This window comes from Phascolarctos cinereus, unplaced genomic scaffold (genome assembly GCF_003287225.1).
Source record: "Phascolarctos cinereus isolate Bilbo 61053 unplaced genomic scaffold, phaCin_HiC Scaffold_5;HRSCAF=322, whole genome shotgun sequence".
NCBI lineage: Eukaryota > Metazoa > Chordata > Mammalia > Diprotodontia > Phascolarctidae > Phascolarctos > Phascolarctos cinereus.
Window position 1 is genome coordinate 232,558,730 of NW_027555958.1, and position 72,089 is coordinate 232,630,818.

The 72,089-nt window shown below is 43.7% G+C and overlaps 1 protein-coding gene across 2 annotated transcripts; it reads right to left on the minus strand.

The window, feature by feature from the left end:
- Nucleotides 1-19,504: 19,504 nt before the first annotated feature.
- Nucleotides 19,505-48,510, minus strand: MDFI (MyoD family inhibitor). 2 transcript variants are annotated; one of them, XM_020999646.2, is made up of 5 exons: nt 48,116-48,510; nt 45,666-45,776; nt 27,755-27,946; nt 23,731-23,979; nt 19,505-20,706 (listed from the first exon to the last, which is right to left on the minus strand). In XM_020999646.2, the coding sequence occupies exons 2-5, from the start codon at nt 45,763-45,765 to the stop codon at nt 20,450-20,452; spliced, it is 798 nt and encodes a 265-aa protein (XP_020855305.1). In that variant the 5' UTR covers nt 45,766-45,776; nt 48,116-48,510; the 3' UTR covers nt 19,505-20,449. The 2 variants fall into 2 exon arrangements, with proteins under 2 accessions (XP_020855305.1, XP_078011497.1); XM_078155371.1 differs by lacking the exon at nt 48,116-48,510 and having other exon boundaries at nt 45,666-45,881.
- Nucleotides 48,511-72,089: the final 23,579 nt, after the last annotated feature.

Below are 72,089 nucleotides of genomic sequence, written 5' to 3' on the forward strand. Positions count from 1 at the left end.
GATGCTTACTAGCTGTGTGACCCTAGGCAAGTTATTTAACTGCTGTCTGCCTCAGTTTCCTCATTTGTAAAATGGGGATGATTATAGCCCCTCCCTCTTAGGGTTTTGTAAGACTAAAATGAATTATACTATAATAACATTATATTAATATTATAATATTATATTATTGATATATTAATTGTATTATATTATATTATTAATATATTAATAATATAATATAAATGAACCATAATAAACTATTATAATAACTATAAAACTATAATATTTGTCGAGTGCTTTACAAACCCTAGAGTATTATCTATTAAAATGCTAGTTGTAGTTGTTGTGGTTGTTGTAGTTGTTGTTGTGCCTGGGAAGTTTTGAAGGAAAAAGAAAAGAGAGGAATGATGGCTGGACCTTTGGGAAGAGAGTTTACACCCTGTCCAAAAAAAAAAAAAGCTTTGATAATTGATGTAGGTAGTCTGATGCATTCTCTCAGTCTGGAGAAAATGGCATTTTTCAGTGGCTGTGGCAGTCAATATTCTGGATATCTTTCAGCTATTCTCCAGGCAGGCAGCATTAACAACCCACGTCTGAGATGAATTCCCTTGACTAGTATGTACCACTATGCATGTTGGGCATAGACAGTTCAGATGGACAACGAGAGTGGCCTGGAATTAAACAGCAGGCCTTTAGGAAATTGCGAAGTTCTATTGATGACCCTAAGCTTCCCGTGAAAGCAAAGGTCTCTCTTTTTAATACCAACCTCCTGTCAATATAGATACATGGCAGTGAGACATGGAATATAGAAGTTTCTGAAAAATTAAAAATTAGCATTATGCTAAGGTTAGAGAGAGAGAGACATGGTGGGTATAAGGTTTCAACATAGAACCAATGGGGAACCTCAAAGAAGAATAAGTATAAAATATGGCATCAAGAAAATGCATGATAGGAAGAGAAGATGAGCTGGTCGAGTGGCAAGGTCCAGCGATGACAGGTGGACAGCCAGAGTGTTCCATTGGTATTCTCACAATGTCAGGAGAAAGCAAAGGAGGCTTCCAGTCCATTGAGTTGATCCTCTATTGTGAACTTATGGGGAAACAAGGACAAAAATCATACAGAAAGGGCAGCCATGGATAGATTTAACCTCCAGCAATGAAGGAAACTCCCAAATCCAGAAGATCACAGATCCATTTGAGTATCTATGAAAGGTCTTGATCTCTGTTTGTGCTGTGCACCGAGGCTGACCTGAAGAAGACAAGTGGAGTTCCAGTGGAGGCATGGATTTTATCTAAAAGATTAAAATTTGAATGGATTGTTAGAAAAATCAACCCCTGCTGATTTTTTGTTTCAATTTTTTTTGGGGGGTGAGGTAATTAGGGTTAAGTGACTTGCCCAGGGTCACACAGATAATTATTTTTTCTCTTAAAAAGAAAGTATTTATCTTAAACTTAAATACAAAATGAGAAAAGAAAAAAGAACATTTCCATGTACACAGCAGAACATGAGAGGATTCAATATAAAACAATAAATTTCCATTTCAAGAAAACATATATAATAAATACAACACATTGTTTTCAAAGCTACTCAGCTTTTCTGTTCTTCCTTCCAGGTTTCCTTTTGTTCTCTGCTGTGTGCTTTCTTTTTTCTCTCACTCACATCCCTCCCCCTAGTCATACAGGCTGCAATTAAACTTGAATGTATACATGTACATTTATAAACATATACACATGTATATAAGTAAGACCATACTTATATACTTACTTACATATACTTATACATACTTACCATACTTTAATATATTCCTGCTGATTTTCCATTTTCCCTAGTTCAATTAAACTGTTTTGCTCAACTATGACGTTGAATTCTACTTTATTGAAACAACAGTTGGATCCAGCAGGAGGCCTTCAAAGTAAGATGAGGACAGAACCAATGATTAATAACTAATCTCAAACAGAGTGCAAAGGAAAATTCAGTGATGTGATTGATGGTCCACCTGTAGAGGACACACCCTTTCTACATGACCTATTGTGCAGGACATTCATCATATTTGGGAACACCCTGTTGCTATTCAGTAATATTAAACTAAACCAAGCACACCCGGAAAACAGAGAAGAGCTAGGGAGGGGAGGGGGAGGTGACTGGTGCTAGAAAGCAACAACTTCTGGGGAGCATGTGAATTTAAAGGCAAACAAAATGAAACTTGTGGTAAGTTCCTGAGTGCCATTAGAGCTGACTCATTCAAACAAGACATTTAAAAGTGTACCATAGAGTTGTCCGGGCTTGGTTCTACAGGCCTGTTTTCTTTACCCCAGCCCTGACTGGGTAATAAAGGCATTTTAGGCATGGTATTCATCTGTATGCTTTCCTAGATGGAGCCTCAAGTTCACGGGACTCAATTTCTCTCTACCCTGAGCCCCTTACACTACTCATTGAGTGCTTGGGATAATACATTGCCCGATGTTATTAGTTACCTTTTCCTGCCTCTCCTACTAGATTGTAAGCTCCATGAAATCTTATGAAATCAAACCACTAAGAATTTATTGAACATCTATTATGTACAAGTCACTATTCTAGGAGCTGTAGGGAACGTGGAACAGTAATAAAAACTACTCCTTGCCCTCAACAAGCTTGCAATCTAGTTGAATTTGTCCCTTTATGTGCCATAGATCTTGGTGAATAGTTGATATTCAATACATAGAATTACAGAATGTTAGAGCCAGGAGAAAATTTAGAGATCCTCTAGTCCAGAGGTTCTTAACTCGGGGTCTGAGGACAAATTTTAAGGAGCTCATGAATTTGAATGGGAAACAATTTTACCTTTATTTTCACTAATAACTCCTAATTGAAAATGAGCATTTCCTTCAATCTTTTGAAACATCATTCTGAGAAGGTATCCCTAGGTTTTACCAGACTGCCAGTGGGGTCTATGACCCCAAAATGGTTAAGACCACCTGCATTATACCATGAAACCATACCATGCAGTCTTTCTGCAGTTGATATATGCATGGTTGCCTTAATGAGAAATATTATAGCTGAGGTTCTATTTGATACCATTTTTTACAGTGCAAATCAATTTTATAGGCAAATCAATTTCCTTCTCTGGGCCTCAGTTTCCTCTTCTGTAAAGATCCCCCTTCCCCACCCCAGCCCTGATAGTCTCAGCTTGACAGCTCTGGATTTGTATTTGTAAAGGTCAGCACCACAGAAGCATTTCTAGTCCCTGCTCGATACTTTGATAGAGCAGACAGTACAATGAATTATGAGTCAGGAGATTGGCCTGGGTTTGAATCAATATTCTGCCATTGTCTTGTGAGAACCTAGGTTTCCACCTCTGTAAAAAGAGGGTGACTCTGATAGAGGGACTTCCAGCTCTGGAGTTCTATAGCCTGAGAACATATGAGAAGGGCAAGGACCTTTATTTGCAGCCACAAAAGCTCCACTTCTAACTCTTGGAATCAACAGCTGTCTGCAGATGCAACTTGCAATGCAGGTACTCGCCACTAGATGGACAGTAATGCCTGGCCTAGTACTCCCAGATTGAGGGATGGTGGGTAGGGGTAGATTGGTCTTCTGAGTACAACTGTCTCTTTGTGTGTGTGTGTGTGTGTGTGTGTGTGTGTGTGTGTAAAGCACCTGAGTTGGTCTCATTCAGGAAGAGGAAGACTGTATGATTCTTTCTCTGGTTATGAGCTACCTGCTTCTCCTAACGTGAACTCAAAGAGTATTTGAGCCAGAAGGGACTTTAAGAGCCATCTAGTATCAACCCTTTGATTTACAGGAAGAAGCTGACGCTCAAAGAGGAAGATGACTTGCCTCCACTTATTAAGGCAGTGGTAGAACCCAGACTATAATCAGTGTTCCCTGAATCTCATCCCAGTGGGTTTGCCTCAATAACGTGATGTCACTCTTGGCCTGGGTTTACTGCAAAAAACAGGGTACAAGATAGTACCTGGATCTATTATCAGAGAAACTGGATTTAAATAGTGCCTGTGCTAATTACTATCTCTGTGTCCTTGAGCAACTGACTTTCCCTCTCTTCCCCTCAGTTTCCCCTCTGTAAAACGAGGCACCTTGACTACAAGATCTCTAAGGTTACCTCCTTATTGACCAACTGCCACAAATAGGCAGATTGACTGACAGGAGCTCTGGCAGTGTCTCCCAGACCATCAGTCCTACTTCTAGCCCAGTCCTCATTGGCATCATCTGGGAAAGCAGCTCCTGTGGAGAAGGAGCCAGCCATCCTCATCAATTGCCAACCAACTGTCATACACAGGGCAGGCAAGGCAGCCTAGCTGAATCAGCAAGACATTCTGGGTAAGAGAGAGGAGGCAGTATGTTCTAGGCAAGACACCACCACCACTACCGCCTTGACCGCCACCTCCCCTCAGATCCTAATGATACCAGCCCAGAACCCTGAGCCCAAGAGCCTCGGGAAAAGCAATGCTTCCAGCCCAATGCCCTTAGCCATTAACCTAGGAAACATCTGCATAGAGATGTAATCTGGCCACTGATCCTGCAGGAGCTACAGCCACAGCTACTGAAGACTTAGGAAAGAAACTTCTCTCCACCAAAGTCCTTGGCACTGTCAAGTGGTCCACCCTCAGAAACTGCTGTGTGGAATTTGTGGAATCAGTGGAATTGACATTAAAGAAGAGGCAGGGGCAGCTAAGTGGTGCAGTGGATAGAGCTCTGACCTTGCAGTCAGGAGGACCTGAGTTCAAATCTGGCCTAGACACTTAACACTTACCAGCTGTGTGACTCTGGGCAAGTCACTTAACCTCGATTACCTCATCAAAAAAGAAGAAGAAGAAGAAGAAGAAGAAGAAGAAGAAGAAGAAGAGGCAGCTTGGCTGCTGCACTGTAAGGACCACAGGATCTTTCCATCTGACTTTCCATATATGTTATTTCTCCCATTAGAATGCGAGTTCCTTGAGGGCAGAGTGTCTTTTCTGTTTGGATCCCTAGTGTTTAACACAGTACTTTGTATATAGCAAGCACTTAAATGCTTCATTCATTCATTCATTCATTCTTCCAGCTCTATATTCTAACATTCTATTTCCTAGGAATTCTTCTACTTCTGAGAGTCTACGTTCTAACATTCTACGTCTTACAGGTTCTTTCTAGCTCTAGTATCTGTGTTCTAACAGTATATGTTCTAAGATCCATTCTAGCTCTGAGAGTCTATCAATCATTTTATTAAATGCCTATTATGTGCCAGGCAATGTGCTAAGCCTTTGAGGAACAAATACAAAAGTAAAACAGCCCTTCCCTCGAGAAGCTTACATTTTAACAGAAGATGCAATATGTACATATATAAATATATACTGAATATGTACATAAGGGATATAAGGTATTTGGGAGAGCTAGGCTGAGCAGTGGATAGAGTGCCAGCCTGGAGTCAGAAGGACCTAGGTTCAAATCTGGCCTCGGGCATTAGCTGTGTGACCCTCGGCAAATCACTTAACCTTGTTTGCCTCAGTTTCCTCATCTGTAAAATGAGCTGGGGAAAGAAATGGCAAACCACTCCAGTATCTTTGTCAAGAAAACCCTAAATGGGGTTGGACACAACTGAACAACAGTTGGGAGCTATAGCAGCTGGACTGATCAGGAAAGACTTCATGTAGAAGGTGAGTCTTGAGCTAAATCTTTCATGAAATCAGGGATCCCAGGACCCAGGAGCAAAGAGGAGCTGCATTCTAGACATGGTACTGCAGCCGGGGGGGGGGGGGGGAGTACAAAGGAAGCAGCTGAGTGGAGGTAGATTAGGGTAGGAAGATGTTCGAATTACAGAGCCCAAATAGGAAGCGACTGCAATTATTTAGGCCAGAGGTCATTAGGGCTTGAAGTAGGGTGGTGACTGTGTGAGTGGAGACAAGAAGATGTGGAGACAGAAATGGAAAGATTTGGCAACCAAGTGGATATGTAGGATGAGGGAGGGAGAGGAGTTAAGGATGACATTGAGGTCATAATCCAGCATGACTAGAGGGACGGTGGTACCCTTAACAGTAATAGAGGAGTTCAAAAGAAGGGTAGGTTATAGGGAAAAGGTAATGATTTTTATTTTGGATATACTGAGTTTGAGATACCCATAGAACAGGACTGCACAGTTCAGGTAGCCCGAGAAAAATATAGTGGAAAATGGCCCGCTGGCCACAGGCTGTGCAGACCTGCTACAGAACATCCAATTTGAAGTGGTCAATAGGTAGTTCATAGCATCAGACTTTTGAGAGTTCTTTGGACAGCAAAGAGATCAAATCAGTCAATACTTAAAGAAATCAACTATGACTATTTATGAGAAGGTCAAATACTGAAGCTGCAGCTTAAATACTTTGGCTGCATAATGAGAAGATGGGAGTCATTGGAAAAGACCCTGACATTGGGAAAGATCGAAGGCAAAGCAGAGGACAGCAGAGGATGAGATAGACAATGTCATGGAAGCAACAAACATGAGCATGGACAGACTTTGGGAGATGTTATGAAGAGTCAGATGTAACTGAACAACCGAACAATAACAAAAATGTCAGACTGGAACATATATCCATACATATCTGTGTATATATATCTACATACATATACATATACACATATATCTTGGTAGCCTTTTCTCAATTCTCACCAATATATGTTAAATAATATATTATTGTATTATGTATAACACATTAGTATATAGCATATCATAACATTATGTATAATTATATATGTATAATTATATATGTATATATATATATATATATATATAAATGCATATATGGTTGGGAATTGAGAAAAGGCCACCAAGTTTGATAATAAAAATGTCATTGGTAACTTTGGAAAGAGGGGCTTCAGTTGAGTGAGGAGCCAAATTGCAGAAGGTTGGGAAGAGAGTGAAAGAAGAGGAAGTGGAGGCAATGAGTACAGATGACTTTTTAGAGGAGTTTGGCTGAGAGAAGGAGGAGGGATAAGGGAAAATGACTCTGGTCATGTTCTATGGACTATGGTGAGGGATAGTGGGATCTATTGAGGGAATTTTTTTAAGTATGAGAGAGACTTGGGTGCTTGGTAGGCATCAAGGAAGAAATCAGCAGACAGGGAGAGACTGAAGATGAGAGAAAATGGGAGGGGATGGGATCAAAGGCATATGTAGAAGAATTGGTCTTGGAGAGGAGAATAACCAGTTATTCCAGTTATTCCAGGAGAAAACGGTGGGGAATGATATCAAAGGTATTAACAAAAGATCCCCAGGCCTGTAAAGGGACATGAAATAAACAATCCTATCATCAATTAAAAGCATTTATTGCCTGAGAAAATGACTCATAGGGAGAGAATATCCTACAAGGGAGCAGGAAGGGAGAGTTCTCAGCTGCTCAAAGGGGATTGGGAAAAGGGTGAGATATTATAGTTTATAGAGGCTTTTGTGCAGGAAGCAGGGGTTAAGGGACAGGACATCTGTAGACACAACAAGCCAGGCAGCAGGATGTTTAGAAATTCCCAAACAAGGTCTTGAGTCTGTGGCTTTTGCTCAAGGTTGCCCTTGAGCTGATCAAGGCTGGTTCTGTGGTTTCTGGCAGCTACAGGCATCTCCAAATCCAGCTAAAGTTCACTTGCAAAGGATCACTGGAATGTCAAGCAGCTCTGAACCTCAGAAAGCCTTCTAATTGGCTGTTTGTTGTATAACTCCATTGTCTACTCTCCTGTGAAGAAGGGAAGTTCTAACATATAGTATAATCATTCCAGAGCCCATGTTAACAAGGGGTTGTGAGATGAAAGGGAGGAGGGAAGAGACAGCTCATAGAGAATGACCTTGATTCTTTCAGTAAAATGTGAGGGTTTCAGCTGAGAGGGTAAGAGAAGGAGGTGCCATGGAAGGCTTGAGAATAGAAGAGAAGAAAGTTTGGAACTGGCATTATGGAGAGTGGGATAAAGAATCAATTAGGGATATATAAAAGGAGGACCTCGTTGAGATTAGATAAAACCAATTTGTAATAGACTCAGTCAGCACAGTAGTGTGACTTCTAGCTCAATTCAGCAGAACCCTTCAAGTCAGATGGAACTAATGTAGAGTTAGGGTTTAACAATGCAAGTGTGGCAGCAAGACACAGCAACAGGGGATTGGAGAGTAAAGTTGAACTGGTTCACTGAAACAGGAGAGTATAGCCAGGCAAGATAACGCAAAATACTTGGCAAAATATTGAGGGGTAGAGGGATTGGAGGCCATAATGAAGACAACGAATTGGTTTAGGAGGAGTGAAGTCTAGGGAACAATGGAATGAAAGTGCTTTTTGATCAGATAAAAGAATTTCAGAGGTTTTCAGGATGGAAGTGGAACATTTGTGGGTGATAATATGGTCAAGAGTATAATGGCCATCCCTGTGTGTAGCTAGACTGGAGCAGAAGATTGAAAGACTAGAAACTCTAACTAGGTTAGAGTTTTTGAAATTGTATCCATATGTATATTGAGGTATTATGAGGACAGGAGTTGGGGTATAAAGGGAGATTCTGAGTCGGGAACTGAACTCAGTGAGAAAAGAAAGACAATGTGTTGGATAGGGGAGTTGAGAATCAGCAGATATCTGCTACCAGGATCTAGAATGGGTGACAAATGTGGGTAGATTGAACCTCAAAGGAGGAGAGGTTGCTGAGTGATGGCAGTAAAGGGAGAGTGTGGAAGTGACAGTGGGGACCAAGAAGTACTCCAACTCTACCTCTAGGACCAGTGAGTCAGGAAGTATGAGAGAAGATACAATTAGTACTGGAAAGGAAGGACAAGAGGAGCCAGGTCTCAGTGAGTGTAAGATGAAAGTGGTGTTCTAAGGTTCCTTTTAGTTCCGACATTTTCTGTGCTAAGATCCCTTCTAGCTCTGACATTCTATGTTCTAGATCCTCAAATTCTATGTTCTAAGGTTCCTTCTAGCTGACAGTCTATGCTCTATATTCTCAAGTTCCATGTTCTTACTAAGTTACTTACTAACTTACAATTCTCCTAACTCTTCATTTTATATTCTATGTTCTAAGGTCTGTGACTATGTTCTAACATTTTATGTTCCAAGGTCCCTTCTCTATTGTAACATTCTAAATTCTAAAGTCCCTTCTAGCTCTGACTTTCTATGTTCTAAAGACTCTTCTAGCTCTGATGTTCTATGACTATAGCTATCCTTGGATGCTACATCTAGACCCTGACTTTCGGCCAACAAAATTTCTTATAGCAGTTCAGTGGGCTTTGTCAGTCACCATCCACCTAGTCAGTCACTGTTGCTCAGGAAAAATTGAAGGGGTGAGAGTCAGGAAAGAAACTGACTAGAGTCATGGAAATCAGTTCCATGGAAACCATTGCAACAATCTAGGAGTGTGAGATGGAAGTGAGCTGGGGTGGGAACAGTAGGAAGGGAAAGGAATGAGATAAACGGATTCTTTTAAGGAAGAGTTGACAAGGCTTAGTGATATGATAAGGTGGACTTGGTCACCTAAAGCAATAATGCTAAAACTAATGCAGGGAAAGGGAAAAGACTCTCTCTTGAACCTTGAAAAGGATGAATTTAGGACAAATAAAAGACATCTGTGGTCTGATGGACAGAGCACTAGATTAGCTAGTGCAGGATTATTGCAATGCTGCTGTTTGTCCTTTGTTCTGGAAGAGGACCATGACATCAGGGAGGTGATGCCACGACTTGCAAGCCAACTGGATTTAAGTGAAGGAGGGCTATGCAAAACCACCATCCTCACTTTCTCCTCCAGAGCCATCTGGGTCCAATGACCAGATACAGGATCAACAGATACAGATCAGGACAACTGGAGATGGCCCAGAATACAATGGGGGACCTTTGAAAAGCTAAGGTTTTTAACAGATTTGAGTTTGACTAAGACAGCTCCCATTCAGTGATTAAGGCTTAATAAAAAAAAGAAATGAGGCAAAGAATGGCCTCTTTTAAAAAAAAAATGATCTAGGAGGGGAAGACCTTCAGGGTTTCTGGCCAAAACATTGATTACTGCAATAGCCCGCTGGTGAGTCTGCCTGCCTCTAGTCTTTCCCCACTCTAATCCATCCTCCTTTCAAACACTAAAGTGTTTTTCCTAAAACCAAGGTCTGATCATGTCATCTGCCCTACTCAGTAAACTCCAGTGCTCCCTGTTGCTTCCAGGAGCAAATACAAAATGCTCTATTGAGCATTCAAAGCCCCCTCCTACCTTCCCAGTCTTCTTACACCTTACTTCCCAACATGCACTCTTTGATCTAGTGGCACTCACTTCCTGGCTGTTCCATGAACAAGCCATTTTGTCTCTTGGCTCATTTTCTCTGGCTGTCTCTTGTGCCTCCCTCCTCTGACTACTGACCTCCCTGGCTTCCTTTAAGTTCCAACTAAAATCCCACCTTCTACAGGAAGTCTTCCCTAACCCCTCTTAATTCTAGTGCCTTCCTCTGTTAATTATCTCCTATTTATCCTGAATATAGCTTGCCTTTTACATATTTGTTTGCATGTTGTCTCCTCCATTAGATTGCAAGCTCCTGTGAGGGGAGGGCCTATTTTTTGTCTCTTTCCTGGCACATAGTAGGTGCTTAATAAATGTTTATTGATTGATTGATTGATTAGCTTTCAGGAGACTGGTTTCACCACCCTTGGATATGTGATTTGGGGCAAATCACTTTACTTTTCTGGGCCCCCAAAGGATTCCCCTTACCCTTCCAGCTCTGACTATGCTCCATCTATGAAATACTTGACATCCTACTTCATTCAACATGAAGTCAATTTATGAACAAGAAGTAAATTTATGAGCTGTCATCTTATGACATGGTGCAACCTGAAAAATCTCAATAACTCCCCCCAAAAGGGCAGCTATGTAGCTCAGTGTATAGAGCTCTGGCCTTGGAGTCAGGAGGACCTAAGTTCAAATCTGTCCTTAGACCAGACATTTGACACTTACTAACTATGTGACCCTGGGCAAGTCACTTAGCCCCAATTGCCTCACTCCCAAAAAAATAACTCCCCACAAAGTTTAGACAGATTCCTAGATGACAGATCTGTGTTGTGTTACTAAAGAAGCTAGTGGTATTTAGGGCTCATCCCTCATTTGTGAAGCTTGTGTCAGTGAGGACACCTGTACCCTCCCATCGCTTGCCCCTGGGGGAGGTGGGCCTTTGGACTGTAGGAACGAGGAGCTGACCTAGGCTGGAGTTTTGATGGGCTTATGTTCTTAACTGTGAGGCATCAGTCAAGAATGGGTGTTAGCTCCACAGCAAAGGCAGGCAAACAGCCAGACCCTGGCAAGCATGCCTGGAGAGGTATGTTAACAGGGAAGGCCCAACTCCCTCTATACCCTGCACCGCACCCTCCACTAAGGATAGACAGAGCAATGACAGAGGGCCAAGACTCTGACCTTGAAAGCATCAGACTTGGGTTCTACCCTCTACCAGTTGAGCTTTCTTGGGCACAATACCCACCCCCTCTGAGCCTCAGTTTCCTCAGATGGCCTCTAAGATCTCTACCAGCTCTTACATACTTGTAAGTCTATGAGCCTCTGACTTGAGGGAACTTCAGCAAGCTCTCTGATTTTCCCCTTCCTGACCTTGGTGAAGAGAGGAAGGTATTTGAAGATGTGGGTGAACAGCAGCCAGCAGCCCATTAAGTCTCCATTCCCGGGCCATGTGGAAACACAGAGACACCATGTTTCTCTACTTCTTCTCAGCAGCCCAGGGGCCTTGTAGTCCCCTTTCCAATTACTTTGCCATCTAAGCCCAAGAACAGTTCTCTCCCCTGGACTACCTTGGTTGGGATACAGAAATCATCTTACATAATTATGGGCAGTTTACCCTCCTCTGCCCCCAAATATCTCCCCAACTTGTTTCCTTCAATGCCACCCTACCCTCCTGCTTTAATCATTTTAGTCATGTCTGACTCTTTGAGACCCCATTTGGGGTTTTCTTGGCAAAGATACTGGAGTGGTTTGCCATTTCCTTCTCCAGCTCATTTTACGGTTGAGGAAACTGAGGCAAGCAAGGTTAAGTGACTTGCCCATGGTCACACAGCTAATAAGTGTCTGAGGCCAGATTTGAATTCAAGATTAGTCTTCCTGACTTCAGACCCAGCACTCTAACCACTGTGCTCCTACCCTCCCACGAAGGCCCAATTTCCTACCCTTCAAGTCACTCTTTGGTACTCAGCAACAGATATGGGAACAATATTTCCAGAAGACCCCAGTGAAAATGCCCTAGGAAGTAAAAGGGGTGCAGGGAAGTTATTTCTCTCCCATGAACACACTGACAGAAATTAGGTTAAGCAGATGAGAAGTCATGGAATGTTATAGATAGGAAAGACCTTAGATTTTATCTAGTCTAATCCTCTGACTCTCCCCATTTTACAGATGGGGAAACTAAGATGGAGAGAGGAGACATCGTTTACCCTGGTGGAGTTAGTGGCAGAGACAGGATTAAAACCCAAATTTCCTGACTCTACAGCTAGTATTCTCCCCACTACACTATGTTGCCTTCTTTTCCAGAAAGGAGACAGTGGAGGAAGAAGGGTTACAGAGACTGAGACTACAAAGGTCATAATATCATCAAATGTTAGAGCTCAAAGAAAATTTGGAGATTATCTGGTCCATCTGCCTCCTAGTACAGATTAGGAAGCAGTTTCAAAGAGGCAATGTTGCAGAATCACAGAGCACAGAGCAGGAAGGGAGCTAAGTTTAGTCTCCTCCTATTACACGTAAGGAAAGTGGAAGTGACTTACCCAAGATCACACAGCTAAGGTGTAAGAAGTGTGCTGGTTGTCACCTCATAAAGCAAGAGATAAGGCCTTGAACAGAGGTGGAGGGGATAGATGGAGAAGGGACAGTCTAGAACAAGTGTTATTAACTAGGGATTCATAGACTTTTTTTTAAATGTACTTTGAGAACTCCATTTTGAAACAATTGCTTTCCTTTGTAATGCCATGTATTTTAATCTATGTATTTAAAAACATTATTTTGAGAAGGGGTCCATAGACTTCACCACACATGACACAGAAAGATTAGGAATTTCTGGTCTAGAGCACAGGTGGCTACCTAGATAGAAGGAGGGGCAACTCAGGAGTTCTGGGAAGGGAGACAGCATTTGGCCGCTGGGAACCTGGAGGAGAAAGATGTCTCTGAAAGATGAGGGGCCAAAGACAAGTTTCCCTGTTCACTGCTTTGCCCAAGGCAAACTCTGTGGATGGGGCAGGGGTGAGGCAGAGCATGTCTTCCAAAGGTCACTTTGAATGGAAGCACAGAGGGGATGGTACATCAGTCTTTCCAACCTCATCTTCACACAAACAAGGACCTTCAGTCACATCATTCTGCATGTGAAAGATGCCATTACCTCCCCTGCCATCACCTTACATTAACTCCTCACCCTCCCTTCTCTAGGCGCAACTCACTTCACCTTACCACACCCACTATATAAACTCAAAGGAAAAAAGACAGCTGAGCAGGCAAAGCTTGATCATTCCGTGTTGGGGGTGGGTTTGGGTCCTCGGGTATTTGTGAGAAATGCTTAGTGATCTCTGGGTCTCTTCTGTAGTTCAGCCATATGTTTCTTTTGTTGTTGAGTCCTTTCAGTCACGTCTGACTCTTTGTGACCCCCTCTGGGGTTTTCTTGGCAAAGATACTAGAGTAATTTGTTATTTCCTCCTCCAGCTCATTTTACAGATAAGGAAAGTGAGGCAAATAGGGTTAAATAACTTGCCCAGGGTCACAAAGCTAGATAGTATCTGAGGCCAGATTTGAACTCAAGAAGATGAGTCTTCCTGACTCCAGGCCCAGCTCTCTATTCACTAGACGATCCAGCTAGTCCAAATTCCCTTCCTTGCTCCCAAAACCTGCTCTAAACTCTTCCAAGAAGACTTCCTGGATGAAATCCCTCCCTGCTTCCTTTATCGTCTTAATAAGTTTCTCCCTATTGGACCGGGAGCTTGTCCAGGGCTAAGGCAAAGCAAGGTCTAAAGCTCCTTCTTCCTTTGAATCTCCCTAAAAGATCCAGTAGAGAGCTATAGGACCCAGAGAGCAGTCATTACTGTACTTCACTTCTGCTCTGTGTGTGTGTGTGTGTGTGTGTGTGTGTGTGTATGTGTGTGTGTGTGTGTGTATGTGGGTGCCTTGTCAGCTCCTCTGTATTAGATTGCCCAGTCCTAGCCAGAGCTTCAAGGGTTACTAAAACATGCGTGTTTCAGATTGGTCCTGGGATTGTTAATACATTCTGTAAAGCACAGTGGGTGGTCCCCGGTAAGGTTGAGGCTCTATGCATGCATGCTGTATCTCTAAAATATGATTAGCATTTGGTTATGAATGTCTGTGAGCTCTTGAATTATACTACTGCTTGCTCACGTGCCTGGGAATTTGTGAATGTCCGTGTGAACATTTGTGAAATCCCGACTAGTTATGGCACAGTGGATAGAGGGCAGGGCCTGGAGTCAGGAAGACCTGAGTTCAAATCTGGCCTCAAATACCTACTAGCTGTGCGACCTTAGACAAGTCATTTAACCCTATTTGCCGCTGTTTCCTCATCTATAAAATGATCTGGAGAAGGAAATGGCAAACCACTCCAGTATCTTTGCCAAGAAAATCCCAAATCGGGTCACAAAGAGTCAGACATGACTGAAAAAAACGACTCAACCACAACAGTTAGTTATGTGACCCTGGGCAGGCTAACTTCTCTGAACCTCAGTTAACCTTATCTGTAAAATGGGAGCAGTCATACTTGGACCACATACCTCATAGATTTCTTGTAAGGAAAGCACAATGTAAATATGAGCTGTGATGACGTTGATGATGTTAGTATGAGTGTCTGTGTGTTGGAGTATATTCATATAAATGACAGTGTCTGTGTGAGCTTGTGGATTGAGGTCAGAGGGCCTGAGCCTGAATACTAGTTTGTCCAACTTACTGCTGAAATGAGCTTTCAGAGAGTCATTTAATTTCTCTGAATCTCAGCTTCGTCATCTGTAAAGTAAAGTAGTTACATTAAATGATCTCTCTAGGTCCCTTCCAGCCCTCCCATTCCAAGGTTCCTTCCAGCTCAGACATTCTATGGCTCTATGGGGCATCTCTGTGTATGGGTGTCTTCCCAGTGTTTGTGTACATGAGTGTACCCCTTTGGGATTTCACAGTCTTTTTTCTATTCTCCAAGAGTCTTCTGCGACAGTCTTGTCTCTAAGTTTTTCTTTGTGTAAGTATATGTATGATTGTGTGTATGTGTGTTCACTGAGTCCTATTCCCCAGTGAGTCCCCTAGTCCCAGGCAGCCTCTCTCCCCTCCCCTTCCTGGCCTCTCTGGTTTCAGCTACCATCCTAAAGAAAACAGCTCTGAGTCTGCAGCAGGAAATCACTATTTGGGCTGCAGAGGTGCCTCTTCCTGAGACTGAGCTCTAAGCAAAGGCCTGCGCCCACCTCACAACTCCTCTCTAACCATCAGGCCTGGGGCTGGGACCCCAGTGACCTCCTTGCTGACCTCAGTGGACCTGAAGGTCACATATCAGCATCAAGTCCCTATGCCCATTAGACTCCCAAAGAGGAGGGAACCCCAGTTTTAGCTGTGAGGTCAGCAAGAAAAGTGGGAGGGGGAGATGAGCCCTAGAGCTCCTTGGATACCACTGCCTCATTCAGGCAGCTAGGGGGTGCGGTGATAGAATGAGGGGTCTGGAATCAGGAAGATCTGAATTCAAGGCTGAACACAGATCCATACTAGCTATGGGACTGGACAAGTCACTTAACCTTTGTCTGCCTCCATTTCCTTGACTATAAAATGAGAACAATAATAGCATTTATCTTGCAGGGTTGTTGTGAGGATCAAATGAGATAATATTTACAAAATTCCTGGCACATAGTAGGTGCTTAATAAATGCTTATCCTCCTTCTCTCCCCCACCCACCCACACGAGAGCAGGAAATAGTAAGTGGTGAAGCTGAGTGAATGCGTGGGTGGGAGCTAGGAGATGTGGCTTCGGGTCCTCATTCCATCAATAACTCGTTACATGACCATGGGTGAGTCCTCTCTGGCCCTCAGTGACCTCATCCACGTTTTGTTGCTTGGTCATTTCAGTTGTGTCTGACTCTCCATGACCCCATTTGGAGTTTTCTTGGCAAAGATACTGAAGTAGTTTGCCATTTCCTTCTCCAGTTCATTTTACAGGTGAGGAAACTGAGGCAAACAGGGTTAAGTGACTTGCCCAGGGTCACAAAGCTAGTAAGTACCTGAGGCTGGATTTGAACTCAAGTGCTCCTGGCACTCTACCCACTGCACCACTCAGCTGCCTCTTCCATCTGTATAACCTGGCCATTAGACTAGTTGAAGAGTTCTAAACACGGGGTCTATGCTCTTGATTTGTAAAATGTTTTGATAATTATATGACTGTAGAATTGGTTTTATTTGTATTTTATTTTCTGTATTGAAAAATATTCTGAGAAGGGGTCTCTAGGCTTCACCCAGTTGTCAAAGGGCACAAAAAAGGGTTAGGTGTCTCACGGTCTAGAGGCTCATTCTAGCTCTTGGATTCTAGGATACTGTGTTTGGCTCTGGAGGCTGAAAATTTTTCCTTTGAGACTTGGGGAGGCTGGGGAAATCTTTTCTCTCACATAGCATGCCCTCTCATCTTCATTCTCATCCCTCTCATCTTATTCTACTGCATGACATCTCTTTAGAGATTGAATAGACCCCATGTATCTAAATCCTCTTCATCCACTCACTCACTCACTCATTCATTCATTCATTCACTCACCCATTCATTCATTCCATAAACATATATGAAGTCTTCATTGTGTTATGTCATATGCTAGGCATGGAGGATATATCCATGGTTATGGCACAGACTCTGCTCTCAAGGGGCATACAATCCAATAAAGAGGGAAAGAAATGTACAAATATCTCTGATGCAAAAGGGAGTTAGATAAAGGGAGACAACATGCTATGGGGAGGGGGGGCAGGTAACAGGCTCTTGACCTGTCAGAAGACCTTTATTCAAACCCCATGTTCGATACTACTTGGGTGACCTTGGGCAAATCACTTAACCTCAGTTTCCTCATCTGTAAAATGAGCGCATCAGACATCATGTCCTCTGAGCTCTACATCGATGATCCTAAGTCTCAACCTCCCTGGGGCTTAGTTTCTTCATCTGTGAAATGAGGAGGTTGCTAGCCTCTGAGGTCCCTGCCAGCTCTCAGTGGAGGCTCCGACAAATTGCAAGGTCTTTGAGGACTGTCTTTTACCTTTCTTTGTATCCCCAGCATTTGATGATTGGCACATAGTAAGTGCTTAACGTTTACTCACTGACTGAGGATGACCTTATACTTTTGAAGGAGGTTCCAGGCAAAGTGCTATGACAAATAGAAGGAAGGAGAGATCGCTTGGGGCAAGTCTGGCAGAAAGGGCAGGGAGAGTAATCAGGAAAGACATCATGACTGAGATGGACCGTGAAAAAAGGAAGGATTCTGATAGAGATAAGGAGTCTAATCCCAAATGAGGGTCGTCTTCAGCAAATAGGAATCAGAGACAGTAGAATGAGAAAAAGAACAGTTCAGTTTGACTGAAGCATAGAACATATGAAGGAAGGTAGTGCATCTGATCACGGAAGGCCTTGAATGCCAAGAACAAGAATTGTTACTTTATTCAGTAGGCATATGGAGTCACTGACAGGTTTTGAGTAAAGGGATGATGTGATCAGAACCACGGCATCTTCCCAATGTTAGTTGTTGAGGCAGCAACATGAGGGATGGATTTGGAAGGGTAGACCAGTTTGGAAACTCTGGTTAGGGAAGAAGGGAAGAGAATATGAATTTATGTAGTGTCTATATTGTTCTAGGCACTGTGCTAAGTACTTTTTACAAATATCATCATATTTGAGCCTCACAACAACCCTGGGAGATGGGTGCTATTATTATCCTCATCTTACAGTTGAAAAAAGTGAGTTAGATAGAGATTAAGTGACTTGTCCAGGATCATCCAGTTAGGAAGTGTCTGAGGCTGGATCTCTGAGCCAGACTAGTCTAGGTAAGAAGAGATGAATGTAAATTCTTTAAGATTTGGTTTGGTTTTGTACCCCAGGATCTACCTTAGTGCTTTGCACACGGTTGGCACTTAATAAAAGCTTTTTGATTTTAATTTAGTTGAAAAAGGGTGTGGACTAAAGTGGGTAGTGGGAGTTGAGAGAAATCAGAAGAGTAAGGCCTGGTTCAAACCCACCTCTTTTTTGGTGGGGGGCAACGGGACTAAGTGACTTACCCAGGTTCACACAGCTAATAAGTGTTATGTGTCTGAGGCCAGATTTGAACTCAGGTCCTCCTGAATCCAGGGCCAGTGCTCTATCCACTGCACCACCTAGGGGCCCCCAAACCCACCTCTTTTGTAAAGCCTTATCTGTTTATCCTTGTTCACACTAATTCCTGCCCTACCTGAGCTTTCCTACTGCCAGAATAAGTTTAAAGTTTATGTTTTCTCTAATTATTTCATATGTTAGTCCTGTCTCTTGAGCTAGATTATAAGTTACTTGAGGGAGTCCATATTTCTGCTTCTCTGAATCCCCCTTCCCACCCTCCCCTGCTCTCCTCACAGGGCCTAGATCAGTGTTGGACAGAGAGTCAGTGATGATTGTCTTTGGTATATGGGTCCTCCTTCCTCAGCGTTACCTATTCTTTTTACTTTTGTCAGACCTAACTCACCTACCAGGCCCTGGTTATCACTCAAGGGGCAGGCCCTTCTGGGTTCAGATGCGCGGCTCTGTCAAGGGTGGACTTCTTTCCATCATGAAAAAAGCTCACCTCCCCAGCACTTGTTGGGGATCTTCTAAAAGGGGAGAGGGTGGGGATTTTTCAGAATTTCCACTCCCAGACAATGACATCACACCCAGCCCTCTTCCTCCTTGATCCCAACCCCAGTCAGGGACAGGGGCTGGTTAGGTTGCCAGCCTAGGGCCTTAGAGAGGGTGCCAAGGCAGGGGTCATCCGTGTCCCTAGGCGCCATCCCCTGCTGGCATGGGAATTGCTTCTTGCCTTGGAAGAAGGTATTCTAAGGAACAGACTCTGAAAAGTTGGAGTCAGCAGGAGATTAATTAATTGAAACAGAACACATCTGTTGTTAATTAATTTCCATGCCAGGGGTTTACTCCTTCCTCCCAGACCCCTGAATGTCTCCTGAAGCCAGGCCCATTCAGAACTATTACTTTTTGTGGGAGAACAGAAAGGGGCTATGGGCATCCAGCCCTCTGGTCTCCCATACCCACCCCTAAGAGAGTGACATAGAATTGGGATGGGCATGTTGGGCACTCTAAGAAATGGACCATCTTGTCTGTTTTGCAAATAGAGTCCTGATCTTGGAGTCAGAAAACCTAGGTTAGGTTCCAACTCTGCAGCTTCCTAGCTCTGTGACATTGGGCAAGACTTAGTTTCCTCATTTGTAAAATAAAGGAGTTGGGTTTAATAATCTCTCATGCCCCTTCTAGCTCCACAGATCTGGTTCTAGAATGACACGCTGGGGAAATGAGAAACAGCAAAGATATTTATTTACAGCAACTAACAGGCCAGACCCTCCCCACCATTTCCCTCCCACCACCCATTCCAGTCTCTTCCATGTGGTTCCCCACCCCCTCCCCTTTCCACTGTATTCTCTCTACACATAACCAATCTCTAGGCTTTGCCTTACTCTCCTAGGGTAGCATCCTAGGAAAGCCCAGGAGAGGTGAAAGAGAAAAGAGGGGAAGAGGGGATGGGCATGAGTACCCCAAATGAAGTGTCCTTTTTTTTCTTCACATTTAGCTGCCCCAGAGGCTAGGACAGAGTCAGAGAGAGTCTGGGGCTAGGGGTGGTGAGAGGTAGAGAAATTCAGGACTCCTCCTCTCTGTCCCTTCTTTCCTCTCCACCACCTTCAATCCAGGTCCATCCAGCTCACATTCTAGGGAGCCCCACCCAACCCCCCAGTTCCTCAACCCAAGATTATTGGCGGCTGGCAGGGTCCCTTCCTCCCCAAGGCTCCTCTCCCTTGACTTTCACAGTGTACTAAAGCCTGGTCCAGAGGGCTCCAACACAGGGAGCCAGGTCTTGGCCTACCTCCAGCGTATGGTCCTTTCTAGAATTTCTCCTCAGTTATGCTGGTGCAGGGGCAGAGGACAGGCCCCTAGGACCTTAGACTAATAAATACTTATTGATTGATTCACTAATTGTCTGGGACCTCTGGGTCTCTAAGTCTGTCATCATGTGGGATGCTCCCATATCAGGGCTCCATGCTTAGTCCAGAGTGCTGGGGGTTGAGGAAGAAGGGGTAGGGGGAAGGGGATGGCTATGGTGCCCCCCTGTATCTCTTTCCTCCACTGGCTCTTAACTGGAGCTGTCTCTGCTCACCATGCCAATCTGGAGCTCAAGTCAGCCTCAATCGAATGCTTGGCAAGGAGGCAGCTTGATTTGGAGTGGGGAGTGGGGGGGGGTGGCAGCTTGAGCTGGGAGCCAGCCCTCCCTCCAGGCTCCCCTCTCCCCCAGCACCTGTCCTGGGGCTAGGGGCTAAGAGGAGAAGCAAAGTCCACAACATTCCATGCAGATCTCCAGGCAGTCAGCCGACTCGCAGCAGGCGTCAATGATCCCACAGTCCATGTCACAGGGCAGGTCGCAGTCGGCACATTCTCCCGATCCTCCGCAGCAGCAGCAGCAGATGCAGGAGTCCTCGGAGCATGAGCCGCACGTGGCACAGTCCAAGACGATGTTGCACAGCGTTAAGAACTCGCAAAACAGGCAGGAGAGGATGCAGTGCACACAGCAGTCTGGTGAGGGTAGGGAGCAAAAGAGTGAGAAGGAAACAGAAATAGTGGAAGGACTGTGAATAAAATGCGAGAGCCTAAGATCTGGAGCTGCAGGGGACCTGCTAGCTTGTCTAATCGAATCCCCTCATTCTACAGATGAGGAAACTGAGGCCCAGAGAAATAAAGTCACTCACCCAAAGTCACACACATAGCATGTGGCAGTGATGGGATTTAAACCCAGATCCTCAGACTCAAGGGTCAGCCAGGTGGTACGGCGGTTACAGTGCCGGGCCTGGAGTCAGGAAGACGCCATCTTTCTAAGTTCAAATCCAGTCTCAGCCACTTACTAGCTGTATGACCCTGGGTAAGTCACTTAACCCTGTTTGCCTCAGTTTCCTCATCTGTAAAATGAGCTGGAGGAGGAAATGGCAAACCACTCCTGTACCTTTGCCAAGAAAACCCCAAATGGGGTCTGGAAAAGTCAGACATGATTGAACAACAACTTCTGCCTCAAAATCTAACTCTCTTTTCCCCTGAATCATTCTGCTTCCCCGTTCTAGACTCAGAAATTGTTAGAGCTGGAAGGGACCTCAGAAGTCAGCTAGTCTAACTCTTTCTTTTTATAGGCAGCTGATGCCCAGAGAGGGGAAGTGTTTTGCATAAAGCCACACAGTGGGTCAGCAGTAAAGCCAGTAGCAGAAAACTCAGGCTTCCTTGGCAGAGCGAGAGCTAGTAATTTTGGGAAGGAGAACAAAGCTTCAAACAACACAGCTGGAATAAACAGCATAAAAAGTGTCCTCAAATCAACTTTTAAAAACTACGTTAGTTGATTGGAAAGGGAGAAACCCTAGAAACTCTTCAGGGGTGAGGATAGAGGGGAGCAGGCTGGGGGTGGTTCTAAGCTCACTTTGGTTTTAAGCAGGGCACCAGGGGAGGGATTATCATGTAATGGCTTCCTATTTTAACTTATTGCTCTTACTGATCTGGGGACACAGTTAGATGATCCTGCTCTCAGTTCAAAGTGCTATCAGGGCCCTCTAAATTTTGGTGCCCTGGGGAAAAATCCCAGTCACCTTACCCTAGTTCCAGCTTGGCTCCTGACTCCTCACTCAGTGCTCTTTCTACTACCGTGGGCTAAGTCTTTCTCAGGATAGCCACTGGATTTCTACACTTGAGAGAGCTGACTGTTCAAAGGAGTCCTACACAGAATACTCCTACAAAGCGAATGACTGATTTTTTTTTTCTAATTTCTCTGAAGTCCAACTGCACTTACATTCTGCTACTGGGCCACACATTCAGCACTTGATTCTATACTGCTTTGCATTGTTCTTTGATGATTTTTCTCCTGTTTATCTTGTTTCCCAATTTGTGCGACTCAGTGGGGGTGGTGGTAGAGATAAGCATTTATATAGCATCTATTATTACCAGTCACTGTGTTAAGCACATTACAAATATTATCTCCTTGGATCCTATTAACAACCCTGCAGGATGAGTGCTATTGTTATCCTCATTTCACATTTGAAGAAACTAATACAGGCAGAGCTGAAATTATTTGCCCAGGGTCACACAGCTAGTAGCAGTAATAATAATAATAAGTAACATTTATATAGCACCACTGCGCTAAGTACTTTACAATAATCATCTCATTTGACCCTCACAACTTTGGGAGGCTAGAGGTTCTATTATTATACTCATTTTACAGATGAAGAAACTGAGACAGGCAGAGATTAAGTGACTTGTCCAGGGTCACAGAGCTAGTAAGTATCTGAGGCCAAATCTGAACCCAGGTCTTCCTGACTCCAGGCCCATCGTTCTATCCACTGAGCCGCCAGCTGCCTCAAGGGCAAGGAACCAAATCTTCCACTTTTCCCAGAACCCCCACATGACTGGGCACACAGTAAAATGTTGGTTTACTGATTCCATATTTCCAGTTGGCTTCAGGTGGAGTACACTGATAAGAAAAGGGTGATAGAATCTTAAGGTCAGAGTTCTTGAACCAGAAGGAACCTCAGCGATTATTGTCCAATCCCCTCATTTTACAAATAAGGAAACTGAGTCCCAAGGAGGTTAAGAGACTTTCCCAAGGTCATATGGGTGGTGAGTAGCAGAGCTATATTTGAACTCAAGTACTTACTATGAGGGGCAGGGATAAAGCATCAGGCCTGGAGTCAGGAAGATTCATGTTCCTGAGTTCAAATCTGGCCTTGGACACTTACTGGTTGTGTGACCCTTGGCAAGTCACTTAACCCTGTTTGCTTCAGTTTCCTCATCTGTCAAATGAGCCAGAGAAAGAAAAGACCAAGCACTTCAGGATCTTTGCCAAGAAAACTTCCAAATGGGGTCACAAAGAATGGCCATGACTAAAACCAACTGGACAATAACAAAATTTACTATGTTTCCAAATCCAACTTTCATTATGGTGTATAGTATTTAAAGCTCAAGGCCTTAGAAAACACTGAGTAAAACGCCTCTGTCCCATTTTTACAGAGGATGCTACTAAAGACCAGAGAGGGTGTGTGGCTTACCCGGGGCCACACAGTAAAGACTGAATTGAAATCAGTTCTACAAATCCATTACTCTTTTCTGTATACTTTACCGGATCAGAGAACCTATTCCTGGTTCTGGTTATACTACAGTATAATAATAATAATATAATATGATATGATATAATATAATATAACATAATGTAACATTATAATATAATATGATATAACATGATATAATATAATGTAATGTGATGTAATATAATATAATATAATATAATATAATATAATATAATATAATATAATATAATATAATATAATATAATATAATATAATATAATATAATATAATATACTGTAATGTAATGGACTATACTATACTATACTATACTATACTATACTATACTATACTATACTATAATATAATAATAACAGTGATGCAATTGGGGGTGGAAGGGCACCCTTCCCTAGCACACAGTTTCAAGCAATTGGATACCTAGAGTGCCACGGTTTACCTTTTCTGAAGGAGTTTTGGAGCAAGCTTTTTCTTGTTTTGTTCTTACCTTCCTGAGCCTCAATGGGGATCTGGGAAGCCGATGACTTTGTGCTTCCTTTGCTTTTCTTGCTGCCCTGGCTGGCAAATGATGAGTGTGGCTGCAGCTTCCGGTGGGCTTTGGGGCCACCCAGTGTGCCGTTCCCTGACCTCTTGGGGCCAGCTGCTTCCAGGGAATGGCCAGCACCATTGGGCAATAGAGGGGTAAAGCTGGAGGGCCCAGGAAGTCCCCTTGGGGAGGGAAGCCCCTGAGGCTGGCCTGGGAAGAGAAGGAAAAAGGGAAGGGGCTAGGGAGCCTCCAGGAGCCCCCATGGGCCCAGGATGCCAGATTAGTCCCCAGGAGAGTCTTCTTACTTAGAAGTCATAAGTTCATAAAATCACAGATGCCTAGAATATCAGAACTTGGATAGACCTTATGATATAGACTGCTCAAACATAGAACCTTAGAACACAGAATGTTTAAACAGAACACGATGTCAGAGTTGGAAGGGACCTTGGAACACAGAATGTCAGAGCTCAGACAGACCTTAGGATATAGAATGTTCAACTGCAGAGTAGTAGAACTAGAAAGGGCCTTAGAACATAGAATGTTTAAACACAGAGTGTTAGAATGCGAAGGGATCTTAGATCACAGAACGTTAGAACCCAAAACACAGCATATCAGAGCTTGGACAGATCTTAGGATACAGAATATTTAAACTGAATATTAGAAATAGAAAGAAACTTAGAACATGAAATGTTTAAACACAGAATGTTGGAATGGGAAGGGACCTTAGATCACAGAATGTTAGAACCCAAAACACAGCATGTCAGAGCTTGGACACACCTTAGGATAGAGAATGTTTAAAGAGAATATCAGAACTAGAAAGAAACTTAGAACATAGAATGTTTAAAAGCAGAATGTTAGCATGGGAAAGGACCTTAGATCACAGAATGTTAAAATACAAAACACAGAATGTCTGAACTTAAAGGGATCCTTAAACATAGAGAATGTTTAAACACAGAACAGAGAATAAGAGGGACATTAGAGACCATAATCTAAGCTGCTCATTTCACAGAGGAGAAACATGAAGCCCACAGAGTTTCTGACTGGCCTCAAATCTCAAGGTGGGTTTGTTGCAGAGCTTGGACTACGACCCAGGTCTCTCACTCCGGTCTAGTGCTCTTTGCACTATGCCAAGCTGCCTCATTCCCCAGGATGACTGGCTATCTGGGGTAGAGGAGATGAGATAACTCACCCTTGTAGTTTCAAGTACTGTGTATTTGGAAAGTGCACTGACCCTCCTAGACTGCATCCCAGAGACTGACCCTCATTTCTTGGGACCACAGCTTCCCTATCCTGCTCAGAGACCTATTTTCTCCCCTGAGAAGGAGAGAAAAAGATCTGGGTTCTCAGAGGGCAGTGGGGAGGAACAGGCATGGAAGCAGTTAACCAGCAGCTCCTCCCTGCCCCCCCAACCCCAGCCATTTCTGCCCTTCACGTGATGGGGGGGAGGAGTTATTGGAAACATCTGTTTGGAGAGGAATGCCCTTCCCACCTTCTCTTCCCCAGCCTCCCTAGAACCTAGGGCAGGAGTGGGAACCTGCAGCCTCAAGGCCACATGTGGCCCTCTAGGTCCTCAAGTGTAGCCTTTTGACTGAATCCAAACTTCACAGAACAAATCCCCTTAATAAAATGATTTGTTTTGTAAAACTTGGACTCAGTCAAAAGGCTGAACCCAAGGACCTAGAAGGCCATAGGTTCCTGCCCCCATACACACTCTCTCTCTCTCTCTCTCTCTCTCTCTCTCTCTCTCTCTCTCTCTCTCTCTCTCTCTCTCTCTCTCTCTCTCTCTCTCTCTCTCTCTCTCTCTGCCTTCTTCTCTCTCTCTCTCTCTCTCTCTCTCTCTGCCTTCTTCTCTCTCCCTCCTATCTCCCTCTCTCTCTCTCTCTCTCCCCCCCCATCTCCCCTTCTCTGCTCCCTCCTGAGCCTCTCTGCCCTGGCCCAAGACCAGAGCCTTACATAGCACGTTACTTTTGATGGAAGGGAGCTTAGGGGGAGAGGGAAGAAAAGAGCCCACTGAAGTTAGGAACTATTTGGTTGAGTTTCAGGTGGATGAACTAGATTCTGTGTCAATGGGGAAGGGTCTGGGAGTGCCCTGAGCCACTAACCCAGCCTCCAGGTTGCATCCCACCCCACCCTCATGGCACCCACACTTCCCTTGAAGTTAGGGAAGCAGGCATGTTGTGGTTGGGGGCTGGAGAGCTGCTCACAGGGGGCTGGAGGCTGCTCAGAGCTCCCAGATCTCTGCTGGCAAAGGCTTCCTTAGTCCTGGGATAAGCAACCCCTTTCCCTCCAGTCACTTAGGAACTTGGGAACCTGGAAACCTGTCCTACCTGAAGACACAGGACATATAGCTACTCAGGCTTAGCTCCCCAACACCCCCTGTTCTAGAACTCTTTGTTAAAGCCTGTGTTCCTTGTAACTCGGAGCTGGGGTTAAGAAGGAGAGGTGCTGGGAGCTAGCCTCCAAAGGCTGAGACATAGGGGACTGTGGTGGGCCAAGAGCATAAGAGATGAGGTGGGGGATAAAAGAAAAGGGGCTAACGATTCGAATGTGGGGACTATAAACCAGACATTAGGGGACAAAAGACTGAGAACCCCAGACAGAAAAACTCTGAAGGTACAGGGGAATAACATATAGATGGGAATAGAGAAGAGACTTGAGGCCGGGGCATCGAAAGAAGACTGAAGAAAAGAGCCTTGGGAAATAGAAGAATGATAGAGATGAGGACCTCAAAACAGGGACAATGGATCAGAAAGTGGGGAGATGAAGTTAGGAGACAAAGGGCTGGTAGACACTGGAGGAAAAAGGTATTAGAGACAGGCTTCATGCTGGATGCTCTTTTGGGGGCTGCCTTAGAGATATAAATTGGGGGGGATTACACCATCAGGAGTTTTCAGCCCTGTTCTGGATCCTTTCTATTCCATTCTAGCCACTGTGGTGGGAACAGCTACTGCCCAGAGTCTTTGAGGGTTCTCCCATATCCCCTACTGTGCTACACCACAAATCTCCTTCTTGGAACCAAATGTGTATGAGGGCCAGGGCCTGGGTGGGAGGAGGTGAGGCTGTGGGAGGGAGACACAGAGGCTGCCTATGCTTTTGGAGGTGGGGATGGGGGACAGGGAGCTGAGTCACAGAGCAAACACCACAGTCTACTACACACAAGGGGCATCTGTCTAACTCTGACCCCAAGCTATCCTCCCCTGTGCCCAGAAAGCTGACCTCTTTCTCCCTTATGTCCGTGGTTCACGTTTGGGAGGGAGCAAGGAGGGAGGGCAATAAAATCCTCAAATTTCTAGAATGCAAAACATGGCTCTGGATGTCCTGACCGCACATGCCACCCCAGCCCTAGGTAGAGGGTTGTCTCCAGCCCTTATCAGGTGCATGGCCTAGATTCAGAATCTTGGAGGGATAGGAATGTCCCTTTTCTACTCCTCCCCTTATACCTCCTTCTCATGACCCCTCAGAATAGGAGAGCAGGGTTTCACTGCTCCTTTATCCCATAGTTCACTTACAAAGGGAAAGAGCTTATTACATAGTTATATCTATTTTTGTATATTTGAATGTATGCACTGATGTATAAATAGAGTTATAAATATATTTTTAGAATAGACCTGTGATTTCACTCATATAGAGAATGCTTCTCTATACCAGAAAGATTACCACCTGCGCTGCAATTTATAGTCTTAGAAAATTGTGTCTCAGACAGTGTCTGGGGCACTGAGAGGCTAAGTGACCTGCCCACGGCCACACAAGCTCCATGTATGCATGTATGCACATGTATATATGTGTGCATGTGTGCATGCATGCTTACACATATTTTTGTGAAATATGTGTGTTGGGGAGGGATGTATCCCCAGCTAGTCTTTGAGCTCTTTGAAGGCATACATTGTTTTCTATTCCTCTTATATCCCTCCACTGTTATACACATAAGAGGTACCCCATAAAAGTTTGTTGAATTCCTTTGCATCCCTCCCCCATCTAGACTCACATGTCACAGCTTCTGGAGGGATGGCAGGTTCAGTGCTTTCCAGGGCCTGGGGGGGCCCAGGTCCATTACCCTGGGGCATAGGGGGAGCTTCTTCCTTTAGGAGGTCCTCTTCCAGTGCTGCCTCTGAAAAGCTAGTGGACGGTGCTACCTCCAGTTCGGGCAGGAGAGGTGGAGCTGAGGATTCGTCTTGGGCTGAGGAGAGAACGCATAGCTCAGAAATGCTTTCCAGGGGCCCTAGGAGGAGGTGCAGTTTTGTGTCTCCCTTGGGGCCCCCTTGCCCATGGTGGCCTTAGGGTCCTCACACTGCCATCCTTCCCACCTCTCTCCACCCAACCCTTACCTGCCCTCCGGCAGCCCCAGCCTCAAAATAGAACATTCCCAAACCACTTTGTGTGTGCTGTGCAGATGGGGTGGGGGCTGTGGCCCGGAGGAGGGGCCGCAGTCATACAGCAGAGTGAAGAGGAGGCAAAAACAGAGAGCAACAGGAAAGACCCCAACGGGAAAAGAGACTGAGAGACGAGATAGCGTGAGCCCTGGCCAGAGAGGAAGAAGGACCAGCTTCTAATTCTAATTCTGCTGCTTATTAGGTATAACTCAGACAAAATGACCTCTCAAAGCCTCTCTTTCCTCATTTGTAAAATGAAATAGAGAATCAGACAGACCCAACAATTTGGAAGAGACAGTGAGACACAGCGACTCTAAGAGAGACACACAGCAGTTCTTAACCCAGGTTCCATGAGCTTGACTTTTAAATACATACATACATACATACACACATACACACATACATATATTTATAACTGTCTCACCATGATTAGTTTCTTTTGTAAACCTATGTATTTTTATGCATTTAAAAACGTTATCTTGTGCAGGGGTCCCTAGGCTCCACCAGCCTCCCAAAGGGGTTCAGGATACAAGTTAGGGTCCCTGATCAAGAGGATCCCTAGTGTTCCTTCCCCCTCTGAGTCAGTGTCTGAGACAGAAACAGTTACAGAGAGAAAGAGAAACTGAAAAGAAGAAAGGACATAACTAGACAAAAACAGAGAATAACAGAGACACAATGACAAAGAAACAGACAGAGAAGTGTAGAGAGAGAAGACAGGGAGAGAACGGAACAATCATTTATTAAACATTTGCCACGTCAGGTACTGTGCTCAGTGATTTACAAATATTATCTCTTTTGAGAATGCAAGAGAGAGAGGATGAGAGGTAGATACTACCTGTGTGATCTTCGTCAAGTTGCTTAATTTCCCTGGGCCTCAGTCTCCTCTTTTGTTTTAAAAGAGGGGTTTTGGATTAGATGGCCTCTGGGGTCTGTTCCAGCACTAGGTCTATAACCTTGTGGTCCATTCGATAAGACAGATCACTGAATGGATGTTGCTCAGCAAACGGAGACCCGGGAAACACCTTAGCTTAAAAAGGCCAAGGCCTCCCACTGCATCTGGGACCATCACCAGTTTTCCTGACCTATGTCTTGCCACTGGACTCCAATGACTCTGGGGAAGACAGTGAGGCTGATGACTCCGCACAGCTCTGCCTCACCTAAATCCAATTCACCCACAAGTCAAGACATCACCCTCTTGATGTCATTCGTTGGTCTTCTCCCAGAACAAAGGACAAACCAAAACAAGACAGACAAGAGAGATAAAGACACAGAGTGCAGAAAGGGGGAAAGAAAAGAGCGGGAGACACAATGAGAGAAAAAAATCAATGAGAAAAAGAGAAGAGAGACAGAGAGATGGCAAGAGTCAGAGGAGAAAGGAAATGAGAGAAAAGGGAGAGACAAAGAACGAGAGGGCTTCCAGAAGAACTTGAGCTGCCATCTATAATTATAGAGAATGACCCTCGGCACAGTGGGCGGAAGTGGGAGAAACAGCGCCACCCCCAATCCCACAATTATAGTGGCTGCGCCAGAGATCCTTGGAGTGGAACCAGCCTGGAAGGCAGGAGAGAAAAGGGGGCTGATTCCCCACCCCCAGGCATGAGAAAGGCCTCTGAGTGGAGACCAGAAGAAGAGGGATCAGGGATCAGGCTGCCAGCAAAGTCAGTGGGACAAAGGGTCACCATAAGCAGCAAGGATGGAATGGAGCATCCTGGGTCCCCACCAAAGCAAATCACTGGGGAGCCTCTGAAAACAAGGACTGCCAAAGGGAGCTCTGGAACTCCCCTCCCCATTTCTGTGATGGCAGAAGGGAAAGACACACCAAAGCACAGGTTCAGACAGACCCACAGGACAACTCAGAGGAGACAGAGTGAAACACAAAGGCTCTGGGATTAAAAAACAGACCAAGACAGGCAGATGATGAGTCAGGAATAGAAATTAAATCAGAGCAGGCCAGTGGGGATCACACACTTTGCCTGCCTAGCTCTGACTAGCCTCCGAGGACAGAGGAAAACAGGCAATTAGAGAAACCAAGGTGGGAAACAGGATCAGGTTACCAGACCCTGGCAATAAAAATCTGCCCCAGTATGAGAGAACAAGTGTGTCACTGGGGTTTGATGTTCCTAACCTGGGAGGAGTTCCTATGTGGTCTGGAGAGGTCCTGAGGGGCCCCTGACTGATCCCTGGGGTGTCCCTGGCCTTAATAATTCTCCAAGTGCCCAATGGAGGGGTAGATGGTGCCTAGAGCTCAGAGCAAGGCAGGTACAGGCTCGACATGCTCACACCTGCCCAAGGCGAATGACAGTCCTGCCCTGAGATTTGAGAGCTGGGCTGAGGAAACAGGGTGGGACCTCTGAGCTGGCCAGGCCCCTCTGGGCTGAGAGTGAGCCCACTGGATCTGGGCTTGCTCCTGTAGCTTAATTCTCTTCTCCTTGACTGTAGGGTAGGGGAATGTGGGTGGGTGGGAGGAGAACAGCTTTGGATGTGCTATCTCTAAAGTGTGAGGTCTGCTCTCTAGGGAGAGGAGAATTTCTCCAATTATTCCTTCATTCCCTCAAGGCTTGTTTACCTTTATTGTAACAGAAAGAGGAAGTAAGAGAACTGGGCAGTATGAGGGAGGGGGGGAGGAAAGCTCAAGAGGTGGTAATAGGCAAGAGAATCAGGAAGGAAAGGGACAAGAGACTCATCATGGAACAGTGGAAAAGGCACTGGCTCTGTGTTCAAATCCCACCTCTAAAGCATACTGCCTGTGTAATTGTGGACAACTCATTAACTTCCCAGGCCTTAGTTTCCTCATCTGTAAAATGGTAGGATTAAAGGTCCCTTCTAACTTTAGATCTATGATACTATGAATGCCAGATAGGAAGGAAAGAAAAGTATGAGAGGTGTACCAGTGTCACCACCAAATACAGTGGCTGGGGTCAAGGGTGGAGATGCCTTCTTTCCCCATTCTGTCATATAAAGCAAATTCTTCCAGCCTACATGCTTATGATCCTGCCCTGTAACACCATGGTTTTTCCCAAAGCCAAGGCAAGGGTAAAGCCAGGCCTGGGGTGAGACCTGGCCACAGGGCAGAGGCAGGGCAGCTAGAGCTGGAAGCCGGACTCGACTGGATGCCATCCAATGGATTTATTTACATTTAGTCTGAAATTAATGCATGAGAGCTACAGGGTCACAGAAGATGAGCTGGGAGAGACTGAGGAGGGAGCAGGAGAGGGAGGGATGCAGAAGGAGAGGAAGGAGAGGGCGCAGGAGGGATAAAGGGAGAGGAAAGTGAGGAGAAAGGCAAAGGGGAAAGGAAATGAAGAGAAGGAAAAGAAGGAAAGAAGACTGAAGTGAGAGAGGCAAGGAGAAAAGAAGATGGAAGAAGAAAGGAAAAAGGGAAGAGTGAAAGGGGAGAAGAAAGGAGAAAAAGAGGAAAGAGAAAGGGATAGTGAAAGATGAGAGACAAAGAGGAAATAGAAAGGGAGAGTGAAGGATGAGAGGAAAGGAGAAGAGAGAAAGGGAGAAAGGGAGAGAGAAAGGTCAGAGACAAGGAGAAAGGGAGGAAAGAGAAAAGGAGAAAGGGGAGAGTGAAGATGAGAGGCAAGGAGGAGGGAGAAAAGGAGAGTGAAAGTGAGAGGCGAGGAGAAAAGAAGATGGTAAGAAAAAGGAGAAAGGGGAAAAGGGAGAGGAAAGGAAAGAAAGGGATAGGGAAGGGTGAGAGAAAGGGAGAGTGAATAAGGAGAAGCAAAAGGGGGAGGGAAGGATTGAGAAGGGAGAAAAAGAGAAGAAGAGGGTACAGAAGTATAAGAAAGTGAAAAAAGATATAAGGCCATCAATGGGGAAGCAGGGAAAGGTAGGGAAGCAGAGCATGAGGAAAAATAAAAGAGGGAAAAATTAATCATAGGATGATAGAGCTGCAAGGGAGCCTTAAAAATAATAGCTTCCATTTTTGTTTTTAAATTTTGCCAAACACCTCCCTTACAAGCAACACTGAGATGTAGGGGGGCCAAAATGATTACTCCCATTACACAGAAAAGGCAACCAAGGCTCAAGAAATTTAAGTGATTTGTCCAAGGCCACACAGCCAGTAGGTGGACTTAGGTCTTCTGACTTTTAAGTCTACAAAAGAAGGAGACTGGAAGGAAAGGTCAAAAAGGAGGAAAGACAGATAGAGATTGCACCGAGAGGGAGGTCCTCCAGAGACCATCCCTTAGCAAGGAGAGGGACAAGAAAGGCACCAGACCTGAGGGACAGAGCAGAGCAAAGAGCAGGAACCCTACCAGGTAAGATAGAGCCTGGATCTGCTCTCTCTCCTCCCCACCCTCTCCATACACAGAAAAGGGGAGCAAGAGAAATAGTCCCAGAGAATTTAAATGGCTTTCCTAGAGCCATATAGCTACTCTCAAAGCCCTAAATTTCAGAAAGCATTAAAGAGTTGGGAATGCAAGAGGGAGTGGGAGGGAAAGGGAGCAACCAAGAAGTGATGACACAGTCTGGTGGATGGAGACTCTTTCAGCCGAGCTGAGGCCTGTACCAGGGCAGTAAAGTTCTTTTAATTGCAAAGACCAAACCGGCAGAACAGGGAAGCTCCTGAGCCCGCTGGCTAGGCCCATCTGGATTGTCAGACTTTCAGAAAGGGTGGCGGCCTCTCTGACCCTAGAAGCACCTTCAGAGTGGGACATGGATCTGCAGCTGTTCCAGACCCCATTCACACCTGAGAACCCAACTCAGCTGTCCCATTAGACTCGAGGACAGGCACTATCCTTCTTTTTGCTTTTATTTGTATCCCCAGCTCTTAGCATGGTGTCTGGTACACAGTAAGTGCTTAATAAATACTTATTATCCACCTGCCTTCCAAATCTGGACGAAAGCAAGACAAAGGGAGATAAGGCCGGAACAAAAGTCTGGGGACAGGTAAGACTGGAGAGGAACTGCAATGTAGAGGAAAGAGATTGGCTCTGGGATCAGAAGAGGCAGGTTCAAAGCCCCCTCTGATGCCTACCATGTGAGGGATTTTGAACAAATTACTTACCCTGTCTGAAGGCCTCAATATTCTCCTCTAAAAAGAGGGGATAGGATTAACCGGCTTCTAATGTACTTTGGAAACCTCTGATTCTATGAACCTTCACTCAAGATTTCTTCAGCGTCCTCCTCAGTCCAGGCTGGGAAGCATTGGATTCAGAAACTTGGGCATGAGCCCCAGAGAGCCGAGAATCACAGAATGGGGAATTCAGAGGAAGGGACTTGAATAAACCATCCAACCCCCCTTATTTTACAGAGCAGGAGGCCAAGGCCCAAGGAACTGAAGTAACTTACTTGAGGTCACACACGTAGCAGATCCAAGATGCTCTGACTCCAAAATGCATTCATTCACTCAATAAGCACTTATTAAGTGCCTACTATGTTCCAGACACTGTACTAAGCCATTGTTCTTTCCCCAACATCTAATCTTGAGGTTTATATTCGAAACCTCTTACCTAGTCTGAATTCTTTTGCTGCTCACAGGAAGGCGTCAGCCAAGGAGCTGAAAGAGGCTACCAAAGGAAGCCTTAGTAGAGAAAACAATGGAAAACAGGCTTCGGAAGTGCCCAGGGGAGGAAGGTCTCCAGAAGAAATGGCAAAGGATAGCTGGCTGATCCCTGAGGAAGCAATACAAAGGGCAGAAAGGGACACTGTCCCTAACACCTCTGAGACATAGTAAGTAGAAAGGAAAGCATCCAGGAAGAACTGATGGGCAAACAAGAGCAGTGCCAGAAATGGGGAGAGGGCCCTGCTACTGAGATTCCAGGGAGACACAGGTCAGTCTGCCTGGGAAGGAATAGAATTGAAAATAAAATTAAAAAACAGAAACGACCAGAAAAGAGAGATGTTTTCAAGTGTCTAGATTTTTCTCCTGTCTGTCCAAGAGACATCTATCAAAATGCAGAAGAGAGAAATACAACATGATGCCCCATATATTTCAAGTTTTCCAAGGGTCCTAGCTAAGGCAGGGAAAAACAATTCAACATAAAAACTACCTTTATACTTTGATGTTTGAGTGGCTTGTAATGTCAGTTGTCCAAAGGGAGGAATAAGCAGGGAACAAGGTACCAGGGGGTACAGAATCATGAAGGATTATACTCCCTACTCCAAGAGACTATGTTTAAGATCATCTAGTTTTATCTTAGATGGGGAAACTGAGGCCCAGCTTGCCCAAGGTTTGTCAGGTAATAAAGTAGCAAAGCCAGGATTTGAACCCAGATCCCATGACTCCAAATCCAGTATTCTACACCTCAGTGCTTTGCCCACTTCTAACTCGGTTCAGCCTGCTATTACTTTTCCACCTCCAATCCTGTGGCCTCCTGCTCTGATTGGTAAGTCTTCTCTAGACCCTTTAGTTGAGGACCACATACATTTCTAACCTGGCTCAGCCTCTGACTGATTATTTTTCCACCTGGCCCTCCCACTTCATGTAGGAACCTCTCCACCCCATTCCTGTTCCCTTTTACGTGTTGTCTTTCTCCAATAGAAGGTACGCCCCTTCAATATTACAAAGACAAGCAACTTTGAAAGACTTAAAAACTTTGATCAACGCAAGATCAACCACAATTCTTGAGGACTCATGATGAAACATGTGACCCATCTGTAGATCATGGACTCAGCGTGCAGATTGAGGGACATATTTTTGGGACATAGCCAGTATGGGAATATGTTTTGCTTGATCATACGTATTTGTAACAGGAGTTTTGGTTTTCTCTTTTTCTCAATAGGGTGGATGGGAAGCAAAAGGGAGAGAATGTAGATCTAAAAATAAAATAAAATTTGATGAAAAAAAATTTTAAGAATGTAAGCTCCTTCAGGGAAGGGACTGTCTTTTTTTTGGCTTATATTTCACTGACATGTAGTAAACATTTAATAAGCAGTTTATCTAATATAATCTTGTTAAGAAGTTCTAGATTTGGCAGCTAAAGTTCTGGATTTGAAGTCAGAGGGCCTGGATTCAAATTCCACCTCTGCCATGTCCTAGCTTTGTGACCTTAGACAAGTCATTTAATCTCTATGTCCTCATCTGTAAAATGAAGGATCTGAACTAGACCTCTCAGTGTCCTTTCCAATCCTAAATCCGTGACTGTGATCATAACATATATTTCGAGCACTGAGAAGACTCTTCCTCTACTAATCGCCATATAACTGGACTGACTAGGAGTCCAGTCAGCTCTCCTTCTACATGGTGCAAATGGTCAGCCACAAATTGAATTAGAAAATCTATCTTTAAGTATATGGAATGCAGGTGCCCCTTTTAACTTGACCATGTGTATACATACATACATATATGTGTATGTGTGTCTGTAACAGGAATTTTGGTTTTTTTGCTTTCTCAATGGGAAAACAGGGGAAGGGGTGGTAGGAAGGGGAGAATATAGATCTGAAAATGAAATAAAATAAAATTTTTAAAATTCACTTTGTTGGAAAAGAATTGGAAATTGAGGGTATGTCCATCAATTGGGGAATGGCTGAACAATTTGTAGTATATGATTGTAATGGCATACTATTGTGCTGTAAGAAACAACGAGCAGGATGCTTTCAGAAAACTCTGGAAAGAATTAAATGAACTGATGCAAAGTGATGTGAGCAGAACCAGGAGAACATTGTTCATAGTAACAGTAATGTTGTACAATGATCAGCTGTGAATGACTTAACTATTCTCAGCAATACAATTCTGAAGACTCATGATGAAAAATGCTATTCACATCCAGAGAAAGAATTGAAGTCTGCATGCAGATCGAAACATTCTATTTTTTACTTTCCTTATTTTTTGTGTTTTATTTTCTTGGTATGGGTTTCTTTCACAACATGACTTAAATGGAAATATGTTTTGCATGATTACACATGTATAACCTATATCAAATTGCTTACCATCTCAGGGAGGAAGGGAAGCAGCTTGGAACTCAAAATTTTAAAAAACTAATGTTAAAATTTGTTTTTATATGTAATTGGGAAAAAAAATATTCAAAAAATTCACCCTGTCCACTAAGTCACAGAGGATTTTAAATCTTCAGCGGGAGAGAGAATATCCATGGGAATGGAATCTTGGATCTTAACACAATCACTAAATTTCAGAATTGGAAGGTACCCAAGAGGCCATGGAGTTAAATCTATCCCTGACCAAGAATCCTCTCTAATACATCTCCCAACAAGTGGCCATTTAGTTGCTACTTGAAGACTTCCAGTAAGAGGAGACCCATTACCTGCCAAGGCAGCCCATTCTCTGGGATGGCTCTAAATGTTAGGCATTCATGACATCAAGCCTCCATCAACTTCCCTGCAACTTCTTACCATTGCTTCTAGCTCCTAGCTTGGCCTCTGGGGCCAAGAGAACAAGTCTATTTAGACTCCATCTGAAGGAATGTCCTCAGTTCTGAGTACTTCATTTTAAGAAGGACATAGATGAAGCTAAAGAATGTTCAGAGAAGGGAAACCAGAATGATGAATAAATGGCAAACCCTATCACAGAAGCAAGCATGAGCTGAAGATACCTGGGGGAAATCTTACCTAGCCCAGAAAAGACTTAGGAACAGCATATTGATAAGGTTCAAAGCTAAGAGGAACCTCCAAGACCAGCTAGGCCAATATACACAAGCTGATGCTCAAGGTCACACAGTTAGTAGGAACTGGAGAAATGATTTGAACTCAGGTACCTTGGCTCCTGAAAGAGCCAGTGCTCTTTTGATAGCACATAGGTGACTCTAAGATAGCAATATCATGTCAAAAAGGGATTAGACTTGTTTTGCTTGACCCCAGAGGATGAAGCTAGGAGTAATGGCAAGAAATTACAAGGAGACCTATTTAGGTTTGATGTTGGGAAGAGCTGCCTAACTGTTAGAGCCATCCCAAAGTAGAATGGGGAGCTTTGGGAGGGTCTCCCCTTACTAGATGTCTTCAGGCAGAGACTAAATAGCTACTTGTTGGGAGACATTATAGAGAGGTGAGGGATGGTTTGGACTCGATGGCCTCTTGGGTCCTTCCCAATTCTGAGATCTGGTGATTCTGTTAAGATCCAAGATTTCATTCCCATGGATATTCTCTTTCCCACTGAAGATCTAAAGCCTTCTATGGCTTGCTGGGCAGTTTTATGAGTTGCTCCAGCCAAAACAATTCATCACTCAGCAGGCAAAACCCTGGTGATGTCTTTCCATACTTGGCTAGACTGGACTTCGGACAATAGACACATAGTCTATCATGTGGCCTACACCCAAAGCCTTTCCAGACTGGAAGGACAGGATCCCCCAGAGTTTACATTCTCTTGGCATGACCTTGGAGAGTCCAAGGTCATCTCTATACCCAGATAAGGTATTGGGAAAGACTTTACTGTCCTAGAGGGGAGGGTTTAATATAGTATTTAAATACAGGATGGTAGCATGTAAGTCGAAAGAACCCTGGAATAGGAATCAGGAAATTTGGGTTTCAGTCTTGACTCTATCACTGACTCACTGGGTGAACCCTCCATTGTGACGTGAGGGATTGTATGAGCTGCAGGTCTCTTCTGGTGCCGACCTTCTATGCATTTACAAGAAGAGAGAGAGAAAAACGAAGCTGGCGTAGGGCAGAAAAGAGTGCACAGGGCAAAGAGCAGAAAAGAGAGAGACTTTTCAATTCCCCCAAACTGTTTTCTGCTAAACAGAAGCAAGAAGGTGGGGGTAAGCCTTGGGAATAAGTGTCCCTGGGCCCTGAGGTTTGTAGGATATAGATGTAGATGTGAGTGATTAGGAACAACCATCTTCAAAATGGACCCATTGGAAGAGTTTAGGCAAATCCATCTTCTATCTCCACACCTTTCTACTGACTGTCCCCCATGTTTGAAATGGACTTCACTACGTGTCTCTACCCACTGAAATCTCTGGTTTCCATTAACCCTCAGCTTAGGTATTACCTTCTACATGAAGCTTTTCCTAGATCCCCCAGCTGCTAGTTCCTCTGCTCCTTCCACAGTTACCTTGTATAGCATTTACTACGTGCCATGCTAAATGCTTCACAAATATTATCTCATTTGATCATCACAACAACCCTAGGATATAGGTGCTATTATCATCCTCACTTTACAGATGAGGAAACTGAGGAACACAGAAATTAAATGGCTTGCCAAGGGTCACTCAGCCAGTAGATGTTTCAATGGCAGGATTTGAACTCAGGTTTTCCCAGCTCCAAAGCCAAGTCTCTAGCTACTACACCATACTGTCTTTCATGTGTTCAATTTATACCTGTAAATGGATGTGTTAGTCTCCCTGGCTAGAACAAAGACCCCCTGTGAGCAGGGACTGGTTTCACTTCTGTGGCTAAACTCTGAGCACCCAGCACACTTCCTGGCACTTAGGTGGCCTTTATTAAATGCTTGTTGATTTATTAAATTGACAGAGCTCCACTCTGAGCCTGAGAAGTTCCCACAGAAGCTAAGACCAGTTTCATGACCAGGCTGAGGACTGACCCATTCCCTGCCCTGTTTGCAATTACTTTGCATTCAGGGGCAGCTTTTTGTTGTTCAGTTTTGTCTGATTCTTTGTGACCCCATTTGGGGTTTTCTTGGCAAAGATACTGGAGTGGTTTGTCATGTCTTTCTCCAGCTCATCTTACAGATGAGGAAACTGAGGCAAACAGGGTTAAGTGACTTGCCTAAGGTCATACAGCTAGTAGGTATCTGAGGCCAGATTTGAACTCAGAAGGATGAGTCTTCCTGACTTTAGGCTTGATCCTCTATCCGCACTGCTTGGGGCAGCTAAGTGGTGCAGTATATAGAGCACAGGTCTTGGAATTAGGAAGACCTGAGTTCAAATACTGCTTTAGACTCTGTGTGATCCTGGGTAAGTCACTTAATCTCTCTCGGCTTCAGTTACCTCATCTGTAAAATGAGGATAATAATACAGTTGTTGCGAAGATCAGATGAGATATTTGTAAAGCCCTTTACAAACCTTAGAATGCTAGCTCTGGTTATTGTCATTACTTTGTTAAAGCCTTTGTTTTTGCAGAAGGGTTGTTTTCAACTGTCAGGTCCTATAAGACTCAACTAACAGCAAAGAAGCAGAATGACTTCTGAGATAAGCTACAGAAGGAATTCTGCTTTAGTTATGCATTGGCTTAAGTGATCATTGTAATTCCTTCCAGCCCAGAGATTCAATGATTTTGTGAACTCACCAAGTCACAGGGTCAGGGGGAAGGGAAGAAGGCAGAGTTTTATTTCTGTGTTATTTCCAAAAGGTTAAACTAGCTCAGTGATTAGAGAAAAAAAAAGTCACAGCAGACAGTCATGCAGAGTCCATAATGTGGACTAAAGGAAACGAAGAAAAGCTACACCACCCTCCCTTCTTTGTGGAGATGGAGGGCTATAGCGATAGAATGTTGCATCCACAACCAGACCAAGTTGAGTTATTGGTTAGTTTTGCTGAACTGCTTGCCCCCTCTCTTTCCTATTCTTTGTTCCAAGGAATAGCAATCTGCGGAGAGGGAAGGATAAGAGCTATATTTGGAAATAAAGGTGAGCAGAACCAAGAGAATGTTGTGCACACTAACAGCAATGTTGTTCTGAGAACAATTTTGAACGACTAAGTCATTTTGATCATTATCAATACTCAAATCATCTGCAAAAAAACTATGAAGGAAGATGTCATCCACATTTAGAGAAAGAACTGATAAATAGAAGTATGTATAATATGGTTTTACATGTATAAACATATTTGTGTCTAATGGTAGACTTATCTAGAGCAGGGTGGGAAGGGAGAGAAAAAAAATGCACAGCAGAGGGGCAGCTAGGTAGTGCAGTGGATAGAGAACCGGTCCTGAAGTCAGGAGGACCTGAGTTCAAATCCGGCCTCAGACCAAATACTTGACATGTAGGTACTAGATGTATGACCCTGGGCAAGTCACTTAACCCCAATTGCCTAGCCAAAAAAAAAAATGCACAGCAGAGAACAAAAGAAAACTTAAAAGGAAGCACAGAAAAGCAGGATAGCTTTGAAAACAATGTCTAGTATTTTATTACATAGATTTTCAAAAAAAGTAAACGATATGAAGTAGAAATTCATGGTTATATATTGAATCCTCTTTTTATGTTGTGCTGTATACATGGAAATTTGGGGGTTTTTGTCTTTTTGTATTTAAGTTCAAAATTAATAAAACTTTTTTAATCAATAACACGTCAAGGGGGCAAAAAGAAAATCATGGAAGAATATACCTTTCAGTGCTGGGTGAGGGGAAGACAAAAGAAAAGAGCAGAGAAAGCAAAAGCAATGACAGAGTACTCCTTTCTTTTGGCAACTGGGGTTAAGTGACTTGCCCAGGGTCACACAGCTAGTAAGTGTCAAGTGTTTGATCTGAGACCGGATTTGAACTCAGGCCTTCCTGACTTCAGAGCTGGTGCTCTGTCTACTGCACCTCCTAGCTATACCCAGAGTAGCTCCTTTCAAATAGCTCTAAACAACGGCCCAATAAATTAGAAAAGTTTTTGATGGTTGATAAGAATTCACTGGCAAAAGCTCTTGATGTAGCATTGGCCCTACAGTTCCAAGGAAGGAATTGATTCCAAAGGAAAGATTCAGAATGAATGGGGTGAGGGTAGGGGTGGGGACGGAAAGCATTCTAATGATAAGATGCAGCATCTTTCAAAGGAAAGAATGAATCACTTATAGTGAGGAAGAGTCAAATTTAAATCCTGCCTCAGATGATTACTCATTGTGGACCAAAGTTTAACCTCTCTGGTCCTCACTTTCCTCATTTGTAAAATGGGGAAAATAATGCCTGTCCATACCTATCAAATGAGATGATGTGTGTGAAGTGCTCTGTAAACCTTTAAGCACCACATGACTATCAGCTATGATTACTTTATGGGGTTGTTAGGGTCAAATGAGATGATGGCTATTAAAGGCACCAGGCATTATATATTGTGATTGTTGTTCAATCTTTTTCAGTCACCTCTGACTCTTTGTGACCCCATTTGGAGTTTTCTTGGCAGAGATACTGAAATGATGTGCCACATCCTACTCCAGCTCATTTTACAGATGAGGAAACAAAGGCAAACAGGGTTAAGTGACTTGCCCAGGATCACATAATTAGTAATAATAATAATAATAATAATAATAATAATAATAATAATAATAATAATAATAATAATTTAAAAAACCTAGTAATCTATCTGAGGTCAGATTTTAACTCAGGTCCTCCTGACTCCAGGGCTGGTGCCCTATCCACCTAGTTGCCCACAATTGTGACTCTCTTACCTTTTCTCCCTCTGCTTCCCTCCATCCACACTATTCCCCAGCCAAATCGAATGATTCCCTGTCTTACAACCACAACTCCACAGTTCCTTCCTTGGTGCCTTCTTTCTATGCCTGAAGTGTTGTCCATGTAACTGGCTCCATCACTAAACTACAAACCACAGTCAGAAGCCTTCCCTGACCCTTTCCTAATCACTACTTAGTAATAATCCATTGCACCACATGGGAACCTTGAATTTTATATCAAAATTCTATGATACACATAAAGGCAGCTAGTGCTGCAATGGGTAGAGTGCTGGGCCTGGAATCAGGAAGATCCCACCCAAATCCAACCTAGACACTAACCAGCTGTGTGACCCTGGGCAAGTCACTTAACCTCTATCTGCCTCAGTTTCCTCAGTTGGAAAATGGGGATTAACAGTACCTACCTTGAAAGATTGTTGTGAGGATCAAAGGAGATAATATGCGTAAGGTACTTAGCACAGTGCCTGGTATTTAGTTTTTGTTGTTCAGTCATGTCTGACTCTTTATGACCCCATTTGGGGTTTTCTTGGCAGAAATACTTGAGTGGTTCCTTCTCCAGATCATTTTACAAATAAAGAAACTGAGGCAAACAGGGTAAAGTGACTTGCCCAGGGTCACATAGCTAGTAAATGTCTGAGGCTAAATTTGAACTCAGGAAGAGGAGTCTTCCTGACTCTAGGCTGAGAATTCTATCCACTAAGCTACTACTTAGTAGGTACCATATAAATGCTTATTCCCTTCCCCCACCCCCATCTTTATTGGGCATTATTTCTTCTTACAGATATCTATATGCATATCCTAGCTCTCTACTGGTCTATAAGTTTCATGAGAGCAGGGACTATATCTTTTCTAAACCTTGTGCCTAGGACTGTGCTCTACGTACTGTAGGTACTAAAGATAGAATTGGTATAAGAGCCCCAGTGATGAAGGGACAGATCAAAGATGAGGACCACAAATGCCTATTAGGCAGAGTTAGAGCTCTGGGATAACCCCTAGAAGGCCTGAGCTTACAGGGAACCTCAATGATGTCCAATGATCACATATGAACATCCTAATTATCAAAGACAGTTCTTAAGATGATCTCTGTTTTATGGCCCAGCCAGGCTTAAGGCTCAAGTCCAGAGGGACTGGAGAATATCCCATGTAGAATGAAGTCTGAGTGGTCTTGGCCTTCCAGCCTGGTCTGAAGCCTGCTACTTCCACAAAAGCTCATTTGGGACCAGGGTCAGGACTGTGAACCTCTCCCTTGGGAGGCCATAAATAGGATTGCAGATTTGGAGATGGGAGGGACTTTTGGAGTCTTCTAGTCCAATGTCTTAATTTTACTTTGGACCTTTATTTATCCTCCCCAAAAAAATTAAGTGGCTTGCCTAAAGTGACATAAGTGACAAAGCTGGTAAATGGCAGGGCTGAGATTTGAACCCAGGACCTCTGACTCTAAAACCAGTACTCCTTCCACTATTCCACAAATAATAATATATTCAGCTTTAGGGATTTCCTCACACAAATCCTGTGAGGTAGGTGGATATTATTGTTTTATAGATGAAGAAACAGAACCTCAGAGAAGTCAAGTGATTTGCCCAAGGTCATATATATCCAGTAAGGGGCAGAGTTCAGGACTTGGTCCATTGCTTTTTCTACTATCCCATGATGCCTTGGTGTGTCATGCAGTTCTGTCTGTGGTCTACCTTTCATCTCAACTGCTACCTGTGGAGTTCTGGGTCACAAGCTGGTGGCTTGGATGTTAGCTCCTCATGATGTCCTCTCTACTTGCTATCTCCCCCCAAAAAAAAAAATCATGGAGAAGTCTGAGATTTATTGTTGCTGAGTCCTTCTCATTGCTCCTTATAGCACTTGGCTAATTTCAGTCTTAAAAAGGAGCCTCTAATTGGGATGGGGGTGGGGAGAAGGGGGACTTGGGATTTTGGTTCCCTGGCTGGGTCAGGGTTGGGGTTGGGGTGAACCCTGGGGAACCAAAGTGTTGGGACCAGTGTTTTGTCAGCCCTCTTGGGCGTGGGGGATTCTGGTCTGGGATTCAGGCGTCTGTGGGGTTTTGGCTGGGCCTCCTGCGGTTTGGGCTTCCTGGGTAGTTTGTTCCTTCTCCCAAGGCTTGGGCAGGCATCAGCAAAGCCAGCCCTTGTGCTATGAAAGCAGCATTGTCTGAGTCCATCTGGGGCTTGGGGAGGGGGCATATTTGGTTATGGGGGAAGAGGAAGGTGGGGGTGAAGGGGAGGACTGTGGTCTGAGTGCTTCAGGTTGCAACTGGAGGCCTAACTGTGGGGATGGTTAACTCTGGTCCCCTGGCCCCTAGCCAGCCAGCTCCCTCTTCTTCCTGCCACCAAGTAAGTGGAGAACGAAGCTCAGGCCAGAGGTGGGGGTGGGAGAGGGGGTGGTCATAGAACTTGGAGATATGGGGGGAAGGGGAAATGGGCATTTGAGTGAAAAGTGAAGGGGAGGCAAAAAGAAAGGAGAAAGGGAAAGTGATGGAGTGCTGGGAAAAGGAAAACACAGGGCAAGAAGGGGACCAAAGGGAAGAAAGAGGAAAATGAGGGGAAGAGAAAAAGGGTTGAGTGGAGGACATCTGGTGCCAGTCCTCTGGGTAGGAGTTCTTCCCAGCCTGGGAACCTAGAGCTAAGATAATCTTCATCTTTCTCTTCTCCAGGCTGAAGAGGTCCAATTCTTCAAATGTTTGTCTCCCAGATTACTCGACCCCAGATATTAGAGGCTCAGGTCTGAGGGCCCAGGGAGAGGTAGAAAAATCACAAAATAGGGACCTTAGAAACGATCAAGTCATAAAACCACAAGACTTTGAGCTGGAAGGAACCTTTGAGAGCAGACAGTTCAATCCACTTCATTTTTATAGATGGAGAAACTGAAGCCAACCAAAATCACACAGGTAATGGGCAGGATTTGAGCTCAGATCTCATGATGCCAAATCCAGGTCTCTTTCCACTATACTAAGCTTCCTCCTCAATCCCCTCATTTCAAACATGAGAAACCCCGGGCGCAGATACAGGCAAATGACTTCCCCAAGGTCACACCTCCAGTTACTGTCACTGCCAAGCGTAGAACCCAGGTCACAAGATCCCCAGGCTTGAAGAGAAAGGAAAGGAGAAAATTGTTAAAATGGTGCAGAGGAAGGAAGGGCATGAGGAGGATTCTTTTATAGAAGTAGGGGAGTGGGAATAAAAACTTTGAAAAGAAAAGTTAGGTCTACATCTCTTTCTACCTCACTCCGCCCCCCACTCAAAAACCGCCTTTTTGAACAAGTTGCAAAAGTCCCACCGAGGAATCAGTCGAATCCTGTCCACTGCTCCTTGCTCCTGCCCTCCTCTCCCTTGGGTCACTTAGAAGTGGGGCAGCAGGTCACAAGGGCTGTGGGACAAGGAATGTCCCTACTTTGCAAAGAATCTGTTCAGGGAGGGGCGTCAGGAGTGAGGACGAGTGGGGAGGGGTTGTTTGCCGAGGAGGAGAGGTGCAAGCGAGGTGAGCGAATGGTGGGTTGTGGCCGGGGTGGGGAGGGGGGAGCGGGAGGGAAGAGACCCAGCAGGCGGCCAGGGAAGCGAAGAGTGAGGGTGAGGGCGAGGGGGCGGGGTCCTGGAGCGGCTGCGGCGGCGGCGGCGGCCTCGGAGAGGCGAGGCAGCGAGAGCAGACAAAAGTTTTCGGGAATAGCTCGGCTCTAGCGGGGCGGGGGAGGGGAAAGGAGAGGCAGAGACTCAGACATACACACACCCCAAGGTGTTTACACTGGACAGGCACCGTGGGGATACAAACCGGGAGAGAGACACAGGAAGGCAGACAGAAACAGACAGACAGCGGCAGAAACAGGGACAGGCACAAAGAGACGTTTCACTATCTCTTTCTTTCTTTCTTTTGGACGTGTGTGTGAGTTTGAGAGGAGGAGGGGCGGGAGAGCGCGGGAGAGATGGAGAGAGTCTGGTGCTGCCGGACCTAAGCCCTCCCTGGGATCCTCCTCGGATTCCCACCACCTCTCACGGAGCCCACAGTTTCCCAAGCAAAGAGAACAATCAGAAGGGAGCCCTCGCTGTCCAGCCAGGCTTCTAATTGCCCCTTTCCACATCTCCCCCTCGCCCTGAAACCTGAGCTCCTAGACATCCAGCCCCTTCGCGGTCCTCCAGACCCTGGTCCCTAATCTCCAAGGAACCTCACCCCTACCCCACTTCTCCTGAGCTGCCAGCCCCCCCCCCCGAACTCCTACCCCACCCCTACCGCTTCATCTTCCTCTCGAGCCCCTCCCCCGGCCCCCAGCCATTCCTACCCGAGGTTGAGTCCAGGACTGGACTGGGAGGCCGACCCAGCCTGGGGTCTCCATGCGGCGCATCTTGGTGTTGGGAGAGCGAGCCGTTCACCTGGGACATCTGCCCGGGACCTGCAGAAGACCGAGTTGGAGCAGGGGACAGGGGAAAGCGGGCGTCCCGTCTGACCCCTGCTCTCCCCTCACTTTCCCTCACTGCTTCGACAGAGCCAACCAGCCACTTGGGGCCGGAGAGGGGGAGTAGGAGGGGGGTGGGTGTCACAACATGTCGGGGGGTGGGGCGGGACCCGGCTCCAGTCCGCCCTCCTTTCCTCCCCCCTTTCCCTTTCCCCTGAGTCTGTGGCAAACTACCAGACTTCATGAAGCTCTGTGTGGCCACCCCAAAGAGTCAATGCCAGACTCGGGGCGTCCTGGCCATGGGCGCCCAACTCTATTCCCCACTCAGGGGTTTGGGCAGCCTTCTTTCTTCTGGTCCATTTTCACTCCCTTCTCTCTCCTCTTCCCTCTTCCCCCTCCTCCCTTCTTTCTTCTTCCTTCTTTCCCTTCTACTCTCACCTCCTTTTCTTCTTGCTTTTTCCTTTCTCCTTTCTGTGCCTTCTCTCTCTCTCTCTCTCTCTCTCTCTCTCTCTCTCTCTCTCTCTCTCTCTCTCTCTCTCTCTCTCTCTCTCTCTCTCTCCCCCCTTCCCACCCTGCCTCCCCCTCCCTCTCCCTCTCCTCCTCTCCCCTCCTTTCTCTTCTCCCCCTTCCCTTACATCTCTGCAGTCTATGGTCCTTTCCCCCACTTGCCTTGCTGGCTTTCCTGGGACGATTTCCCTCCGGGGCCCCGGTTCGCCCCCCCTTCCTCCGCCCTCTTCCACGGGTCTAGGACCGGACACGTCTGTGCGCTGGGCCGGCCCCGGCCCGGCGGTGCCCCGGGCTCCCACAGGAAGCTCCACTAGGTCCGTTTCCTCCGCGCTGCGGAGAGAGGGGCCCCCGCCCCCCTTCCTTCTCCCCCTCCACTCCAACACACACCAGTCCACCACCGAGTCTGGGAGCTGAGCCCGGATGGGGGAGGGGGCGGGTCGCTTTCCCCTTCCCCCACTCAATGAAAGTTTGCGAAAGAAAAAGTTGGGAGAGAGGAAAGGAAAGGGAGAGGGGGAGCAATGGAAGGGGGGAAACCACCTAAAGAGAAAGAGTGACTTTGGGCTTCTCTCTATGGAGCATTTGATCAGGTAATTCAGGCTGCTAGACGATCTTGACCATGGGATGGGGGAATTTAGGATATTGCAGGTTTAAGTGTTTGAAATCAAATCTGTCCCCCGAAACACCCCACTCCAATCTCCCTCCAGCCCTTGAAAGGATGCTCAAAGGCTGGGGTGGGAGGTGTGGGCGGCGGCAATAATGGAGTTGAACTGCAAAAATTCACCGAGAGAGAAAGGGGGAATACTTCAGTGTGACCCCCACTCTCTACTCCCTTGCCAGAACTTACCACTCACAAACACCCTACCACACCTCCCTTACCCTCCAAGGGCTCTAAATAGATAGAGATCCTTAATTCCCGCGACTCGTTCGAGCTAGAGTAGATGGAGGGGGAGGAATGGACAGGTCTACTACATTGGTACTTAGGTCAGTCACCAAAGGAGTCAGCAACCAAGATTTCTTTAAAAGGGAAGGGGGATGGGGGAAAGGCAGGGGTAGACCCAGTAGTTTAATCTGATTAAACGTAGCAGAGCTTTTCTGAAGACGAGGTTGGCGGTGGAGTGGGAGAGGGACCTTAGATGGGGTGGGGCGAAGGGGGCCAGAAGAAGACTAAGTTAGGGATAGAAGACGGGTAAGAGGGACTGAAAGGATCTAGCTCAAGAAGGGGCCAGTGGTGGAGCACATCTGGAATTGTGAGCTGGACCAATCCCCTCCTGGGGAGCCTTGGGTGGGGAGAGAGAGGAGGGGAGAAGGGTGTTTGGTGAGGTGGCAAAGAGGAGCATTGGTGCCCTGTAGGTTTGGGTTAGTCTGAGGACTGACTCTGGGTCAGTGTGACAGTCCGCACCTCCTGGGAGGGGTGTGTGTGTGTGTGGCGATGAGAGACACTCCTCATCCAGAGACTGAAGAGGCTATTCCTGCTGGGTTGGTTGGCAGATGGAGGCGTCCCGTCACTATAGGGTGACCGTCTGGAGGCTCCAACCCACTGGGGATTGGGGGAGGGGTGGAATCAGGTCTTCTTCAGCTCAGCACCTCGTGTACTTAATTACAGTAGTCTACTCCTCCAGACTCCCAGACTTCAGAACGTACTTAATTAATCTAGAGTCGACTTCTAGAATCACTCACCATTAACCTAACTTTGAGAATTCTAGTTAGGCTCGGCAGGCGAGGCTGGGCGCAAGAATCCCGAGGTTTCTCCCTGGGACTGCTCCCAACTCATGCTCATCCCCAGCTAAGTTTCTGTCTCCCAGGGTCACTAAGGGGGCCTAGGTACTCACGGCGCTTGAAGATCTTCGGCAGCCGTTTCGCTGGCAGCTGGATCACCGCCTGGATCTTTTTCCCAATCAGTCCGGAGGGACGCGGCCCCAGCGGAGTGGCCTGTATGGCTCCAGAGTCTTGAGCGCGGAGCGAGAACGAGTCCAGGAGGCCAGGAAGATGGGCAATCTCTCCCCGATACCAGGCAGTGCCGGGGCTGTGGGCGATCCGGGGCAAGCGTGGCCCCTGACCCCGCGCCCTAGGACCCAGCCCGCCAGCAAGAGAAGGCTGCCCTGACTGGAGAGAGGCTGGGGAAGGGGGGCGGGTCTTGGGCTTCCTGGCAGTCTCTGAGTCACCTGGGAGGCCCAGCCGCGCCGGGCTCGTCTGCTAGCGCATTCCTGCCGACTTACCTGGGACACATGTGCTGTACCCTCTGCCACTCCTCCCTCTTGAAGACTCTCTGGCTGAATACTGACAAACGTCTTGGTTTCCCCTCCAACACACACACACACACACACACACACACACACACACACACACACACACGCACTCTTCCCTCCTCTTCCTTAGAGCTGTCTTTCCCTAGGATCACATAACAGATATTTCACCTAAGGCAGTAACTCCTCCTTCTTGGAGCTCAGTTTACTCACCTGTAAAATAAGGAAAATTGGCGAAATGAGTTCTTGGATCCCTTCTGTAATTCCTTCTTACAGACCTAGGACTGACATTTTTCTGCTCTCCTGGCTCCATCAGGACTCGAATCCTCCCACCTTTGCTGACCTCGAGGCTTTGAGTAAGGATCCATTTGGCCCCGGCAAATAGAAATCACATTTTGAGGATTTGCTATGTCTCTTTCCTTCCCTCCAACAATCATTCTCCCTGTGAAATCTAGTTAAAATCTCAGAATTTCAGATTTGGAATGAATGTTAGAAACCATCTAGTTCAAGGGTTCTTATCCTGGAACCCATGAACTTTTTTTTAGTGTTTTGATAAATGATTTCAATATAATTGGCCTCCTTTGTAATCCTGCCAAAGGGGTCCATGACAGGAAGAAGGTTAAGAACCCAAATCTGGTCCAGCCCCACCTAGTCACCCACCCGCATTTTACAAAAGAGGGACCCGAAATCCAGGGAGAGCAAGTGTCCTGTGGAGATTACATACAAGAGTCATTCAGAGCCAAGATAAGAAGCTAGATCTATTCTTTGCCTTCTGGCCTGGTGCTCTTCCAGTCCAAAGGTGAAGATCACTACAAAATATTCTGCCTTAGGGATATGTGTGAAGGTGTATGTGTGTTAGAGAGGGCTGCTGCTTCTACTGGCAGAAAAACCCAGTCCTTCCCCCAGCCTCCTTTATTCAACGGCTAGACAGGAGCCCCTCAGATTTTTAATGCAACGTAGTTCAACAAAAATTTTGCTGAACATTGTGGGGAAGATACAAATACAAAAAAAAAAAAGAATTAGTCTTCAAAATGCTTACATTCTACTTAGGAAGGGAGTGGGGATTGATACAACCTACACACAAATAATTAAACTCAAGATGTTGTTTGTCTTGTTTTCAAAGAGGACCAATGACATCATGGGGTGTCTTGACTCCCTTGTGAATTAGATTTAAGCGAGGCAGAGTTTCAAGAAGTGGTCAGCCTCACTCTTTCTTCCAGTCCTCTAAGTCCAGTGGCAAGACAAAAAATCAAGATGACTGATGACAGCCTGGGATGCAGTGGATGACCTTGGCATTTCCATTGCCTGACCAAGCTCTAAGATGGGAAGAAGGTGGCCTGTAAGACCAAAGGATTTAGAGCTACAAAGGATCTTAAATAGCATCTAATTATAGATAGGGACTATGTCTTATACCTCTTTATACTTGGAATGGAACCCTGGGCATAGTAGATATTCAATAAATTCTTGTTGAATGAATGAATGATGTTGAATGGAACCCTAGGTTTGGAAAAGCTTTACAGGTCCCATTGATTTCTGACAAGCCAACTTGTGGTAGAGAGGAGAATCAGTTTTGTTCAGAGTCCTGGGCTGAGAGGCAAAATATCTGAAGGGTATCCTTTAAGCTCTGTCAGTCACTCACCAGGTAACCCTGGGAAGGTCACTGGCCCAATCTGTGACTCAGTTTCCCTTCACTTCCCCATACTAGGAATTTCGTGCCTCTAGTGGTAGTACATTCTTCTTCATGCTTTAACACAGTCTGGTTGTTTGGTTGTCCATCTTTCTTGCAGGGGACCAAAATGATGTCACTATGTTAGAGTCAAGTTACAGTATGTCCAACTGTGGCTGATCAGACCAATATGAGCTTAGAATGCTCTACCACAGGTCAGGCACAAATAGTCCATGTGAACATTTGGGGTGGATTCTCTAAATTTGAGCATCTTGAGTTTCTTTCTAGCTGCTTCAAGTCTGTTTTGCTCCTAGAGCAAAGCAGATGATTATGTAACAAACTAGCTTGATTATGTAGCCTCTTTTCTCTCAATCCTGCCACTCCAGTGAATTCTCCCAGGCCTTCCTCACGTCCCTAAAGAACCACTACAGAGGGGGCAGCTAGGTGGTGCAGTGAATAGAGCTCCGGCCTTGGAGTCAGGAGGAGGACCTGAGTTCAAATCCACCCTCAGACACTTAACACTTACTAGCTATGTGACCTTGGGCAAGTCAGCTAACCCCAATCACCTCACCAAAAAGAAAAAAAAAACACCATAGAAAGGAAGGAGAGGTGGATTGTAAAAAGATGAGATTTGTCCTCTGCATATAATGGTACTAGCTGAACATAGCCTAGTTATCATGACCAAGTTAGCCTCAAAAAAGAAATGGAAAAGTGGGGGTCCATGGGTGTGGAATGTTGCATATACCATTGAAGTCAGTGTGTTGTTTAGTCCTTCTGAACTTAAAAAAAAAAGCTTTCTTTTAAAAATTTTTTATACAAGAGACAGCTCTCTGAGTAGGGGAGGTGAAGGGATAAATTTGGATACAAAGGTAATGTAACAGCAATAGAAATCAATAAAATTTGGCTGAAGCCAAATAATAATGCTGAGGATAAAACTATCTTAAGACAATTAGTTCGAGGCTGTAGGTAATTCTAGAGAAGCAGGTGGTCAGGGGAAGTATTCCTGGGAACCCTGAGGGCAGAAGGCATAGAACCATAAAACTGGAAGGAACCTAGAAGATGACACAGTCTGGCCACCTCATTTTACTGAGGAAGAGACATTTGCGGCTAGAGAGATTAAGTACCTTGACCAACATCACATAGAGTTAGTGACAGATTCGGGACTTGAGTCAATCTCCTGAGTCTCAGTCCAGGCTCCTTCTGCAGAACCAGAAGTTCCTTGTTCCCCTAGAAAGGCTGCCAGGCTGCAGCTGCCTTGTCTCTGGAGTAAACAGCTCCAGAGAACTAGAGGGTCTGCCCGCCCCTCTCTCCAAACCAATGCTCCCAGTTCTGGGCTCCTCTCCCCACCTCCCACCCCTGCAGTGTGGTTTCGGTGGTAGCCCCCATCCTGGCATACTACCCACATGCCCTGGCTGCACTCCAGACCAAAGGCCCTGGCCCTCAGCCTCCATCAGCAGTCTGCTTCCCCACCCCCACCCCAGCGTCTGGCCCGCATGCAGATCGTTTTCTTGCTTCCTGTCTTCGGCAGGCAGGCGGGTGACTGGGCTGCTACAGCTGGATGCCAGCTGCTGCCGCTGACTCCCAAGGGAATGATGGGGACATAGCCCTGGCCAGGAAGAGGCCAAAAGGCGAGTTTCCTGTCCACCTCTATCCATCCTCTTCCCCAGGCGAGCTGTTAGAGATACTATGGGCTCAGCCTCCAGCAGTGCTCAACTTGACTCCACCCCCAATGCAAACACAAATCATAAAGTTCCCTAAAATTAGAACTAAGAGGGACCTTAATGTCTGTCTAGTCCAGGCATGGAGAACCTGTGGCCTCTGGGCTATATGTGGCCCTTTAGCTCCTCAAGTGCGGCCCTTTAACTGAATCCAAACTTCACAGAATAAATCTGGTCTAGTCCAACCCCCTTCCTTCTACAGATAAGAAAACAGAGGCCCAAGTGACTTACCCAAGGTCACACTTAGTATCTACTAAGTGTTAGATTGGAAGCCTAGTCCTGTAACTCTAGGCCCAGTGCTTTGGCCTGTCCACATTGGCCAGAGCTATTCTGCTTCCTTAGCTGGTATCATTGGGATAGCCTGAGCTGACTGGTGGGTGGAGGGTAACTCAGATCAGATTCCCAAAAGAGGAGAGACAGGAGGCAGGATGGTGTCATGAAAGGAGCAAAGAACCTAGACGCAAAAGACCCAAGTCCTGGGTCAGCACCTCACTAGGTATGCAGGTTTTAGCAGAGTCACATGATTTATATTTGACCTCTTTAAAATGGGAAAAACAGCATCTGCCCGACATGCCCCACAACCTAATGGAAAGTGCAGTAGAAATGTGAGTTATTGCTCTTATAAGGGGGTGAAGGGGCTAGTTCTAGTGCTTTGCTCTTTCCCCCTCCACTGACAAAGAATTTCTTGGACATTGAGGACCCTTCCTTCTCCCTCCTCTACCCCCTGGTTCTCTTGAATACATGAGGAAGGCCAATATCTCTAGAGCTGAAGACACAGCTACTCTTGCCCTGTTTTCTTAGTGCTCAGGACATCCAGAGCCCCTTCTCATGCAACCAAATAACAGAAACTCATATTTCTAAAGCTTTTCACATGAATTCTTTTGTTTGATACTTCAAAACTCCTAGGAGGCATTATCTTCATCTTGCTAACAAGGAAATTAAAATCCAGAGACCAAGGACACAGAATTAGTCAATGTTTGACTACTAATGTCTCTGGACTCCAAATCTAGTGCCCTATCCACCACCTCTCCACCTCAGCCACACACAGGGCTAGTCACACCCTTGCTCTCACCATCACTCACGTGTACCATCTCCACGACCCAAAATTATTAAATTCCTTTACCTGATCATAATTTCCTATCCCCCGGTCTCTACCTGTGCCTCATCTTTCCTAAATCTAATTCCTTCCCACTCAGTAATCAGTACTTCTGTGTACCCAGTCCTGAATATTTATACTCCACCTACTGTGGCCTCCCTATACAGTCCTTCCTTTCCCTGGCCACCTTCCAACCTTCTGGCTTAACAATGATGGCTCTCAACCAACTGTGTTGGAAAAGATGTGCTAGGCTAATTCTCACTATGGTGGTAATGACAGATGATGGCTCAATATGTTGTATACCCAGGGGGTTTGCATTATGATAGAGTACCAAGCCTTACTAGCCCTGGGTATCAAACTCAAAATATAGTTTCATTTTAAGTTTATAGCACTTATGTATTTCATAAATCATGAAATACAGTATAGTCCCAAAAATCATAGGTGCAGTTTTAAGCCTTTAATCACATAAAATTGCACTAAGACTTTTGGGACATGTGGCCTTGAGGCCACATATAACCTTCTAGGTCCTTGGGTATGGCCTTTTGACTGAGTCCAAGTTTTATAGAACAAATCCTTTTATTAAGGTGATTTGTTCTGTGAAGCTTAGATTCAGTCAAAGGGCCACACTTGAGGACCTAGAAGGTCACATGTGGTTTCAAGGCCACAGGTTCCCCACTTCTGAGCCCTTTATTTTTAAAATGAAGAAACTGAGGCTGAGAGAGGGGGAGTGGCTGGCTTAAGAGGATGCCACTAGTTGGTGGTAGTGCTATCATTTGAACTCTGGCCTCCTGACTACACGCCCAATGCCTTATTGGATACTAGAGACTTCCTGTCATACCTCCACCCTTCTCACATGAAAAATCAAATGAATTAAGATAATATGAAAGCCATATCTCTGTTTTCCTTTGGATGGATTTCAAAAGTTCATTTCCTTTAAGCTTTTGAACCAAGGAGATGTTTGCACTATTCTAAAAGATACGGCTCTACACAGGGGCATCAAAATATCTTGCTTTTCTATGAGCAATCCTGGAAGTTCCACATTAAAAAAAAAGAGTACTAGGTTGAAAAAGGGTATTTGATTATGAGAAAACACTCCTGTTCAAAGATAACATTGTGCTAATTCCATGGAACTCCTGAGCAGCTATGTGATAGAGGTACTTTGGTATAGGAGTCAGAAGATCTAGGTTCAAATCCCAGCTCTACCACTATGCTACCTGTGTTTTCTAGAGCAAATCATTCATCCTCTTAGGGTCTCACTTGTTTCATAAAAGAAAGCTCTTGGACTAAATGATTTCTAAGTTTCTTTCTAACTTTAAATCCTATGAGATACTATGATAAATACAAAGCCTTCTCAGTAAAATTCAGAATAATGGGAAATAAATTGATTTTAACATCCACATTAGAAAAACAAAGTGGATGAAAAACACTTTTCCAAGACCATCATTTGCAACTGGATAGAGGGAATATGGATATGCAATGTTGAGGCTTCCAAATAGCCCTATTTCATTTACAGGACTTGGCTTTAAGGTCCCTGCCTTAATCCACAGGAATGAAGCTCTATCATTTCTTTTCTGCTGCCTAAAAACAGGCTCAAGTGTATTCTATCTTTAAGAACAAACAAACAAAAAACACATCTCACTTGATCCTGTCATTTTCTCAATGTGGTATTTCTCTTACATTTCACTATCAAACTTTTAGAAAAAGTCATCTACACTGGCTGCCTTTACTTCCTCACCACCAGGGGTGTGCTGGAACTAGTCCCAACAGCCCTTGTTAAATTTCTAGTGTGAGCATTTATGTGTCAGAAATCCGCAATAGCTGAAAATCACAGTTTAATTTGTTTGTTGATTGCCTAGACTTAAGAAAGTGTTAATAATGCAGATTAAACTTAGAAGCAGAAGTGCATACATTTTCCCTCTTGAAAAGCTTGGTTGTTAAACATTTACCAGCATACCTTGTGTTTTCCTCTAGAAATATCACTTAATCTCAGTAGGAGTGTAGTAGAAGGCTCAAGGAATGAAGTAATCACCATACTGGAGGCCTGGTAACTGTGTAACAACAACAACAGTAACAACAATGACAACTGGCATTTCTGTAGAGTTTTAAGGTTTGCAAAGTGCCTTACATCCATTACCTCATTTGAGCCTCATAACCCCCCAGCTCAGCAACCTCACTTCTCAATCTCTTATAATCTGGCTTCCGACCCCATCACTCTACTTCAACTGTTTTCTCCAAAGTTTTCAACTATCTTTTTTGACTAAATTCAATAGGCTTTTCTCTTTTCTTCATACTCCAGACCTCACCATCATCCCTTCACCCCCCCACACACACCTTTTCAGCTACCTTTTGTATTTTGTCCCGTTTATGTTTTATTATGTGTCCCCCATTAGAATGTAAACTCATTGAAGGCAGGGATTGTATTTTAGTTGGGATTTGCATCTCTAGCATTTAGCACAGTGCCTTGCACCTAATAAGAGCTTAATAAATTCTTGTTAACTTGATTTGTTGACTCGACTTGACTTTCCTCGGTCCTCATTCTCCTTGACTTCTTTGGAGGTTCTGATATTTTGGATAACCCCCCTCATCCTAGGCACTATTTTTATTCTCTACACTGCTGTCTTCTGGTTCTCCTGTCTTACTGCTACTTCTCAGTCCTCTTCACTAGTTTATCATCCATGTTCTGCCATCAAACTGTGAGATTCCCCAAAGATCCTCTCACCTCCTCTCTTCTCCTCCATTCTTCTTCACCTCCTCACTCCTGCCTTTCTCTTCCTTTCCCTTCCCTTTCTTCCCTTCCCTTGTCTCTACTTTCTTTGTCTTCCCTTGTCTTTTCTTGTCTTCTTTTCCTCCTCCTCTTTCATCATCATCATCATCATCATCATAATTATCATCTTCTTCCTCCTCCTCCTTTCTCTCTCTCTCTCCCAAAAATCCATGGATTCAAGTATCATCTTATGATGCTTAATTCCACATCCATATATTAAGCTCTGATCTCTCTTCTTAATTCAAATCAAACATTATTTATTGTACAAAGGCTATAAAATATCTCTTAGAATATCTCTTCATAACCTTGTTTGAGGTTTTCTTGTCAAGGATACTGGAGTGGTTTGCCATTTCCTTCTACAGCTCATTTTACAGATGAGGAAACTGAGGCAAACAAGGTGAAGTGACTTGCCCAGGGTCACACAGATAGTAAGTGTCTGTGGCCAGATTTTAAATCAGGAAGATGTATTTCTGACTCCAGTCGAAGCACTCTATCCATTGTGCCACCTAGCTGCCCTCATCTTGTACTTAACATATACAAATCAGAATTCACTATCTTTACCTCTAAACCCACCCCTCTTCCAAAATTTCCAATTTCTCTGGAGAGTTTCCAGTCATATATTCCTAACCCAAGACACATCTGTAACTCTTTTATCATCTTTGCCTCACATATCCAATCAATTACCAAGTCTTATCAATTTTACCTCCACAATATCTCAAATTTGTCCCATTCTCTAGGGGCAGCTAGGTGGTGCAGTGAATAGAGCTCTGGCCTTGGAGTCAGGAGGACCTGAGTTCAAATCCAGCCTTGGACACTTAACATTTACTAGCTGTGTGGCCCTGGGCAAGTCACTTAACCCCAATCGCCTCACCAAAAAGCAAAAAAACAAAACAAAACAAATTTGTCTCATTCTCCCCTCTCTCACATTCATTTTGCAAGTTAAGACCCTCATCACCTCTACCCTGGGCTTCTACAATAGCCTCCCAATTGAGTTTGCTGATTCTTCTGTCTGTCTGTCTGTCTCTCTCTCTCTTTCTCTCTCTCTTCTATACTTTACACAGTGGTTAAAATAATCTTCCTATGCCACTGTCTGCTCCCATATCTCTTGCCTGCTCAAGAATCTTCAATAGCTTTTCACTGACTATAGGATAAAATATCTGTTGCCATCACTTAGCAAATTCTTTAAGCCTTCATTTAAGGCTTTTCATAATCTGGTTCTCTTCAAGGTGTCAGGGCACACGCCTTCCTCTATGGGAGGTGCCCTTCAAACAAATGTCCACACCCTGTAATTTCATGATGTTGATAGGGTCCACCTTGGTCTACCGGCTATATTGCCTACTTACTAGGTCCCAACAGAGTAGACTTTCTGAGGGTCAGGGAGGGTTTTGTTTTTATTTGTATTCTCTATACCTAGAACAGAGCCTGGCATATAGCATACACTTAATAAATTTTTCATGGATTGAATTGAATTGTGGCAGTTAAAGAATCAATAGAAAGAGGAAAACCAATTAATTTAGCAAAGTGGAAGGATTTAGAATAAGTCAACATAAATCATCAGCATTCCTGTATATCACCAACAAACCCCAACAGGAAGAATTAGAAAGAGAAATCCCATTCAGAATAACTATATAAACTACAAAATATTTGGGAGTGTATCTACCAGTGTGTATCTAGAAACTATATGAATCCAACTATAAAAGACACTGGGAAGCAAGGAGGCTCAGTGGTTAGAGCACTGAGCATGGAATCAGGAAGACCCATCTTCCTGAGTTCAAATCTGGCCTCAGACACTTACTAGCTGTGTGATCCTGGGGAAATCACTTCACCCTGTTTGCCTCAGTTTCCTCATCTGTAAAATGAGCTGGAGAAGGAAATGGCAAACCACTCCAGTGTCTTTTCCAAGAAAACCCCAAAATGGGGTCATGAAGAGTTGGATGTGACTGAAATGACAGAACAACAAATAAAAGAACTTTGAAGAAATACAGAACAAGATAATTGGAGAAATATCAATTACTCATGGGCAGGTCAAGCCAATATAATGAAAATGATAATGCTATCTAAATTAATTCATTCATTCTGTTCTGGATCAATCAAACTCTGACATTGCCACCACTCAGGTGCTTGCCCTTATCACTTCACATTTGTTTCATTGCAATAGGCTGGTTGGTTTGCCTGGCTGAGTCTTTCTCCACTCCGGTCCATCCTCTGTTCAGCTGTCAAACTGATCTTTCTTTCTAAAGTTTGACCATTTCACTCCCACTATTCAATAAACTCCAGTGGCTCCCTATTACCTCCAGGCTCAAATCCTCTGTTGGTATTCAAAGCCTTTCATAACCCAGTCCCTCCCAATGTTTCCAGTCTTCTTATACCTTACACTTCCCTTCCACATAAACTTTGCAATCTAGTGATACTCCTTAATTTAATGACAACCTCCTTACTGTTCCTTGAACAAGACATTCCATCTCCACACTCTGGGAATTTTCACTGGTTGCACTCTGTGCCCGGACTACTCTCCTGCCTTAAATCTACCTCCTGGTTTCCTTCAAGTCCCAGCTAAAATCTCATTTTCTACAGGAAGGCTTTTCTGACTCCTCTCAACTCTAATGCCTTCCCTCTATTATTTCAAATTTATCTTGTATATAATTTGTTTGTACATAATTGTTTGCATGTTGTCTCCCCCTTTAGAATGTGAGTTCTTTGAGAGCAGGGTCTATCTGGTTCTAACTAAGAAATCAAGTGGTAGATTAGTGGAGTAGTTACAACATACAACAGTAAATGGCCATAGCAGTCTAGTGTTCAATAAACCCAATGATCCAAATTTGGGGCATAAGAACTCACTATGTGACAAAAATTGCTGGGAAAATTGGAAAGCTATTTGCCAGAAACTAGGTATAGACCAACATTTCATACTATATACCAAGATAAGGTCAAAATGAGTACATGATTTAAACATAAAGGATGATATCATGAACAAATTAGGGGACTTTGGAAATTTTAACCTATCACATCTATGAATAATGGAAGAATTTATGACCAAACAAGAGATAAAAAAGATTATAGGAAGTAAAATGTATAATTACATTACATTAAACTAAACTAAATTCTGTTAAATTAAAAAGCTTTCACACAAATAAAATCAATGCAGCCAAGATTAAAAGGAAAGCAGGAAACTGGGGAGAGGGGGAAATGTTACAGTAAGTTTCTCTGATAAAGGCCTCATTTCTCAAATATATAGAGAATGGAGTCAAACATAAAAATAAGAGCCATTCTCCATTTGATAAATGGTTAAAGGATATGAACAGGCAGTTTCCACACAAAGAAATCAAAGCTACCTATAGGCATATGAAAAAATGCTCTAAATCACTACTGATTAGAGAAATGCAAATTACAACTACTCTGAGATACCACCTCATGCCTATCAGGTGGGCCAACATGATAGAAAAGGAACATGACAAATGTTGGAGGGAATGTGGAAAAATTGGGACACTAATACACTGTTGGTGGAGTTGTAAACTGGTCCAATCATTTGGGAGAATAAATTTGGAACTATGTCCCAAATGGCTATCAAACTGTGCATTTCCTTTGATCCAGTAATATTACTACTAGGCCTGTATCCCAAAGAATTAAAGGAAAAAGGGAAAGGACCTATGGGAACAAAAATATTTATAACAACTTTTTTTTGATGGTAAAGCATTGGAAATTGTGAGAATGCCCATCAATTGAAGAATGGCTAGACAACTTGTAGTATAAGACTGTGATGGAATACTATTGTTCTACAAGAAATGGCAAGCAGGATAGTTTCAGAAAAACCCAGAAAGACTTATATGAACTGATGTAAAGTGAAGTGAGCAGAACCAGGAGAACGTTGTACACAGCAACAGTAATATTGTAATAATGATCAACTCTGAAAGGCTTAGCTACTCTGATCAAGACAAGTTCAAAGGACTCATGCTATCCACCTCCAGAGAGAGAACTGATGAAGTCTGGGAGAAGATTGAAGTACAATATTTCTTTATTTTCTTGCCTTTTTTTTGCAACACTGCTAATATGGAAATATGTTTTGCATGATCTCATATGTATAATTGCTATCATATAGCTTGCCTTCTCCATGCATGTGAAAGGAATTAGAGGGGGGAGAGAATTTGGAACTCAAAGTTTTAAAATTAATGTTAAAAATCAAAAAGAAAAAAAGACATCAGGGTCTGGAAAAAAAAAGACATCCATCTTTCTTTGTATCTACAGTGCTTAACACAGTACCTGACATGTAGCAGGTGCTTAATAAGTGTTTATTGACTGATTGACTTACTGACAAAGGAATAATGTATAGTGCAGGGGAAAAAAATTCATCTGAAGGAACAAAATGTCAAGAATTGTGATGGTAACAATGGAGGTAATAATGGTAATAAAGGAAGGGAAAGGGCCTAGCAGTACCAAATCTCAAACTATACTATGAAGCAATAATCATTAAAATTATTTGGTACTGGTTAAAAACTAGATAGGTTTATCAGTGGAATAGATTAGCTATACAATACATAATATCAAGAAACACAGTAGCACAGTATTTTATTAACCCTCAAACCCCAATTATTGAGGGAAGGACTTACTATTTAAAAAAAAGTACTGGAAATCTGAATAGCAGTCTGGCAGAAATTAAGTTTAAATCAGCACCTCACACCATATGCCAAGATATGCTCCAAATGGATACATGAACTAGATATAAAAGGTCATATCATAAACAAATTATAGGAAGAAATTACTTTTCAGATATATGGAGAATAGAAGCATATATGACTAAACAGAAGATAGAGAAGATCACACAAAACAAAATGGATAATTTTGATTATATAAAATTTTAAAGTTTTTTGCAAAACAAATCCAATGTAGTTAAAATTAATAGAGAATTAAGTAAATGGGAAAGATAATTTTGTAGTAAATTTCTCTAAAGTCTCATATGAAAAATATATAAAGAACTAATTCAAAACTCTAAAACTAAGAGTCATTCCCCAATAGATAAATGGTTATAAGATATGAATAAGTAGTTTTCAAAGGAAGCAATCCAAGCTATCAACAACCATATGAAAAATGTTCTAAATCACTAATAATTAGATAAATACACACTAAAGCAACTTTGGGATTTCTCCTCATGCCCATCAAACTGACAAAGATGTCAAAAATTACACATGTGGAAAAAATGGCCCACTACTTCACCTCTAGAAGAGCTGTGAGGCGGTCCAGTCATACTGGAAAGCAAATTTTCTGTACATATATATACCCACAAGTCATTACACGGTGCATATTCTTTGACTATACCACTACTATATCTATATCTATATCTATATCTATATCTATATCTATATCTATATCTATATCTATATCTATATCTATATCTATATCTATATCTATATCTATATCTATATCTATATCTATATCTATATCTATATCTATATCTATATCTATATCTATATCTATATGTATGTATGTGTATATATGCTGTATATATATTCTTTGACTGTATACCACTACTAGGCCTATATCTCAAAAAGATCAAAGATAGAGGAAAAGGAGCTATATGTATAAAAACATTTGTAGCAGTTCTTTTTAGAATAGCCCCAAAGTAGAAATTAAAAGCTATTTTCTTATTGGGAAAAGGCTAAACAAAGTATGCTATACAAATGTAATGGAATATTATTGTATCATAACAAAATGACAAAATAGAAAATTTCAAAGGAAACTGAGAAGACCTCCATGAACAGATACAGAATGAAGTGAGAGGAACTACGTAATGACAACAATATAGTAGAGAAAAGTAACTTTGAAATACTCTTGAACTCCAATTAATACAATGATAAATTATGAGTCCAGAAGACTGAAGATGAACTATGGCACCCACCTCCTATGTATCACTTGACTTTCAATACCTGCAACCCTAGAGATCTAGAAAGAATCAAATGAGATAACATTTGTAAAGCTGTGCCTGGTACATAGTAGGTGCTATGTAAAGGTTTATTCCCTTCCCCACCCTTCCCTTTCCCTTGGTTAAGAACCTACCTATCTGTGGATCATTCTCTTTCCTTAGTTAAGCCAAGATCTTATCTCACTTTCTCCTAGCTCATTTACTCTTATGTATTCATTCATCAAAACTAATCCATGTAACTTCTTTAATTTTTGCTCCACTACTTGCTCTGATAAAGAGATCTATTGCTTATCAGTGAATCACCTTTTGAGTAACCAGAGTTTAGTGAGAGAGAGCTAAGCTAGTGAGAGTAAACTAAATGTTACCCTCCCCTTGAGAGTGAACAGGGAAAGTGGTAATTATCTCAAACCCCAAAAGAATCATACCCCTAGACTACCATTATGTCTGGCATGATAGATAGACATAATTCTAGCTTAATTTCCCTCTTGAAGATAGATGAGTAAACATTCAACCATTGCCTTCCTCTTGCTACCCACAAAGGTAGAAATCACAACCTCTTTTAGAAATGGAGTGGGACACATCCCAGATCAGCTAACTCTCTGTGCCACATCCAGGACAGCTATCATATCCACATCTATGTTGCATGGAGGTTGGAAGAATAAAACTATGGCTACACAAGGAAGAATCCCAAATGGTAGAGAATTGGGGCTTCTCCAATCCTTTCATGCCTCATTTAAGATTAAGAATCATAATAGCTTCATTCACGTTATTGTTTTGGATCCCCAAAACTCACAAGAGAATTATTGTGTACCAGTCTCAACCTTATCAGACTTCACTGAAGGCAAGGTTGGTGTTTTATTCTAGTTTTGTATACTCAGCACTGAGCACATAGCTAATTTAAAAAATGCTTCTTGAATTAAATTAAACAACCTTATGGGGTAAGTAGGTCAATTGTTTGATTGTTGCTGTCACTTTTTGGTGAGAATTGTTATTGTCACTTTATAGGTGAGGAAACAAGGTCAAAGTGGGGAAGTGGATAAGAATGGTGAACTTGAGTGTCACACAATCTGAGTTTGAATTCCTGTGTGACCTTGGGCAAGTTACTTAACCTCTTTGGTCCTGTTTTCTCATCCCTAAACTAAGGAGATTGGACTAGATACCTCTAAGGTCCCCCCCACACACACACACACAGCTTTAGATTTATAATCTTAAGATCTTTAACACAGTTCATAAAGATAGTGGAGGATAGAAGGGCCTGGCATAATATGGTCCATAGGGTTGCGAAGAGTCAAACGTGGCTGAACAACAACATAGGTACCAGTAACTATGAAGGATTTCTGACTGAACTACACCATACTGCCTAAATAATAGTGCTTTGTATGTTTCAGGACATCGTCCTGTACATTAACTCCTTTTGTTCACAAGCCGCTTGGTTAGTTTTGTGACCCTAACGAAGAAACGAAGCGTAAAGCCTTAGACAGGGGAGGACCAGTTTTTACTTTTAGTGTCTGGTCTGTGTCTGAAGATCTCAGGAGTATTTGTTGAATTCAATTAAGTTGTTTTTCCAAGGTCATACAGTTAGGGAAGGCTAGGATTAGAACCTGTTTGCACTCCTAGAACAGGGCTATCTCCACTGGACCTGATTTCTTCAGTGTGACTTGATATCTGAGCAGCAGGAAGAGAGTTAATGAATGAGTCAAGTAGGGGCAGTCCCAAAACACTAGCCTTCTCCTTTCCAGGCAAAATCCCTGCATAATGACTTTGGTAGTTCTCCTTCCACATCTCTGTGGGTTCCTTGGAACACAGGATAAGCCAGCCCTGGCTGTCTTGGAGGGCAGAACCCAAATATAGGAGTTACTTCAGAGAACCCAAATATAGGAGGCTGCACAGCATCCTGAGTAAATAAGGAGGCTCCCTACATCAGGGTTTGTGAAACTGAGGCAAATGAAAGGGTTCCAGTTGAGGAAAGGTGTGATGGAAGAGCTCTATTCCTCAGAAGTTTCCCAGTTTGGTGGAAGAGACAGAATCTCTGCCTTCAGGGAGCTACCAGCATATTGTAGAAGCAAGAATAGACTTACACACACATTCTAATAGAATCTGAATTTCTTGAGGGGACTCTGTTGTTTTATTTTGTTTTGGTTTTTGCTTGTTTGCTTGTCTTCATCTTATATTTGACCACTTTGCATATATCTTCATATATTCACTTTATATTTATACTGTCTATATTTTCCATGCACTTGTATGCCCCTTTAGAATGCTTCTTGCAATCAAAGACCATTTCATTCATTCATTCAGTTTGTATCTCCAGTGTCTAGCATAGTGCCTGGTACATAGTAGGTAGTTATTAAGTCCTTGTTGGGTGATTGATTAATTTGTATCCTCAGTGCCTAGCTCAGGGTTCAATACATAGAAGGCACATAAAAGCTTATTGAATAAATAAATATGTAACAATAAAAATCCTCTGCTGAACCTAGGGTGGCTAAAGGCACTTCACTCTCTCCCTCTCTACAAAGGAATAGTTCTCTCTCTGCTCTGGACCCCAAACACATGAACCAAGTCAGCCTTGGGGAAAGAAGTCTGATCACCTAAAAGAAGGACCAGGCTTCTCCTCCTCCTCCTCCTCCATCATCATCATCATCTTCTTCTCCTCCTCCTCCTCCTCCTCCTCCTCCTTCTTCTTCTTCCTCTTCTCCTTCTCCTCCTCCTCCTCTTCCTCCTCCTCCTGCTCCTCATTCTCCTCCTCCTCCTCCCCTTCTTCCTCCTCCTCCCCAAATCCCAAAGTTCAAAGAAAGAATTTCTTAAAACTTAGGTTTTGGTTTACATCAAGGGTGTCCCTAAAGGGAGGAATAAAAAAAATACTTAGTCTCCTCTCAGGACCTGATATAAGACAGATGTATGTTTCCTCCACATTAAAAACAATGATAAATGCAAAGACTTGCAAGTGCTTTTTGACAGAGACTTAAAACAGGATGTAATAACTTAAAACTACTGTCATATTCTCCTAGGTGGTTAAAACTTAAACATTTAAATATGAATAATTTATACTACTGAATAGACATTTTACATTCCATCTTGACTCTGTGCTGTCTAAATAATTCCCTACAGGTTCATATCTTCTGGTGAGCTAGACCAGGAGCTGGGCCCATCTTCCAACCAGTGGTTGTCTTATCAGTTCCAAATATCCTTCTGCTCCACCATTTGGTTGAATATGGGGTGAAGAAGATAGAAACTGAGACAAAGCGAAGTCCAGTGGTCAAGGTCATTGTCTCTGCTGAGCCTTTCACACATAGATATGGTCAACCAAAATCTAGAGTTCATTGAATACATACTTACATATAGAAGGAAACAAGCATATTTATTTAGTACCTACCTATTGTGTCAGGCACTATGCTAAGTGCGTCACAAATATTATCTCATTTGATCCTCACAACAACTCTGGAAGGCAAGTACTTTTATTATCCCCATTTTACAGTCGAGGAAACTGAGGCAGACCGAGGTCAAGTGACTGGCCCAGGACCACACAGCTAATAAGAGTCTGAGGACTGGATTTGAACTTAAGGCTTCCTGACTCCAGGCTCAGCGCTCGGCAGTCTTATCTAACCACTGTACAACTCAAAACAGCTTAGCAACAGCAATTGTTACAGTGTATTTGATTACTTAAGTAAGTTCTGTACCCATAGTATCAAACCAAAGGACGGAGATGTATTTCCTAACTTGCTCCTCCACGGCCAAGGATGGTCAATTACACAGTATTCAATATGGACTTTATCTTATTCTTCTTTTCATTTACATTGTTCCAATCTTGATGTAAACAGTTATCCTCATTTGACTTACTTCACTCTGTATTTCATACAAGATTTCTCACCCCTCCATTCTCTATAATTGATATTATTCATGGCATCTTACTTAAAGAAAGCCCAAACTTTTCAGTCACCAAGCTGGAAATGATGCATCTGGTAGCACGGTGAATAGAGCATTGGACCTAGAGTCAGGAAGACTCATCTTCCTGAGTCCAAATCTGGCCCTAGACACTTACTAGCTATGAGATCCTGGGCAAGTCATTTTACCCTGTTTGCTGTCTCAGTTTTCTCATCTGTAAAATAAGCTGGTAAAAGAAATGGCAAATCACTCTTAACATCTTTGCCAAGAAAACCCCAAATGGGGTCACAAAGAATCACACATGACTGAAGAACAACATGGGCCAGGTACGTATAAGGTACTAGGTTGGCAGAAACAAAAATGAAACAGTTCCAGAATGTAAGCTCCTTGAGGGCATGAACTATTTCATTTTTGTCTTTATATCCCCAGCTCCCAGTGAATGTTTGGCGCACGGAAGGTATAACTGGGTAGCATAATGGATAAAGCATTGGGCCTGGATTCAGAAAGACCTGAGTTCAAATCCAGCCTCAGGCAGTTATTGATTATGTGACCCTGGGCAAGTCACTTAACCTCTACCTGCCTCAGTTTCTTCAACTGTAAAAATGAAACTAAATATCACCTACCTCACTGAGTTATCATGACAAATAAAGGAGACTGTATTTGTAAGTGTACTTAACACAATTCCTGGCACACAGTAGGTGCCTAAATGCTTCCTTTCTTCCTCAATAGGTGATTACTGACTAGTTGATCGGCTGATTTTCTCCTGCATTCTTCCCTTCCTCAAGGCTCTATGGTCCACCATATCAAAGTGCCATCTTTTGGGCTCCCTGTGTATGAGTTTTTACTGACTCAGTCCCCTGACTTTCTGGTGAATTCCAGAGTTACACTTTCACCTTGGAGACCCTTATAGGCATCCAAACTTATGGTAGTATCCCAAGGTTTTGGACTTGCCTGGAAGGGAAACCTGCTTGGAGATACTAGGCAGGCAACTTTCTTATCTTGGACTTTCATTGTCCAAATAACTTAGTAGAGGATGACAGCGGAGGATAAAGTCCAGGTCTATCACTTCTCCATATCATGAGCTAGATTCTTCTGCTGCTCCTACAGCTTTAGGGCCTTGTATACATTCCTCTTCTCTCTCCAAGAGGCTGGTACTTCCCCATAATGCTCCTTATCTTTCTAGAAGCTAAATTTCAGAATTCTTGAACCTGAATGAACCAAAGCCAATGCTACCCAGGAACCAACTCCCTTTCTCCTCTAGAAGGCTGGATTCCAGTATCATTGCCCAGGATTGGCCCCCTCCTCTGTCTAAGAGACTTGGGTTCACGAACTCCCACCATACAAACCATGTGGTTCCTCTCTCCATGGCTCTCACTTTGTCAAAAGCATGTGTAGTGAAGTATATTTGGTTTCTTCCTTCCCCCAAATTCATTGGATTTAATAAAAGAAAGTAAAGGGTAGATAATGAAGTTAATGAGGTGTTAACATATTAATGAAGTGCAAAGACCTTCTACACTCTATTATCCCATCTCTTTTCCAAGAATGAAAAAGTTCCTAATTGAATTGGAAGAGAAGCTTGGCATTGGCTGGCAAAAGACTAACCTCATCTCTGGAGGACTTTAAAAAGCTAAGTCTGCCAATCCCTGGACACAGTAGTGGAGCTTGAGGGATTGAGGCAAAGGGCAACTTTGTGGAGAGTCACTTCTATACTTCAATTAGATGAGGACAGTGAATTTTCCTAGCAGAGACACCCATCCTAGATACTGTTCTAGGGAAGCACAAGAGAAAGGAAATGGGGATCCTGGGGTACTGGAGGTGTGAGTTTTCTTGGCCTCATGTGTTGCCTACATGTATGCCTGACTACCAGCACAACGTGAGTTTATGTTCTCTCTTTCTACTAACAATGTGTGTATTTGTAAGAAAGTATACACACCAGGTTTATGGAAGTGGGGAGGTAAGGAATGTTTTGTAGCTATTGTTCTTGCTACACCATTTAGTTTAGTAAAAGCCTTTGCTTTGAGCTAGTTGTGTCTATTAGCTGACTATTAGAAGTAAGGTCACTAAAAGGGGCTTTGAGCTATGGTTTCATGTGAGTGGATACATAGAGAGAGTGTTCTTGGAAACTGAGAATATAGCCTCTGCAACCCCCTCACTCTCACTCACTTGACTTTCAAACCCGTGAGTGCTGAATTGGGGAAGGCAGCCAGAAGGGGAACTATATATGGATGTATGCCTTTCCCATTTGCCTCTCCAGGTCTGGACCTATGTACTCAGAGTCCAGATGTCCATGTGATATCTTATTTGATCCTCACAGCAACCCGGAGAGGTAGGTGCTATTATCATTCTCATTTTTTAATAGATGAAGAAGCTGAGTCCCAGAGAGACAATGACTTGCTCAAAGCCACATGGCTAGTAGTGTCTAAAGCAGGATTCAAACTCTGGTCTTTCTGATCCCAACTCCAGCAATCTACCCATTGCACCACCTCACTGCCTTTCCAGGCTTATCATCCTTTTTGTTGTTGTTCAGTCATTTCAACTAGTCTGTCTCCCCGCCCCCCCCAATAGACTTGAGTTCCTTGAGAGTAGAGATTATCTTTTGTTGTTCAGTCACTTCAGTTATGTCCAACTCTTTATGACCCCCTTTTGGGTTTTCTTGGCAAAGACACTGGAATGGTTTGGCATTTCCTTCTCCAGCTCAGTTTACAGATGAGGAAACTGAGGTAAACTGGGTTAAGTGACTTGCCCAGGGTCTCATCTCACAGCTAGTTAGTGTCTGAGGCTGGATTTAAACTCATGAAGATGAGTCTTCTTATCCACTGCATCACCTAGCTGCCCTAGTCTTATCATCCTACTTTACACTGCTCTAATTATCCTACCCTGGTACTTCACCACTTTATCAAGGCTGGCAGTAATAGGGTACTAAGTTGGATAAAAGACACCAAGGTTCAAAAAGAGCTCAACAGAGTGGAAGAACAGGACCAAAGAGGACCCGAGGATGAGACTTAAAAAATAGGGTAAATGAAAAATCCTTCATTTAAACCTTTCCCCTCACCCCTGTTACACAAGTCTAAGGTGTTTATGTGAAAAAGCTCTTGAGGAGTGTGAAGAATGCAAGTTTAGAACCCTCCAACAGTGGCCAAGCTTAGCACCTTCCAACAGTGGCCAGGCTTAGCACCCTCCAACAGTGGCCAAGATTAGTACCCTCTAACAGTGGCCAGGCTTAGCACCCTCCAACAGTGGCCAAGATTAGTACCCTCCAACAACGGCCAAGCTTAGCACCCTCCAATAGTGGCATATGGAGTAGAAAAACCCAGTCCTTGGCTGCTCTCTAATTCCCTTAAGTCTAGTAGCTCTATTCCAGTCAGTGTGTTGCTCTACTTTGCTGTGGCCCCAAAAGAGAATGAGAGAATGACTATCTTCCTGGCTAGAGTGTTCTCTCTCTCTCTCTCTCTCTCTCTCTCTCTTCTCTCTCTCTCTCTCTTCTCTCTCATACACACACACACACACACACACACACACAAGTCAATTTTGGCTTGGACCAGCCAGGTATTGAGTATGAAGTTCATTCATCCCTGTTACAATTCCAGGCTAATTCAACCCAATCACAAGTTCTCCTGAGGGTTGGTTTTCTCTTGGCACACTAACCACCCACCCCTATTCCTACTTAACTATTACTTAGTGTGGGTCAATGGAAAGAGTAGTAATTCTTGAGTCACAGCACTGTCACATTTAATGACTTTATCCATATACCCATGAGATAAGCTGTGCAGAGATATCATCACTATCTGATGGATGAGAAAATTAAGGCCCAGAGAAATTAGTAATTTGCCCAGGGTCACATGTCACGTCAGTACCCAACCAGAAGTAGAACCCACTTTCAGCTGTTGCTCTTCCTACTGAACTATGTCACATCCTGTGATTCTAATGATGGGGTAGCTACCATAGTCATGGATAGTAGAATGGCTAAGGATTTCTCTTTCTGCCTGATATTCTGAAGACCCTCCCTCTTCTCCATCGAGGAAGTTATCCTATTTCTCCCTCAACTGACCTTGGAAAGTTTCTTTCACTTGTTTCATGTTAATGTAATTTAGGCTCTGGGTTCACTATCCCAACTCTACTTGAACTGGCAGGTTGCATCCCCAGAAGGTTCAAGACACTGCACCCTTCAGGGTTCTGGAGGCAATCCTAAAAGGTTGAGTTGTCTAATGTTATTCACAAGCACCTCACTGGTGTGCTTACCATTGATTACCAGCCCAACTTACTTAGTCTTTAGAAATGAGTATTTAGTAAGGTAATATATAGTAAGAACAGGTGAGTGTGACTATGATTTTTTGTGGAGGTGGAGGTACAGAAAATGTATATTTCAGTCTTTCTATACTTTTTGAGTATATATCACTTTGTAAAAGTTAATTATTTTTATTGATACTAGGGAGATGGCAACTGGCTTAGTTGATATTGGGGATAACATACCAGATGGGAGCTTATGAATAATCACATTCTAGTCTGAACCCTTCAGGGTAATTTTAAGGGGAGATGTATTCGGATACCTCCTGCAGATGAAACTTGTCATTGAGAGGGAAATGTTGGGAGAATGAGCCCCAGAGCCTGAACTACATGGCCTTTCTTGGGAGGGCCTGTAGAGAGACTCTACTCAGGAATTCCTTTATTGAATTCCTTAGTTTTCGAGATCCAATAGAGAAAATTTTTCTCTCTCTCTTGTTTTAGGTTATATTTGTATTATCAGTTTTCCAATGTGTTTTCTTATGTCGAATCCATTTTTCTAAAACCTCTTGCTTATTTGAAAGTTTACATCAATTGTACCGAATGTTGTACCCAAAGAATAATTCACGTAATGGAAAAAGTATGTATTTTGCATCCCTAAAATACAGGTTCCTAGTTCATAAATGCTTGGGTTCTTTTTTCTTTTCTTTTCTTTTTTTTTTTTTTAACATACCTAGACTTCTTCTCTTGCTATGAGATCATTACAGGCTCTTAGTACATAGGACAAGGTTGATTGTTGGTTTATAAATCCCAACTAATCCAACACAAGTGATGAACCCTTTTGGAGGCAATTCATACATGGACAGGGTTGCTTTCCTTTTGAAATGAGCCTGCTTGTTCTATTGCTGGGTGAGGATGGGATTCCACCTAGTCTAGTAGAGTCCCAGAGGAAATTTGCCTGGACTTCCAAGGGAATTGCCCAAGGTATAGGAACTCCTGGAAGAAAGTTTTGTGTGCCCTGTGTAGAAAGGGACACCTAGAGATTTTATCCAGACCCAAGTTGAATGGTCTTAAGCACTGAGGGAATCATGGAAGGGTTTTTACTCAGGACACTTTGGTTTCTTGGCTAAAGGACGAGAATATGATTTCCAATCAACCCCAGATCCTGAATCTTGGTGAGAGCTCCACATTTTCTGGGAAAGTTCCATGGGGAGTAGGTTTCTTTTTGAGATCACAGTCTTGATTTCTGCCTTTTTCTTTCCTTTGGGTTTGGGAATGCTGTTTGTAGTGCCAAGTCCTGTCCTTACTCAGTAATAAGTAAGCAATCACCTTTGACAAACACTGTAAAATTTTTTTTGTTGTATCTTCATAACTCTCTACTCGGAGACAGTTGTGATTTCTGTCTACCTGTATGGGACTGTATAAAATCTGTACCACTATGTTTTGAGACTCTTTCCTGTATGGCATTGAGGAAAGCAACTTTGATTACATACATGGCTCTCTAGGATCAGAGAATTGTTCTGAATTGAATTGGGGATACAGACAATGTGTTCAAAGTATAACCCAGTTGATTTGCTAAGGACAGCAAATTTCTAGACAGAAAGAAGAATGTAATGAGGAGTCTGGTCAATGAGGACTTGGGCCCTTGAGCATGCACAATATTTTCTGCCTTTTTACAATCTAGGTAAAGACTTGGTGAACCTACTTCTAGAAATGCGTGATGGGGTGGGAGAGTTTGCTTCCTTCCTTTGCAGCATGTGCAGATACTCTCTTACATGGTGATGAAAAGCCTTTTAATTAGAACTGAGTACTCATATAAAAGGCTCAAATGGGCAAAAGCTTTCTCTTCCCCAGAGGTAAGTGAAGCTAGAATTGTTGTGGACCTGTGGTGGGGTAAAAGCATGGGCCCTTTCTTCTGCTTAGCTACCATGTGGCCATGAACTCATGGCACTTGCTTCTTTTACCTCTTTGTGTTTATTTTTTCCTGATGTTAGGTGAATGAGAAATGGAGACAGAATAGAACAGATCTTTTAGATTCATAAGGTTGTAACAGCTGTCAAAGGTCCCCTTAGCAGTAATGGGACCTGAGTCTGGTGAGGAGAAACTACTACTGTGGTAACAGTGTCAGAGGAAAGAAGAGGGCAAATCTGAGAGATGTTACAAAGGTAAAATCGATAGGTCTTGGCAATACATTGGATATGGTAAGTAAAAGAAAGTGAGGAACTAAGGATGACACCTAGTTTGGGAGATTGGGTGGTATTCTTGACAATTATAGAAAACACATCCACAGTTAGTAGCAGGG

Excerpts from the sequence above, each read along its gene's own strand:
- MDFI (XM_020999646.2), bottom strand. The coding sequence starts at position 45,765 with ATGTCCCAGGTGAACGGCTCGCTCTCCCAACACCAAGATGCGCCGCAT. Across the intron at positions 23,980-27,754 it reads CCCTCCAGAAGCTGTGACAT|GCCAGCCTCAGGGGCTTCCC; the intron begins GTGAGTCTAGAT and ends TTCTCTTCCCAG. Across the intron at positions 20,707-23,730 it reads CCCCATTGAGGCTCAGGAAG|ACTGCTGTGTGCACTGCATC; the intron begins GTAAGAACAAAA and ends TACCCTCACCAG.